The sequence below is a fragment of the Pseudophryne corroboree genome, chromosome 3 (genome assembly GCF_028390025.1).
Source record: "Pseudophryne corroboree isolate aPseCor3 chromosome 3, aPseCor3.hap2, whole genome shotgun sequence".
NCBI lineage: Eukaryota > Metazoa > Chordata > Amphibia > Anura > Myobatrachidae > Pseudophryne > Pseudophryne corroboree.
Genome location: NC_086446.1, coordinates 586,818,753 through 586,890,547, shown reverse-complemented (window position 1 = coordinate 586,890,547; position 71,795 = coordinate 586,818,753). Strand labels below are relative to the sequence as shown.

Genomic DNA, 71,795 nt, shown 5'->3' with positions numbered 1-71,795 from the left:
AGTGTAGGGTATAGAGGGGTGAGTTGTGTAGTGGCGGGTATAGAGGGGTCAGTAATTTAGTAGCAGGTATAGAGGGGTCAGTGATGTAGTGTAGGGTATAGAGGGGTTAGTGATTTAGTGTAGGGTATAGAGGGATCAGTGATTTAGTATAGGGTATAGAGGGGTCAGTGATTTAGTGTAGGGTATACAGGAGTCAGTGATTTAGTGTAGGGTATAGAGGGGTCAGTGATTTAGTGTAGAGTATAGAGGGGTTAGTGATTTAGTGTAGGGTATAGAGGGGTCAGTGATTTAGTGTAGTGTATAGAGGGATCAGTGATTTAGTGTAGGGTATAGAGGGGTCAGTGATTTAGTGTAGGGTATAGATGGATCAGTGATTTAGTGTAGGGTATAGAGGGGTTAGTGATTTAGTGTAGGGTATAGAGGTGTGAGTGATTTAGTGTAGGGTATAGAGGGATCAGTGATTTAGTGTAGGGTATAGAGGGGTCAGGGATGTAGTGTAGGGTATAGAGGGGTCAGTGATGTAGTGTAGGGTATAGAGGGGTCAGTGATTTAGTGTAGGGTATAGAGGGGTCAGTGATTTAGTGTAGGGTATACAGGAGTCAGTTATTTAGTGTAGGGTAAAGAGGGGTTAGTGATTTAGTGTAGGGTATAGAGGTGTCAGTGATTCAGTGTAGGGTATAGAGGGATCAGTGATTTAGTGTAGGGTATAGAGGGGTCAGTGATTTAGTGTAGGGTATAGAGGGGTCAGTGATTTAGTGTAGGGTATAGAGGGGTTAGTGATTTAGTGTAGGGTATAGAGCGATCAGTGATTTAGTGTAGGGTATAGAGGGGTTAGTGATTTAGTGTAGGGTATAGAGGTGTGAGTTATTTACTGTAGGGTATAGAGGGATCAGTGATTTAGTGTAGGGTATAGAGGGGTCAGTGATGTAGTGTAGGGTATAGAGGGGTCAGTGATTTAGTGTAGGGTATAGAGGGATCAGTGATTTAGTGTAGGGTATAGAGGGGTCATTGATTTAGTGTAGGGTATACAGGAGTCAGTGATTTAGTGTAGGGTATAGAGGAGTTAGTGATTTAGTGTAGGGTATAGAGGGGTTAGTGATTTAGTGTAGGGTATAGAGGTGTCAGTGATTTAGTGTAGGGTATAGAGGGGTCAGGGATGTAGTGTAGGGTATAGAGGTGTGAGTGATTTAGTGTAGGGTATAGAGGGGTCAGTGATTTAGTGTAGGGATAGAGGGGTCAGTGATTTAGTGTAGGGTATAGAGGTGTGAGTGATTTAGTGTAGGGTATAGAAGGATCAGTGATTTAGTGTAGGGTATAGAGGTGTCAGGGATGTAGTGTAGGGTATAGAGGGGTCAGGGATGTAGTGTAGGGTATAGAGGTGTGAGTGATTTAGTGTAGGGTATAGAGGTGTGAGTGATGTAGTGTAGGGTATAGAGGGGTCAGTGATTTAGTGTAGGGTAAAGAGGTGTGAGTGATTTAGTGTAGGGTATAGAGGGGTTAGTGATTTAGTGTAGGGTATAGAGGTGTCAGTGATTTAGTGTAGGGTATAGAGGGGTTAGTGATTTAGTGTAGGGTATAGAGGGGTTAGTGATTTAGTGTAGGGTATAGAGGTGTGAGTGATTTAGTGTAGGGTATAGAGGGGTCAGTGATTTAGTGTAGGGTATAGAGGTGTCAGTGATTTAGTGTAGGATATAGAGGGGTCAGGGATGTAATGTAGGATATAGAGGGGTCAGTGATTTAGTGTAGGGTATAGAGGTGTGAGTGATTTAGTGTAGGGTATAGAGGGGTTAGTGATTTAGTGTAGGGTATAGAGGTGTGAGTGATTTAGTGTAGGGTATAGAGGGATCAGTGATTTAGTGTAGGATATAGAGGGGTCAGGGATGTAGTGTAGGGTATAGAGGTGTGAGTGATTTAGTGTAGGGTATAGAGGGATCAGTGATTTAGTGTAGGGTATAGAGGGGTCAGTGATGTAGTGTAGGGTATAGAGGTGTCAGTGATTTAGTGTAGGGTATAGAGGGATCAGTGATTTAGTGTAGGGTATAGAGGGGTCAGTTATTTAGTGTAGGGTATAGAGGGGTCAGTGATTTAGTGTAGGGTATAGAGGGGTCAGTGATTTAGTGTAGGGTATAGAGGGGTTAGTGATTTAGTGTAGGGTATAGAGGTGTGAGAGATTTACTGTAGGGTATAGAGGGATCAGTGATTTAGTGTAGGGTATAGAGGGGTCAGTGATGTAGTGTAGGGTATAGAGGGGTCATTGATTTAGTGTAGGGTATACAGGAGTCAGTGATTTAGTGTAGGGTAAAGAGGTGTGAGTGATTTAGTGTAGGGTATAGAGGGGTTAGTGATTTAGTGTAGTGTATAGAGGGGTTAGTGATTTAGTGTAGGGTATAGAGGGGTTAGTGATTTAGTGTAGGGTATAGAGGGATCAGTGATTTAGTGTAGGGTATAGAGGGGTCAGTGATTTAGTGTAGGGTATAGAGGGGTCAGTGATTTAGTGTAGGGTATAGAGGGGTCAGTGATTTAGTGTAGGGTATAGAGGGGTTAGTGATTTAGTGTAGGGTATAGAGGGGTTAGTGATTTAGTGTAGGGTATAGAGGGATCAGTGATTTAGTGTAGGGTATAGAGGGGTCAGTGATTTAGTGTAGGGTATAGAGGGGTTAGTGATTTAGTGTAGGGTATAGAGGGATCAGTGATTTAGTGTAGGGTATAGAGGGGTCAGTGATTTAGTGTAGGGTATAGAGGGGTCAGTGATTTAGTGTAGGGTATAGAGGGGTCAGTGATTTAGTGTAGGGTATAGAGGGGTTAGTGATTTAGTGTAGGGTATAGAGGTGTGAGTGATTTACTGTAGGGTATAGAGGGATCAGTGACTTAGTGTAGGGTATAGAGGGGTCAGTGATGTAGTGTAGGGTATAGAGGGGTCATTGATTTAGTGTAGGGTATACAGGAGTCAGTGATTTAGTGTAGGGTAAAGAGGTGTGAGTGATTTAGTGTAGGGTATAGAGGGGTTAGTGATTTAGTGTAGGGTATAGAGGGGTTAGTGATTTAGTGTAGGGTATAGAGGGGTTAGTGATTTAGTGTAGGGTATAGAGGGGTTAGTGATTTAGTGTAGGGTATAGAGGTGTCAGTGATTTAGTGTAGGGTATAGAGGGGTCAGGGATGTAGTGTAGGGTATAGAGGTGTGAGTGATTTAGTGTAGGGTATAGAGGGATCAGTGATTTAGTGTAGGGTATAGAGGGGTCAGTGATGTAGTGTAGGGTGTAGAGGGGTCAGTGATTTAGTGTAGGGTATAGAGGGATCAGTGATTTAGTGTAGGGTATAGAGGGGTCAGTGATTTAGTGTAGGGTATAGAGGGGTCAGGGATGTAGTGTAGGGTATAGAGGTGTGAGTGATTTAGTGTACGGTATAGAGGTGTGAGTGATTTAGTGTAGGGTATAGAGGGATCAGTGATTTAGTGTAGGGTATAGAGGGGTCAGTGATGTAGTGTAGGGTATAGAGGGGTCAGTGATTTAGTGTAGGGTATAGAGGGATCAGTGATTTAGTGTAGGGTATAGAGGGGTCAGTGATTTAGTGTAGGGTATAGAGGGGTCAGGGATGTAGTGTAGGGTATAGAGGTGTGAGTGATTTAGTGTAGGGTATAGAGGGATCAGTGATTTAGTGTAGGGTATAGAGGGGTCAGTAATGTAGTGTAGGGTATAGAGGGATCAGTGATTTAGTGTAGGGTATAGAGGTGTGAGTGATTTAGTGTAGGGTATAGAGGGGTCAGTGATTTAGTGTAGGGTATAGAGGGGTCAGTGATTTAGTGTAGGGTATAGAGGTGTGAGTGATTTAGTGTAGGGTATAGAGGGATCAGTGATTTAGTGTAGGGTATAGAGGGGTCAGTGATTTAGTGTAGGGTATAGAGGGATCAGTGATTTAGTGTAGGGTAAAGAGGTGTGAGTGATTTAGTGTAGGGTATAGAGGTGTCAGTGATTTAGTGTAGGGTATAGAGGGGTTAGTGATTTAGTGTAGGGTATAGAGGGGTCAGTGATTTAGTGTAGGGTATAGAGGTGTGAGTGATTTAGTGTAGGGTATAGAGGGGTCAGTGATGTAGTGTAGGGTATAGAGGGGTCAGGGATGTAGTGTAGGGTATAGAGGTGTGAGTGATTTAGTGTAGGGTATAGAGGGATCAGTGATTTAGTGTAGGGTATAGAGGGGTCAGTAATGTAGTGTAGGGTATAGAGGGATCAGTGATTTAGTGTAGGGTATAGAGGGGTCAGTGATTTAGTGTAGGGTATACAGGAGTCAGTGATTTAGTGTAGGGTAAAGAGGTGTGAGTGATTTAGTGTAGGGTATAGAGGTGTCAGTGATTTAGTGTAGGGTATAGAGGGGTTAGTGATTTAGTGTAGGGTATAGAGGGGTTAGTGATTTAGTGTAGGGTATAGAGGTGTGAGTGATTTAGTGTAGGGTATAGAGGGGTCAGTGATTTAGTGTAGGGTATAGAGGGGTCAGTGATTTAGTGTAGGGTATAGAGGTGTGAGTGATTTAGTGTAGGGTATAGAGGGATCAGTGATTTAGTGTAGGGTATAGAGGGGTCAGTGATTTAGTGTAGGGTATAGAGGGATCAGTGATTTAGTGTAGGGTAAAGAGGTGTGAGTGATTTAGTGTAGGGTATAGAGGTGTCAGTGATTTAGTGTAGGGTATAGAGGGGTTAGTGATTTAGTGTAGGGTATAGAGGGGTCAGTGATTTAGTGTAGGGTATAGAGGTGTGAGTGATTTAGTGTAGGGTATAGAGGGGTCAGTGATTTAGTGTAGGGTATAGAGGGGTCAGTGATTTAGTGTAGGGTATAGAGGGATCAGTGATTTAGTGTAGGGTATAGAGGGGTTAGTGATTTAGTGTAGGGTATAGAGGGGTCAGTGATTTAGTGTAGGGTATAGAGGGATCAGTGATTTAGTGTAGGGTATAGAGGGATCAGTGATTTAGTGTAGGGTATAGAGGGGTCAGTGATGTAGTGTAGGGTATAGAGGGGTCAGTGATTTAGTGTAGGGTATAGAGGGGTCAGTGATTTAGTGTAGGGTATACAGGAGTCAGTGACTTAGTGTAGGGTAAAGAGGTGTGAGTGATTTAGTGTAAAGTATAGAGGGGTTAGTGATTTAGTGTAGGGTATAGAGGGGTTAGTGATTTAGTGTAGGGTATACAGGAGTCAGGGATTTAGTGTAGGGTATAGAGGGGTTAGTGATTTAGTGTAGGGTATAGAGGTGTCAGTGATTTAGTGTAGGGTATAGAGGGGTCAGGGATGTAGTGTAGGGTATAGAGGTGTCAGTGATTTAGTGTAGGGTATAGAGGGGTTAGTGATTTAGTGTAGGGTATAGAGGTGTGAGTGATTTAGTGTAGGGTATAGAGGGGTCAGTGATTTAGTGTAGGGTATAGAGGTGTCAGTGATTTAGTGTAGGGTATAGAGGGGTAAGGGATGTAGTGTAGGGTATAGAGGTGTGAGTGATTTAGTGTAGGGTATAGAGGGATCAGTGATTTAGTGTAGGGTATAGAGGGGTCAGGGATGTAGTGTAGGGTATAGAGGTGTGAGTGATTTAGTGTAGGGTATAGAGGGATCAGTGATTTAGTGTAGGGTATAGAGGGGTCAGTGATGTAGTGTAGGGTATAGAGGGATCAGTGATTTAGTATAGGGTATAGAGGGGTCAGTGATTTAGTGTAGGGTATAGAGGGATCAGTGATTTAGTATAGGGTATAGAGGGGTCAGTGATTTAGTGTAGGGTATAGAGGGGTCAGTGATTTAGTGTAGGGTATAGAGGGGTTAGTGATTTAGTGTAGGGTATAGAGGGGTAAGGGATGTAGTGTAGGGTATAGAGGTGTCAGTGATTTAGTGTAGGGTATAGAGGGGTAAGGGATGTAGTGTAGGGTATAGAGGTGTGAGTGATTTAGTGTAGGGTATAGAGGGATCAGTGATTTAGTGTAGGGTATAGAGGGGTCAGGGATGTAGTGTAGGGTATAGAGGTGTGAGTGATTTAGTGTAGGGTATAGAGGGATCAGTGATTTAGTGTAGGGTATAGAGGGGTCAGTGATGTAGTGTAGGGTATAGAGGGATCAGTGATTTAGTATAGGGTATAGAGGGGTCAGTGATTTAGTGTAGGGTATAGAGGGATCAGTGATTTAGTATAGGGTATAGAGGGGTCAGTGATTTAGTGTAGGGTATAGAGGGGTCAGTGATTTAGTGTAGGGTATAGAGGGGTTAGTGATTTAGTGTAGGGTATAGAGGGATCAGTGATTTAGTGTAGGGTATAGAGGGGTCAGTGATTTAGTGTAGGGTATAGAGGGGTTAGTGATTTAGTGTAGGGTATAGAGGTGTGAGTGATTTAGTGTAGGGTATAGAGGGATCAGTGATTTAGTGTAGGGTATAGAGGGGTCAGTGATGTAGTGTAGGGTATAGAGGGGTTAGTGATTTAGTGTAGGGTATAGAGGAGTGAGTGATTTAGTGTAGGGTATAGAGGGATCAGTGATTTAGTGTAGGGTATAGAGGGGTGAGTTGTGTAGTGGCGGGTATAGAGGGGTCAGTAATTTAGTAGCAGGTATAGAGGGGTCAGTGATGTAGTGTAGGGTATAGAGGGGTTAGTGATTTAGTGTAGGGTATAGAGGGATCAGTAATTTAGTATAGGGTATAGAGGGGTCAGTGATTTAGTGTAGGGTATACAGGAGTCAGTGATTTAGTGTAGGGTATAGAGGGGTCAGTGATTTAGTGTAGAGTATAGAGGGGTTAGTGATTTAGTGTAGGGTATAGAGGGGTTAGTGATTTAGTGTAGGGTATACAGGAGTCAGGGACTTAGTGTAGGGTATAGAGGGGTTAGTGATTTAGTGTAGGGTATAGAGGTGTCAGTGATTTAGTGTAGGGTATAGAGGGGTCAGGGATGTAGTGTAGGGTATAGAGGTGTCAGTGATTTAGTGTAGGGTATAGAGGGGTTAGTGATTTAGTGTAGGGTATAGAGGTGTGAGTGATTTAGTGTAGGGTATAGAGGGGTCAGTGATTTAGTGTAGGGTATAGAGGGGTCAGGGATGTAGTGTAGGGTATAGAGGTGTGAGTGATTTAGTGTAGGGTATAGAGGGATCAGTGATTTAGTGTAGGGTATAGAGGGGTCAGTGATGTAGTGTAGGGTATAGAGGGATCAGTGATTTAGTATAGGGTTTAGAGGGGTCAGTGATTTAGTGTAGGGTATAGAGGGATCAGTGATTTAGTATAGGGTATAGAGGGGTCAGTGATTTAGTGTAGGGTATACAGGAGTCAGTGATTTAGTGTAGGGTATAGAGGGGTCAGTGATTTAGTGTAGAGTATAGAGGGGTTAGTGATTTAGTGTAGGGTATAGAGGGGTCAGTGATTTAGTGTAGGGTATAGAGGGATCAGTGATTTAGTGTAGGGTATAGAGGGGTCAGTGATTTAGTGTAGGGTATAGAGGGGTCAGTGATTTAGTGTAGGGTATAGAGGGGTTAGTGATTTAGTGTAGGGTATAGAGGGATCAGTGATTTAGTGTAGGGTATAGAGGGGTCAGTGATTTAGTGTAGGGTATAGAGGGGTCAGTGATTTAGTGTAGGGTATAGAGGGGTTAGTGATTTAGTGTAGGGTATAGAGGTGTGAGTGATTTAGTGTAGGGTATAGAGGGATCAGTGATTTAGTGTAGGGTATAGAGGGGTCAGTGATGTAGTGTAGGGTATAGAGGGGTTAGTGATTTAGTGTAGGGTATAGAGGAGTGAGTGATTTAGTGTAGGGTATAGAGGGATCAGTGATTTAGTGTAGGGTATAGAGGGGTGAGTTGTGTAGTGGCGGGTATAGAGGGGTCAGTAATTTAGTAGCAGGTATAGAGGGGTCAGTGATGTAGTGTAGGGTATAGAGGGGTTAGTGATTTAGTGTAGGGTATAGAGGGATCAGTGATTTAGTATAGGGTATAGAGGGGTCAGTGATTTAGTGTAGGGTATACAGGAGTCAGTGATTTAGTGTAGGGTATAGAGGGGTCAGTGATTTAGTGTAGAGTATAGAGGGGTTAGTGATTTAGTGTAGGGTATAGAGGGGTCAGTGATTTAGTGTAGTGTATAGAGGGATCAGTGATTTAGTGTAGGGTATAGAGGGGTCAGTGATTTAGTGTAGGGTATAGAGGGATCAGTGATTTAGTGTAGGGTATAGAGGGGTTAGTGATTTAGTGTAGGGTATAGAGGTGTGAGTGATTTAGTGTAGGGTATAGAGGGATCAGTGATTTAGTGTAGGGTATAGAGGGGTCAGGGATGTAGTGTAGGGTATAGAGGGGTCAGTGATGTAGTGTAGGGTATAGAGGGGTCAGTGATTTAGTGTAGGGTATAGAGGGGTCAGTGATTTAGTGTAGGGTATACAGGAGTCAGTTATTTAGTGTAGGGTAAAGAGGGGTTAGTGATTTAGTGTAGGGTATAGAGGTGTCAGTGATTCAGTGTAGGGTATAGAGGGATCAGTGATTTAGTGTAGGGTATAGAGGGGTCAGTGATTTAGTGTAGGGTATAGAGGGGTCAGTGATTTAGTGTAGGGTATAGAGGGGTTAGTGATTTAGTGTAGGGTATAGAGCGATCAGTGATTTAGTGTAGGGTATAGAGGGGTTAGTGATTTAGTGTAGGGTATAGAGGTGTGAGTTATTTACTGTAGGGTATAGAGGGATCAGTGATTTAGTGTAGGGTATAGAGGGGTCAGTGATGTAGTGTAGGGTATAGAGGGGTCAGTGATTTAGTGTAGGGTATAGAGGGATCAGTGATTTAGTGTAGGGTATAGAGGGGTCATTGATTTAGTGTAGGGTATACAGGAGTCAGTGATTTAGTGTAGGGTATAGAGGAGTTAGTGATTTAGTGTAGGGTATAGAGGGGTTAGTGATTTAGTGTAGGGTATAGAGGGGTCAGTGATTTAGTGTAGGGTATAGAGGGGTCAGGGATGTAGTGTAGGGTATAGAGGTGTGAGTGATTTAGTGTAGGGTGTAGAGGGATCAGTGATTTAGTGTAGGGTATAGAGGGGTCAGTGATGTAGTGTAGAGTATAGAGGGGTCAAGGATGTAGTGTAGGGTATAGAGGTGTCAGTGATTTAGTGTAGGGTATAGAGGGGTCAGGGATGTAGTGTAGGGTATAGAGGTGTGAGTGATTTAGTGTAGGGTATAGAGGGGTCAGTGATTTAGTGTAGGGATAGAGGGGTCAGTGATTTAGTGTAGGGTATAGAGGTGTGAGTGATTTAGTGTAGGGTATAGAAGGATCAGTGATTTAGTGTAGGGTATAGAGGTGTCAGGGATGTAGTGTAGGGTATAGAGGGGTCAGGGATGTAGTGTAGGGTATAGAGGTGTGAGTGATTTAGTGTAGGGTATAGAGGTGTGAGTGATGTAGTGTAGGGTATAGAGGGGTCAGTGATTTAGTGTAGGGTAAAGAGGTGTGAGTGATTTAGTGTAGGGTATAGAGGGGTTAGTGATTTAGTGTAGGGTATAGAGGTGTCAGTGATTTAGTGTAGGGTATAGAGGGGTTAGTGATTTAGTGTAGGGTATAGAGGGGTTAGTGATTTAGTGTAGGGTATAGAGGTGTGAGTGATTTAGTGTAGGGTATAGAGGGGTCAGTGATTTAGTGTAGGGTATAGAGGTGTCAGTGATTTAGTGTAGGATATAGAGGGGTCAGGGATGTAATGTAGGATATAGAGGGGTCAGTGATTTAGTGTAGGGTATAGAGGTGTGAGTGATTTAGTGTAGGGTATAGAGGGGTTAGTGATTTAGTGTAGGGTATAGAGGTGTGAGTGATTTAGTGTAGGGTATAGAGGGATCAGTGATTTAGTGTAGGATATAGAGGGGTCAGGGATGTAGTGTAGGGTATAGAGGTGTGAGTGATTTAGTGTAGGGTATAGAGGGATCAGTGATTTAGTGTAGGGTATAGAGGGGTCAGTGATGTAGTGTAGGGTATAGAGGTGTCAGTGATTTAGTGTAGGGTATAGAGGGATCAGTGATTTAGTGTAGGGTATAGAGGGGTCAGTTATTTAGTGTAGGGTATAGAGGGGTCAGTGATTTAGTGTAGGGTATAGAGGGGTCAGTGATTTAGTGTAGGGTATAGAGGGGTTAGTGATTTAGTGTAGGGTATAGAGGTGTGAGAGATTTACTGTAGGGTATAGAGGGATCAGTGATTTAGTGTAGGGTATAGAGGGGTCAGTGATGTAGTGTAGGGTATAGAGGGGTCATTGATTTAGTGTAGGGTATACAGGAGTCAGTGATTTAGTGTAGGGTAAAGAGGTGTGAGTGATTTAGTGTAGGGTATAGAGGGGTTAGTGATTTAGTGTAGTGTATAGAGGGGTTAGTGATTTAGTGTAGGGTATAGAGGGGTTAGTGATTTAGTGTAGGGTATAGAGGGATCAGTGATTTAGTGTAGGGTATAGAGGGGTCAGTGATTTAGTGTAGGGTATAGAGGGGTCAGTGATTTAGTGTAGGGTATAGAGGGGTCAGTGATTTAGTGTAGGGTATAGAGGGGTTAGTGATTTAGTGTAGGGTATAGAGGGGTTAGTGATTTAGTGTAGGGTATAGAGGGATCAGTGATTTAGTGTAGGGTATAGAGGGGTCAGTGATTTAGTGTAGGGTATAGAGGGGTCAGTGATTTAGTGTAGGGTATAGAGGGGTCAGTGATTTAGTGTAGGGTATAGAGGGGTTAGTGATTTAGTGTAGGGTATAGAGGTGTGAGTGATTTAGTGTAGGGTATAGAGGGGTCAGTGATGTAGTGTAGGGTATAGAGGGGTCAGTGATTTAGTGTAGGGTATAGAGGGGTCAGGGATGTAGTGTAGGGTATAGAGGTGTGAGTGATTTAGTGTAGGGTATAGAGGGATCAGTGATTTAGTGTAGGGTATAGAGGGGTCAGTGATGTAGTGTAGGGTGTAGAGGGGTCAGTGATTTAGTGTAGGGTATAGAGGGATCAGTGATTTAGTGTAGGGTATAGAGGGGTCAGTGATTTAGTGTAGGGTATAGAGGGGTCAGGGATGTAGTGTAGGGTATAGAGGTGTGAGTGATTTAGTGTAGGGTATAGAGGTGTGAGTGATTTAGTGTAGGGTATAGAGGGATCAGTGATTTAGTGTAGGGTATAGAGGGGTCAGTGATTTAGTGTAGGGTATAGAGGGATCAGTGATTTAGTGTAGGGTATAGAGGGGTTAGTGATTTAGTGTAGGGTATAGAGGTGTGAGTGATTTAGTGTAGGGTATAGAGGGATCAGTGATTTAGTGTAGGGTATAGAGGGGTTAGTGATTTAGTGTAGGGTATAGAGGTGTGAGTGATTTAGTGTAGGGTATAGAGGGATCAGTGATTTAGTGTAGGGTATAGAGGGGTCAGTGATGTAGTGTAGGGTATAGAGGGGTTAGTGATTTAGTGTAGGGTATAGAGGAGTGAGTGATTTAGTGTAGGGTATAGAGGGATCAGTGATTTAGTGTAGGGTATAGAGGGGTGAGTTGTGTAGTGGCGGGTATAGAGGGGTCAGTAATTTAGTAGCAGGTATAGAGGGGTCAGTGATGTAGTGTAGGGTATAGAGGGGTTAGTGATTTAGTGTAGGGTATAGAGGGATCAGTGATTTAGTATAGGGTATAGAGGGGTCAGTGATTTAGTGTAGGGTATACAGGAGTCAGTGATTTAGTGTAGGGTATAGAGGGGTCAGTGATTTAGTGTAGAGTATAGAGGGGTTAGTGATTTAGTGTAGGGTATAGAGGGGTCAGTGATTTAGTGTAGTGTATAGAGGGATCAGTGATTTAGTGTAGGGTATAGAGGGGTCAGTGATTTAGTGTAGGGTATAGAGGGATCAGTTATTTAGTGTAGGGTATAGAGGGGTTAGTGATTTAGTGTAGGGTATAGAGGTGTGAGTGATTTAGTGTAGGGTATAGAGGGATCAGTGATTTAGTGTAGGGTATAGAGGGGTCAGGGATGTAGTGTAGGGTATAGAGGGGTCAGTGATGTAGTGTAGGGTATAGAGGGGTCAGTGATTAAGTGTAGGGTATAGAGGGGTCAGTGATTTAGTGTAGGGTATACAGGAGTCAGTTATTTAGTGTAGGGTAAAGAGGGGTTAGTGATTTAGTGTAGGGTATAGAGGTGTCAGTGATTCAGTGTAGGGTATAGAGGGATCAGTGATTTAGTGTAGGGTATAGAGGGGTCAGTGATTTAGTGTAGGGTATAGAGGGGTCAGTGATTTAGTGTAGGGTATAGAGGGGTTAGTGATTTAGTGTAGGGTATAGAGCGATCAGTGATTTAGTGTAGGGTATAGAGGGGTTAGTGATTTAGTGTAGGGTATAGAGGTGTGAGTTATTTACTGTAGGGTATAGAGGGATCAGTGATTTAGTGTAGGGTATAGAGGGGTCAGTGATGTAGTGTAGGGTATAGAGGGGTCAGTGATTTAGTGTAGGGTATAGAGGGATCAGTGATTTAGTGTAGGGTATAGAGGGGTCATTGATTTAGTGTAGGGTATACAGGAGTCAGTGATTTAGTGTAGGGTATAGAGGAGTTAGTGATTTAGTGTAGGGTATAGAGGGGTTAGTGATTTAGTGTAGGGTATAGAGGGGTCAGTGATTTAGTGTAGGGTATAGAGGGGTCAGGGATGTAGTGTAGGGTATAGAGGTGTGAGTGATTTAGTGTAGGGTGTAGAGGGATCAGTGATTTAGTGTAGGGTATAGAGGGGTCAGTGATGTAGTGTAGAGTATAGAGGGGTCAGGGATGTAGTGTAGGGTATAGAGGTGTCAGTGATTTAGTGTAGGGTATAGAGGGGTCAGGGATGTAGTGTAGGGTATAGAGGTGTGAGTGATTTAGTGTAGGGTATAGAGGGGTCAGTGATTTAGTGTAGGGATAGAGGGGTCAGTGATTTAGTGTAGGGTATAGAGGTGTGAGTGATTTAGTGTAGGGTATAGAAGGATCAGTGATTTAGTGTAGGGTATAGAGGTGTCAGGGATGTAGTGTAGGGTATAGAGGGATCAGGGATGTAGTGTAGGGTATAGAGGTGTGAGTGATTTAGTGTAGGGTATAGAGGTGTGAGTGATGTAGTGTAGGGTATAGAGGGGTCAGTGATTTAGTGTAGGGTAAAGAGGTGTGAGTGATTTAGTGTAGGGTATAGAGGGGTTAGTGATTTAGTGTAGGGTATAGAGGTGTCAGTGATTTAGTGTAGGGTATAGAGGGGTTAGTGATTTAGTGTAGGGTATAGAGGGGTTAGTGATTTAGTGTAGGGTATAGAGGTGTGAGTGATTTAGTGTAGGGTATAGAGGGGTCAGTGATTTAGTGTAGGGTATAGAGGTGTCAGTGATTTAGTGTAGGATATAGAGGGGTCAGGGATGTAATGTAGGATATAGAGGGGTCAGTGATTTAGTGTAGGGTATAGAGGTGTGAGTGATTTAGTGTAGGGTATAGAGGGGTTAGTGATTTAGTGTAGGGTATAGAGGTGTGAGTGATTTAGTGTAGGGTATAGAGGGATCAGTGATTTAGTGTAGGATATAGAGGGGTCAGGGATGTAGTGTAGGGTATAGAGGTGTGAGTGATTTAGTGTAGGGTATAGAGGGATCAGTGATTTAGTGTAGGGTATAGCGGGGTCAGTGATGTAGTGTAGGGTATAGAGGTGTCAGTGATTTAGTGTAGGGTATAGAGGGATCAGTGATTTAGTGTAGGGTATAGAGGGGTCAGTTATTTAGTGTAGGGTATAGAGGGGTCAGTGATTTAGTGTAGGGTATACAGGGGTCAGTGATTTAGTGTAGGGTATAGAGGGGTTAGTGATTTAGTGTAGGGTATAGAGGTGTGAGAGATTTACTGTAGGGTATAGAGGGATCAGTGATTTAGTGTAGGGTATAGAGGGGTCAGTGATGTAGTGTAGGGTATAGAGGGGTCATTGATTTAGTGTAGGGTATACAGGAGTCAGTGATTTAGTGTAGGGTAAAGAGGTGTGAGTGATTTAGTGTAGGGTATAGAGGGGTTAGTGATTTAGTGTAGTGTATAGAGGGGTTAGTGATTTAGTGTAGGGTATAGAGGGGTTAGTGATTTAGTGTAGGGTATAGAGGGATCAGTGATTTAGTGTAGGGTATAGAGGGGTCAGTGATTTAGTGTAGGGTATAGAGGGGTCAGTGATTTAGTGTAGGGTATAGAGGGGTCAGTGATTTAGTGTAGGGTATAGAGGGGTTAGTGATTTAGTGTAGGGTATAGAGGGGTTAGTGATTTAGTGTAGGGTATAGAGGGATCAGTGATTTAGTGTAGGGTATAGAGGGGTCAGTGATTTAGTGTAGGGTATAGAGGGGTCAGTGATTTAGTGTAGGGTATAGAGGGGTCAGTGATTTAGTGTAGGGTATAGAGGGGTTAGTGATTTAGTGTAGGGTATAGAGGTGTGAGTGATTTAGTGTAGGGTATAGAGGGGTCAGTGATGTAGTGTAGGGTATAGAGGGGTCAGTGATTTAGTGTAGGGTATAGAGGGGTCAGGGATGTAGTGTAGGGTATAGAGGTGTGAGTGATTTAGTGTAGGGTATAGAGGGATCAGTGATTTAGTGTAGGGTATAGAGGGGTCAGTGATGTAGTGTAGGGTGTAGAGGGGTCAGTGATTTAGTGTAGGGTATAGAGGGATCAGTGATTTAGTGTAGGGTATAGAGGGGTCAGTGATTTAGTGTAGGGTATAGAGGGGTCAGGGATGTAGTGTAGGGTATAGAGGTGTGAGTGATTTAGTGTAGGGTATAGAGGTGTGAGTGATTTAGTGTAGGGTATAGAGGGATCAGTGATTTAGTGTAGGGTATAGAGGGGTCAGTGATTTAGTGTAGGGTATAGAGCGATCAGTGATTTAGTGTAGGGTATAGAGGGGTTAGTGATTTAGTGTAGGGTATAGAGGTGTGAGTTATTTACTGTAGGGTATAGAGGGATCAGTGATTTAGTGTAGGGTATAGAGGGGTCAGTGATGTAGTGTAGGGTATAGAGGGGTCAGTGATTTAGTGTAGGGTATAGAGGGATCAGTGATTTAGTGTAGGGTATAGAGGGGTCATTGATTTAGTGTAGGGTATACAGGAGTCAGTGATTTAGTGTAGGGTATAGAGGAGTTAGTGATTTAGTGTAGGGTATAGAGGGGTTAGTGATTTAGTGTAGGGTATAGAGGGGTCAGTGATTTAGTGTAGGGTATAGAGGGGTCAGGGATGTAGTGTAGGGTATAGAGGTGTGAGTGATTTAGTGTAGGGTGTAGAGGGATCAGTGATTTAGTGTAGGGTATAGAGGGGTCAGTGATGTAGTGTAGAGTATAGAGGGGTCAGGGATGTAGTGTAGGGTATAGAGGTGTCAGTGATTTAGTGTAGGGTATAGAGGGGTCAGGGATGTAGTGTAGGGTATAGAGGTGTGAGTGATTTAGTGTAGGGTATAGAGGGGTCAGTGATTTAGTGTAGGGATAGAGGGGTCAGTGATTTAGTGTAGGGTATAGAGGTGTGAGTGATTTAGTGTAAGGTATAGAAGGATCAGTGATTTAGTGTAGGGTATAGAGGTGTCAGGGATGTAGTGTAGGGTATAGAGGGGTCAGGGATGTAGTGTAGGGTATAGAGTGTGAGTGATTTAGTGTAGGGTATAGAGGTGTGAGTGATGTAGTGTAGGGTATAGAGGGGTCAGTGATTTAGTGTAGGGTAAAGAGGTGTGAGTGACTTAGTGTAGGGTATAGAGGGGTTAGTGATTTAGTGTAGGGTATAGAGGTGTCAGTGATTTAGTGTAGGGTATAGAGGGGTTAGTGATTTAGTGTAGGGTATAGAGGGGTTAGTGATTTAGTGTAGGGTATAGAGGTGTGAGTGATTTAGTGTAGGGTATAGAGGGGTCAGTGATTTAGTGTAGGGTATAGAGGTGTCAGTGATTTAGTGTAGGATATAGAGGGGTCAGGGATGTAATGTAGGATATAGAGGGGTCAGTGATTTAGTGTAGGGTATAGAGGTGTGAGTGATTTAGTGTAGGGTATAGAGGGGTTAGTGATTTAGTGTAGGGTATAGAGGTGTGAGTGATTTAGTGTAGGGTATAGAGGGATCAGTGATTTAGTGTAGGGTATAGAGGGGTCAGTGATGTAGTGTAGGGTATAGAGGTGTCAGTGATTTAGTGTAGGGTATAGAGGGATCAGTGATTTAGTGTAGGGTATAGAGGGGTCAGTTATTTAGTGTAGGGTATAGAGGGGTCAGTGATTTAGTGTAGGGTATAGAGGGGTCAGTGATTTAGTGTAGGGTATAGAGGGGTTAGTGATTTAGTGTAGGGTATAGAGGTGTGAGTGATTTACTGTAGGGTATAGAGGGATCAGTGATTTAGTGTAGGGTATAGAGGGGTCAGTGATGTAGTGTAGGGTATAGAGGGGTCATTGATTTAGTGTAGGGTATACAGGAGTCAGTGATTTAGTGTAGGGTAAAGAGGTGTGAGTGATTTAGTGTAGGGTATAGAGGGGTTAGTGATTTAGTGTAGTGTATAGAGGGGTTAGTGATTTAGTGTAGGGTATAGAGGGGTTAGTGATTTAGTGTAGGGTATAGAGGGATCAGTGATTTAGTGTAGGGTATAGAGGGGTCAGTGATTTAGTGTAGGGTATAGAGGGGTCAGTGATTTAGTGTAGGGTATAGAGGGGTCAGTGATTTAGTGTAGGGTATAGAGGGGTTAGTGATTTAGTGTAGGGTATAGAGGGGTTAGTGATTTAGTGTAGGGTATAGAGGGATCAGTGATTTAGTGTAGGGTATAGAGGGGTCAGTGATTTAGTGTAGGGTATAGAGGGGTCAGTGATTTAGTGTAGGGTATAGAGGGGTCAGTGATTTAGTGTAGGGTATAGAGGGGTTAGTGATTTAGTGTAGGGTATAGAGGTGTGAGTGATTTAGTGTAGGGTATAGAGGGGTCAGTGATGTAGTGTAGGGTATAGAGGGGTCAGTGATTTAGTGTAGGGTATAGAGGGGTCAGGGATGTAGTGTAGGGTATAGAGGTGTGAGTGATTTAGTGTAGGGTATAGAGGGATCAGTGATTTAGTGTAGGGTATAGAGGGATCAGTGATTTAGTGTAGGGTATAGAGGGGTCAGTGATTTAGTGTAGGGTATAGAGGGGTCAGGGATGTAGTGTAGGGTATAGAGGTGTGAGTGATTTAGTGTAGGGTATAGAGGTGTGAGTGATTTAGTGTAGGGTATAGAGGGATCAGTGATTTAGTGTAGGGTATAGAGGGGTCAGTGATGTAGTGTAGGTATAGAGGGGTCAGTTATTTAGTGTAGGGTATAGAGGGATCAGTGATTTAGTGTAGGGTATAGAGGGGTCAGTGATTTAGTGTAGGGTATAGAGGGGTCAGGGATGTAGTGTAGGGTATAGAGGTGTGAGTGATTTAGTGTAGGGTATAGAGGGATCAGTGATTTAGTGTAGGGTATAGAGGGGTCAGTAATGTAGTGTAGGGTATAGAGGGATCAGTGATTTAGTGTAGGGTATATAGAGGGGTCAGTGATTTAGTGTAGGGTATACAGGAGTCAGTGATTTAGTGTAGGGTAAAGAGGTGTGAGTGATTTAGTGTAGGGTATAGAGGTGTCAGTGATTTAGTGTAGGGTATAGAGGGGTTAGTGATTTAGTGTAGGGTATAGAGGGGTTAGTGATTTAGTGTAGGGTATAGAGGTGTGAGTGATTTAGTGTAGGGTATAGAGGGGTCAGTGATTTAGTGTAGGGTATAGAGGGGTCAGTGATTTAGTGTAGGGTATAGAGGGATCAGTGATTTAGTGTAGGGTATAGAGGGGTCAGTGATTTAGTGTAGGGTATAGAGGGATCAGTGATTTAGTGTAGGGTAAAGGGGTGTGAGTGATTTAGTGTAGGGTATAGAGGTGTCAGTGATTTAGTGTAGGGTATAGAGGGGTTAGTGATTTAGTGTAGGGTATAGAGGGGTCAGTGATTTAGTGTAGGGTATAGAGGTGTGAGTGATTTAGTGTAGGGTATAGAGGGGTCAGTGATGTAGTGTAGGGTATAGAGGGGTCAGTGATTTAGTGTAGGGTATAGAGGGATCAGTGATTTAGTGTAGGGTATAGAGGGGTTAGTGATTTAGTGTAGGGTATAGAGGGGTCAGTGATTTAGTGTAGGGTATAGAGGGATCAGTGATTTAGTGTAGGGTATAGAGGGATCAGTGATTTAGTGTAGGGTATAGAGGGGTCAGTGATGTAGTGTAGGGTATAGAGGGGTCAGTGATTTAGTGTAGGGTATAGAGGGGTCAGTGATTTAGTGTAGGGTATACAGGAGTCAGTGACTTAGTGTAGGGTAAAGAGGTGTGAGTGATTTAGTGTAAAGTATAGAGGGGTTAGTGATTTAGTGTAGGGTATAGAGGGGTTAGTGATTTAGTGTAGGGTATACAGGAGTCAGGGATTTAGTGTAGGGTATAGAGGGGTTAGTGATTTAGTGTAGGGTATAGAGGTGTCAGTGATTTAGTGTAGGGTATAGAGGGGTCAGGGATGTAGTGTAGGGTATAGAGGTGTCAGTGATTTAGTGTAGGGTATAGAGGGGTTAGTGATTTAGTGTAGGGTATAGAGGTGTGAGTGATTTAGTGTAGGGTATAGAGGGGTCAGTGATTTAGTGTAGGGTATAGAGGTGTCAGTGATTTAGTGTAGGGTATAGAGGGGTAAGGGATGTAGTGTAGGGTATAGAGGTTTGAGTGATTTAGTGTAGGGTATAGAGGGATCAGTGATTTAGTGTAGGGTATAGAGGGGTCAGGGATGTAGTGTAGGGTATAGAGGTGTGAGTGATTTAGTGTAGGGTATAGAGGGATCAGTGATTTAGTGTAGGGTATAGAGGGGTCAGTGATGTAGTGTAGGGTATAGAGGGGTTAGTGATTTAGTGTAGGGTATAGAGGGATCAGTGATTTAGTATAGGGTATAGAGGGGTCAGTGATTTAGTGTAGGGTATACAGGAGTCAGTGATTTAGTGTAGGGTATAGAGGGGTCAGTGATTTAGTGTAGAGTATAGAGGGGTTAGTGATTTAGTGTAGGGTATAGAGGGGTCAGTGATTTAGTGTAGGGTATAGAGGGATCAGTGATTTAGTGTAGGGTATAGAGGGGTCAGTGATTTAGTGTAGGGTATAGAGGGGTCAGTGATTTAGTGTAGGGTATAGAGGGGTTAGTGATTTAGTGTAGGGTATAGAGGGATCAGTGATTTAGTGTAGGGTATAGAGGGGTCAGTGATTTAGTGTAGGGTATAGAGGGGTCAGTGATTTAGTGTAGGGTATAGAGGGGTTAGTGATTTAGTGTAGGGTATAGAGGTGTGAGTGATTTAGTGTAGGGTATAGAGGGATCAGTGATTTAGTGTAGGGTATAGAGGGGTCAGTGATGTAGTGTAGGGTATAGAGGGGTTAGTGATTTAGTGTAGGGTATAGAGGAGTGAGTGATTTAGTGTAGGGTATAGAGGGATCAGTGATTTAGTGTAGGGTATAGAGGGGTGAGTTGTGTAGTGGCGGGTATAGAGGGGTCAGTAATTTAGTAGCAGGTATAGAGGGGTCAGTGATGTAGTGTAGGGTATAGAGGGGTTAGTGATTTAGTGTAGGGTATAGAGGGATCAGTGATTTAGTATAGGGTATAGAGGGGTCAGTGATTTAGTGTAGGGTATACAGGAGTCAGTGATTTAGTGTAGGGTATAGAGGGGTCAGTGATTTAGTGTAGAGTATAGAGGGGTTAGTGATTTAGTGTAGGGTATAGAGGGGTCAGTGATTTAGTGTAGGGTATAGAGGGATCAGTGATTTAGTGTAGGGTATAGAGGGGTCAGTGATTTAGTGTAGGGTATAGAGGGATCAGTGATTTAGTGTAGGGTATAGAGGGGTTAGTGATTTAGTGTAGGGTATAGAGGTGTGAGTGATTTAGTGTAGGGTATAGAGGGATCAGTGATTTAGTGTAGGGTATAGAGGGGTCAGGGATGTAGTGTAGGGTATAGAGGGGTCAGAGATGTAGTGTAGGGTATAGAGGGGTCAGTGATTTACTGTAGGGTATAGAGGGGTCAGTGATTTAGTGTAGGGTATACAGGAGTCAGTTATTTAGTGTAGGGTAAAGAGGGGTTAGTGATTTAGTGTAGGGTATAGAGGTGTCAGTGATTCAGTGTAGGGTATAGAGGGATCAGTGATTTAGTGTAGGGTATAGAGGGGTCAGTGATTTAGTGTAGGGTATAGAGGGGTCAGTGATGTAGTGTAGGGTATAGAGGGGTTAGTGATTTAGTGTAGGGTATAGAGGGATCAGTGATTTAGTGTAGGGTATAGAGGGGTGAGTTGTGTAGTGGCGGGTATAGAGGGGTCAGTGATTTAGTGTAGGGTATAGAGGGGTGAGTTGTGTAGTGGCGGGTATAGAGGGGTCAGTAATTTAGTAGCAGGTATAGAGGGGTCAGTGATGTAGTGTAGGGTATAGAGGGGTTAGTGATTTAGTGTAGGGTATAGAGGGATCAGTGATTTAGTATAGGGTATAGAGGGGTCAGTGATTTAGTGTAGGGTATACAGGAGTCAGTGATTTAGTGTAGGGTATAGAGGGGTCAGTGATTTAGTGTAGAGTATAGAGGGGTTAGTGATTTAGGGTAGGGTATAGAGGGGTCAGTGATTTAGTGTAGGGTATAGAGGGATCAGTGATTTAGTGTAGGGTATAGAGGGGTCAGTGATTTAGTGTAGGGTATAGAGGGATCAGTGATTTAGTGTAGGGTATAGAGGGGTTAGTGATTTAGTGTAGGGTATAGAGGTGTGAGTGATTTAGTGTAGGGTATAGAGGGATCAGTGATTTAGTGTAGGGTATAGAGGGGTCAGGGATGTAGTGTAGGGTATAGAGGGGTCAGAGATGTAGTGTAGGGTATAGAGGGGTCAGTGATTTACTGTAGGGTATAGAGGGGTCAGTGATTTAGTGTAGGGTATACAGGAGTCAGTTATTTAGTGTAGGGTAAAGAGGGGTTAGTGATTTAGTGTAGGGTATAGAGGTGTCAGTGATTCAGTGTAGGGTATAGAGGGATCAGTGATTTAGTGTAGGGTATAGAGGGGTCAGTGATTTAGTGTAGGGTATAGAGGGGTCAGTGATGTAGTGTAGGGTATAGAGGGGTTAGTGATTTAGTGTAGGGTATAGAGGGATCAGTGATTTAGTGTAGGGTATAGAGGGGTGAGTTGTGTAGTGGCGGGTATAGAGGGGTCAGTGATTTAGTGTAGGGTATAGAGGGGTGAGTTGTGTAGTGGCGGGTATAGAGGGGTCAGTAATTTAGTAGCAGGTATAGAGGGGTCAGTGATGTAGTGTAGGGTATAGAGGGGTTAGTGATTTAGTGTAGGGTATAGAGGGATCAGTGATTTAGTATAGGGTATAGAGGGGTCAGTGATTTAGTGTAGGGTATACAGGAGTCAGTGATTTAGTGTAGGGTATAGAGGGGTCAGTGATTTAGTGTAGAGTATAGAGGGGTTAGTGATTTAGTGTAGGGTATAGAGGGGTCAGTGATTTAGTGTAGGGTATAGAGGGATCAGTGATTTAGTGTAGGGTATAGAGGGGTCAGTGATTTAGTGTAGGGTATAGAGGGATCAGTGATTTAGTGTAGGGTATAGAGGGGTTAGTGATTTAGTGTAGGGTATAGAGGTGTGAGTGATTTAGTGTAGGGTATAGAGGGATCAGTGATTTAGTGTAGGGTATAGAGGGGTCAGGGATGTAGTGTAGGGTATAGAGGGGTCAGTGATGTAGTGTAGGGTATAGAGGGGTCAGTGATTTAGTGTAGGGTATAGAGGGGTCAGTGATTTAGTGTAGGGTATACAGGAGTCAGTTATTTAGTGTAGGGTAAAGAGGGGTTAGTGATTTAGTGTAGGGTATAGAGGTGTCAGTGATTCAGTGTAGGGTATAGAGGGATCAGTGATTTAGTGTAGGGTATAGAGGGGTCAGTGATTTAGTGTAGGGTATAGAGGGGTCAGTGATTTAGTGTAGGGTATAGAGGGGTTAGTGATTTAGTGTAGGGTATAGAGCGATCAGTGATTTAGTGTAGGGTATAGAGGGGTTAGTGATTTAGTGTAGGGTATAGAGGTGTGAGTTATTTACTGTAGGGTATAGAGTTATCAGTGATTTAGTGTAGGGTATAGAGGGGTCAGTGATGTAGTGTAGGGTATAGAGGGGTCAGTGATTTAGTGTAGGGTATAGAGGGATCAGTGATTTAGTGTAGGGTATAGAGGGGTCATTGATTTAGTGTAGGGTATACAGGAGTCAGTGATTTAGTGTAGGGTATAGAGGAGTTAGTGATTTAGTGTAGGGTATAGAGGGGTTAGTGATTTAGTGTAGGGTATAGAGGGGTCAGTGATTTAGTGTAGGGTATAGAGGGGTCAGGGATGTAGTGTAGGGTATAGAGGTGTGAGTGATTTAGTGTAGGGTGTAGAGGGATCAGTGATTTAGTGTAGGGTATAGAGGGGTCAGTGATGTAGTGTAGAGTATAGAGGGGTCAGGGATGTAGTGTAGGGTATAGAGGTGTCAGTGATTTAGTGTAGGGTATAGAGGGGTCAGGGATGTAGTGTAGGGTATAGAGGTGTGAGTGATTTAGTGTAGGGTATAGAGGGGTCAGTGATTTAGTGTAGGGATAGAGGGGTCAGTGATTTAGTGTAGGGTATAGAGGTGTGAGTGATTTAGTGTAGGGTATAGAAGGATCAGTGATTTAGTGTAGGGTATAGAGGTGTCAGGGATGTAGTGTAGAGTATAGAGGGGTCAGGGATGTAGTGTAGGGTATAGAGGTGTGAGTGATTTAGTGTAGGGTATAGAGGTGTGAGTGATGTAGTGTAGGGTATAGAGGGGTCAGTGATTTAGTGTAGGGTAAAGAGGTGTGAGTGATTTAGTGTAGGGTATAGAGGGGTTAGTGATTTAGTGTAGGGTATAGAGGTGTCAGTGATTTAGTGTAGGGTATAGAGGGGTTAGTGATTTAGTGTAGGGTATAGAGGGGTTAGTGATTTAGTGTAGGGTATAGAGGTGTGAGTGATTTAGTGTAGGGTATAGAGGGGTCAGTGATTTAGTGTAGGGTATAGAGGTGTCAGTGATTTAGTGTAGGATATAGAGGGGTCAGGGATGTAATGTAGGATATAGAGGGGTCAGTGATTTAGTGTAGGGTATAGAGGTGTGAGTGATTTAGTGTAGGGTATAGAGGGGTTAGCGATTTAGTGTAGGGTATAGAGGTGTGAGTGATTTAGTGTAGGGTATAGAGGGATCAGTGATTTAGTGTAGGATATAGAGGGGTCAGGGATGTAGTGTAGGGTATAGAGGTGTGAGTGATTTAGTGTAGGGTATAGAGGGATCAGTGATTTAGTGTAGGGTATAGAGGGGTCAGTGATGTAGTGTAGGGTATAGAGGTGTCAGTGATTTAGTGTAGGGTATAGAGGGATCAGTGATTTAGTGTAGGGTATAGAGGGGTCAGTTATTTAGTGTAGGGTATAGAGAGGTCAGTGATTTAGTGTAGGGTATAGAGGGGTCAGTGATTTAGTGTAGGGTATAGAGGGGTTAGTGATTTAGTGTAGGGTATAGAGGGGTTAGTGATTTAGTGTAGGGTATAGAGGGATCAGTGATTTAGTGTAGGGTATAGAGGGGTCAGTGATTTAGTGTAGGGTATAGAGGGGGTCAGTGATTTAGTGTAGGGTATAGAGGGGTCAGTGATTTAGTGTAGGGTATAGAGGGGTTAGTGATTTAGTGTAGGGTATAGAGGTGTGAGTGATTTAGTGTAGGGTATAGAGGGGTCAGTGATGTAGTGTAGGGTATAGAGGGGTCAGTGATTTAGTGTAGGGTATAGAGGGGTCAGGGATGTAGTGTAGGGTATAGAGGTGTGAGTGATTTAGTGTAGGGTATAGAGGGATCAGTGATTTAGTGTAGGGTATAGAGGGGTCAGTGATGTAGTGTAGGGTGTAGAGGGGTCAGTGATTTAGTGTAGGGTATAGAGGGATCAGTGATTTAGTGTAGGGTATAGAGGGGTCAGTGATTTAGTGTAGGGTATAGAGGGGTCAGGGATGTAGTGTAGGGTATAGAGGTGTGAGTGATTTAGTGTAGGGTATAGAGGTGTGAGTGATTTAGTGTAGGGTATAGAGGGATCAGTGATTTAGTGTAGGGTATAGAGGGGTCAGTGATTTAGTGTAGGGTATAGAGGGATCAGTGATTTAGTGTAGGGTATAGAGGGGTTAGTGATTTAGTGTAGGGTATAGAGGTGTGAGTGATTTAGTGTAGGGTATAGAGGGATCAGTGATTTAGTGTAGGGTATAGAGGGGTCAGGGATGTAGTGTAGGGTATAGAGGGGTCAGTGATGTAGTGTAGGGTATAGAGGGGTCAGTGATTTAGTGTAGGGTATAGAGGGGTCAGTGATTTAGTGTAGGGTATACAGGAGTCAGTTATTTAGTGTAGGGTAAAGAGGGGTTAGTGATTTAGTGTAGGGTATAGAGGTGTCAGTGATTCAGTGTAGGGTATAGAGGGATCAGTGATTTAGTGTAGGGTATAGAGGGGTCAGTGATTTAGTGTAGGGTATAGAGGGGTCAGTGATTTAGTGTAGGGTATAGAGGGGTTAGTGATTTAGTGTAGGGTATAGAGCGATCAGTGATTTAGTGTAGGGTATAGAGGGGTTAGTGATTTAGTGTAGGGTATAGAGGTGTGAGTTATTTACTGTAGGGTATAGAGGGATCAGTGATTTAGTGTAGGGTATAGAGGGGTCAGTGATGTAGTGTAGGGTATAGAGGGGTCAGTGATTTAGTGTAGGGTATAGAGGGATCAGTGATTTAGTGTAGGGTATAGAGGGGTCATTGATTTAGTGTAGGGTATACAGGAGTCAGTGATTTAGTGTAGGGTATAGAGGAGTTAGTGATTTAGTGTAGGGTATAGAGGGGTCAGTGATTTAGTGTAGGGTATAGAGGGGTCAGGGATGTAGTGTAGGGTATAGAGGTGTGAGTGATTTAGTGTAGGGTGTAGAGGGATCAGTGATTTAGTGTAGGGTATAGAGGGGTCAGTGATGTAGTGTAGAGTATAGAGGGGTCAGGGATGTAGTGTAGGGTATAGAGGTGTCAGTGATTTAGTGTAGGGTATAGAGGGGTCAGGGATGTAGTGTAGGGTATAGAGGGGTTAGTGATTTAGTGTAGGGTATAGAGGGGTCAGTGATTTAGTGTAGGGTATAGAGGGGTCAGTGATTTAGTGTAGGGTATAGAGGGGTCAGTGATTTAGTGTAGGGTATAGAGGTGTGAGTGATTTAGTGTAGGGTATAGAAGGATCAGTGATTTAGTGTAGGGTATAGAGGTGTCAGGGATGTAGTGTAGGGTATAGAGGGGTCAGGGATGTAGTGTAGGGTATAGAGGTGTGAGTGATTTAGTGTAGGGTATAGAGGTGTGAGTGATGTAGTGTAGGGTATAGAGGGGTCAGTGATTTAGTGTAGGGTAAAGAGGTGTGAGTGATTTAGTGTAGGGTATAGAGGGGTTAGTGATTTAGTGTAGGGTATAGAGGTGTCAGTGATTTAGTGTAGGGTATAGAGGGGTTAGTGATTTAGTGTAGGGTATAGAGGGGTTAGTGATTTAGTGTAGGGTATAGAGGTGTGAGTGATTTAGTGTAGGGTATAGAGGGGTCAGTGATTTAGTGTAGGGTATAGAGGTGTCAGTGATTTAGTGTAGGATATAGAGGGGTCAGGGATGTAATGTAGGATATAGAGGGGTCAGTGATTTAGTGTAGGGTATAGAGGTGTGAGTGATTTAGTGTAGGGTATAGAGGGGTTAGTGATTTAGTGTAGGGTATAGAGGTGTGAGTGATTTAGTGAAGGGTATAGAGGGATCAGTGATTTAGTGTAGGATATAGAGGGGTCAGGGATGTAGTGTAGGGTATAGAGGTGTGAGTGATTTAGTGTAGGGTATAGAGGGATCAGTGATTTAGTGTAGGGTATAGAGGGGTCAGTGATGTAGTGTAGGGTATAGAGGTGTCAGTGATTTAGTGTAGGGTATAGAGGGATCAGTGATTTAGTGTAGGGTATAGAGGGGTCAGTTATTTAGTGTAGGGTATAGAGGGGTCAGTGATTTAGTGTAGGGTATAGAGGGGTCAGTGATTTAGTGTAGGGTATAGAGGGGTTAGTGATTTAGTGTAGGGTATAGAGGTGTGAGTGATTTACTGTAGGGTATAGAGGGATCAGTGATTTAGTGTAGGGTATAGAGGGGTCAGTGATGTAGTGTAGGGTATAGAGGGGTCATTGATTTAGTGTAGGGTATACAGGAGTCAGTGATTTAGTGTAGGGTAAAGAGGTGTGAGTGATTTAGTGTAGGGTATAGAGGGGTTAGTGATTTAGTGTAGTGTATAGAGGGGTTAGTGATTTAGTGTAGGGTATAGAGGGGTTAGTGATTTAGTGTAGGGTATAGAGGGATCAGTGATTTAGTGTAGGGTATAGAGGGGTCAGTGATTTAGTGTAGGGTATAGAGGGGTCAGTGATTTAGTGTAGGGTATAGAGGGGTCAGTGATTTAGTGTAGGGTATAGAGGGGTTAGTGATTTAGTGTAGGGTATAGAGGGGTTAGTGATTTAGTGTAGGGTATAGAGGGATCAGTGATTTAGTGTAGGGTATAGAGGGGTCAGTGATTTAGTGTAGGGTATAGAGGGGTCAGGGATTTAGTGTAGGGTATAGAGGGGTCAGTGATTTAGTGTAGGGTATAGAGGGGTTAGTGATTTAGTGTAGGGTATAGAGGTGTGAGTGATTTAGTGTAGGGTATAGAGGGGTCAGTGATGTAGTGTAGGGTATAGAGGGGTCAGTGATTTAGTGTAGGGTATAGAGGGGTCAGGGATGTAGTGTAGGGTATAGAGGTGTGAGTGATTTAGTGTAGGGTATAGAGGGATCAGTGATTTAGTGTAGGGTATAGAGGGGTCAGTGATGTAGTGTAGGGTGTAGAGGGGTCAGTGATTTAGTGTAGGGTATAGAGGGATCAGTGATTTAGTGTAGGGTATAGAGGGGTCAGTGATTTAGTGTAGGGTATAGAGGGGTCAGGGATGTAGTGTAGGGTATAGAGGTGTGAGTGATTTAGTGTAGGGTATAGAGGTGTGAGTGATTTAGTGTAGGGTATAGAGGGATCAGTGATTTAGTGTAGGGTATAGAGGGGTCAGTGATGTAGTGTAGGTATAGAGGGATCAGTGATTTAGTGTAGGGTATAGAGGGGTCAGTGATTTATTGTAGGGTATAGAGGGGTCAGGGATGTAGTGTAGGGTATAGAGGTGTGAGTGATTTAGTGTAGGGTATAGAGGGATCAGTGATTTAGTGTAGGGTATAGAGGGGTCAGTAATGTAGTGTAGGGTATAGAGGGATCAGTGATTTAGTGTAGGGTATAGAGGGGTCAGTGATTTAGTGTAGGGTATACAGGAGTCAGTGATTTAGTGTAGGGAAAAGAGGTGTGAGTGATTTAGTGTAGGGTATAGAGGTGTCAGTGATTTAGTGTAGGGTATAGAGGGGTTAGTGATTTAGTGTAGGGTATAGAGGGGTTAGTGATTTAGTGTAGGGTATAGAGGTGTGAGTGATTTAGTGTAGGGTATAGAGGGGTCAGTGATTTAGTGTAGGGTATAGAGGGGTCAGTGATTTAGTGTAGGGTATAGAGGGATCAGTGATTTAGTGTAGGGTATAGAGGGGTCAGTGATTTAGTGTAGGGTATAGAGGGATCAGTGATTTAGTGTAGGGTAAAGGGGTGTGAGTGATTTAGTGTAGGGTATAGAGGTGTCAGTGATTTAGTGTAGGGTATAGAGGGGTTAGTGATTTAGTGTAGGGTATAGAGGGGTCAGTGATTTAGTGTAGGGTATAGAGGTGTGAGTGATTTAGTGTAGGGTATAGAGGGGTCAGTGATGTAGTGTAGGGTATAGAGGGGTCAGTGATTTAGTGTAGGGTATAGAGGGATCAGTGATTTAGTGTAGGGTATAGAGGGGTTAGTGATTTAGTGTAGGGTATAGAGGGGTCAGTGATTTAGTGTAGGGTATAGAGGGATCAGTGATTTAGTGTAGGGTATAGAGGGATCAGTGATTTAGTGTAGGGTATAGAGGGGTCAGTGATGTAGTGTAGGGTATAGAGGGGTCAGTGATTTAGTGTAGGGTATAGAGGGGTCAGTGATTTAGTGTAGGGTATACAGGAGTCAGTGACTTAGTGTAGGGTAAAGAGGTGTGAGTGATTTAGTGTAAAGTATAGAGGGGTTAGTGATTTAGTGTAGGGTATAGAGGGGTTAGTGATTTAGTGTAGGGTATACAGGAGTCAGGGATTTAGTGTAGGGTATAGAGGGGTTAGTGATTTAGTGTAGGGTATAGAGGTGTCAGTGATTTAGTGTAGGGTATAGAGGGGTCAGGGATGTAGTGTAGGGTATAGAGGTGTCAGTGATTTAGTGTAGGGTATAGAGGGGTTAGTGATTTAGTGTAGGGTATAGAGGTGTGAGTGATTTAGTGTAGGGTATAGAGGGGTCAGTGATTTAGTGTAGGGTATAGAGGTGTCAGTGATTTAGTGTAGGGTATAGAGGGGTAAGGGATGTAGTGTAGGGTATAGAGGTGTGAGTGATTTAGTGTAGGGTATAGAGGGATCAGTGATTTAGTGTAGGGTATAGAGGGGTCAGGGATGTAGTGTAGGGTATAGAGGTGTGAGTGATTTAGTGTAGGGTATAGAGGGATCAGTGATTTAGTGTAGGGTATAGAGGGGTCAGTGATGTAGTGTAGGGTATAGAGGGGTTAGTGATTTAGTGTAGGGTATAGAGGGATCAGTGATTTAGTATAGGGTATAGAGGGGTCAGTGATTTAGTGTAGGGTATACAGGAGTCAGTGATTTAGTGTAGGGTATAGAGGGGTCAGTGATTTAGTGTAGAGTATAGAGGGGTTAGTGATTTAGTGTAGGGTATAGAGGGGTCAGTGATTTAGTGTAGGGTAAAGAGGTGTGAGTGATTTAGTGTAGGGTATAGAGGGGTTAGTGATTTAGTGTAGGGTATAGAGGTGTCAGTGATTTAGTGTAGGGTATAGAGGGGTTAGTGATTTAGTGTAGGGTATAGAGGGGTTAGTGATTTAGTGTAGGGTATAGAGGTGTGAGTGATTTAGTGTAGGGTATAGAGGGTCAGTGATTTAGTGTAGGGTATAGAGGTGTCAGTGATTTAGTGTAGGATATAGAGGGGTCAGGGATGTAATGTAGGATATAGAGGGGTCAGTGATTTAGTGTAGGGTATAGAGGTGTGAGTGATTTAGTGTAGGGTATAGAGGGATCAGTGATTTAGTGTAGGGTATAGAGGGGTCAGTGATGTAGTGTAGGGTATAGAGGTGTCAGTGATTTAGTGTAGGGTATAGAGGGATCAGTGATTTAGTGTAGGGTATAGAGGGGTCAGTTATTTAGTGTAGGGTATAGAGGGGTCAGTGATTTAGTGTAGGGTATAGAGGGGTCAGTGATTTAGTGTAGGGTATAGAGGGGTTAGTGATTTAGTGTAGGGTATAGAGGTGTGAGTGATTTACTGTAGGGTATAGAGGGATCAGTGATTTAGTGTAGGGTATAGAGGGGTCAGTGATGTAGTGTAGGGTATAGAGGGGTCATTGATTTAGTGTAGGGTATACAGGAGTCAGTGATTTAGTGTAGGGTAAAGAGGTGTGAGTGATTTAGTGTAGGGTATAGAGGGGTTAGTGATTTAGTGTAGTGAATAGAGGGGTCAGTGATTTAGTGTAGGGTATAGAGGGGTTAGTGATTTAGTGTAGGGTATAGAGGGATCAGTGATTTAGTGTAGGGTATAGAGGGGTCAGTGATTTAGTGTAGGGTATAGAGGGGTCAGTGATTTAGTGTAGGGTATAGAGGGGTCAGTGATTTAGTGTAGGGTATAGAGGGGTTAGTGATTTAGTGTAGGGTATAGAGGGGTTAGTGATTTAGTGTAGGGTATAGAGGGATCAGTGATTTAGTGTAGGGTATAGAGGGGTCAGTGATTTAGTGTAGGGTATAGAGGGGTCAGGGATTTAGTGTAGGGTATAGAGGGGTCAGTGATTTAGTGTAGGGTATAGAGGGGTTAGTGATTTAGTGTAGGGTATAGAGGTGTGAGTGATTTAGTGTAGGGTATAGAGGGGTCAGTGATGTAGTGTAGGGTATAGAGGGGTCAGTGATTTAGTGTAGGGTATAGAGGGGTCAGGGATGTAGTGTAGGGTATAGAGGTGTGAGTGATTTAGTGTAGGGTATAGAGGGATCAGTGATTTAGTGTAGGGTATAGAGGGGTCAGTGATGTAGTGTAGGGTGTAGAGGGGTCAGTGATTTAGTGTAGGGTATAGAGGGATCAGTGATTTAGTGTAGGGTATAGAGGGGTCAGTGATTTATTGTAGGGTATAGAGGGGTCAGGGATGTAGTGTAGGGTATAGAGGTGTGAGTGATTTAGTGTAGGGTATAGAGGGATCAGTGATTTAGTGTAGGGTATAGAGGGGTTAGTGATTTAGTGTAGGGTATAGAGGGATCAGTGATTTAGTATAGGGTATAGAGGGGTCAGTGATTTAGTGTAGGGTATACAGGAGTCAGTGATTTAGTGTAGGGTATAGAGGGGTCAGTGATTTAGTGTAGAGTATAGAGGGGTTAGTGATTTAGTGTAGGGTATAGAGGGGTCAGTGATTTAGTGTAGGGTAAAGAGGTGTGAGTGATTTAGTGTAGGGTATAGAGGGGTTAGTGATTTAGTGTAGGGTATAGAGGTGTCAGTGATTTAGTGTAGGGTATAGAGGGGTTAGTGATTTAGTGTAGGGTATAGAGGGGTTAGTGATTTAGTGTAGGGTATAGAGGTGTGAGTGATTTAGTGTAGGGTATAGAGGGGTCAGTGATTTAGTGTAGGGTATAGAGGGGTCAGGGATTTAGTGTAGGGTATAGAGGGGTCAGTGATTTAGTGTAGGGTATAGAGGGGTTAGTGATTTAGTGTAGGGTATAGAGGTGTGAGTGATTTAGTGTAGGGTATAGAGGGGTCAGTGATGTAGTGTAGGGTATAGAGGGGTCAGTGATTTAGTGTAGGGTATAGAGGGGTCAGGGATGTAGTGTAGGGTATAGAGGTGTGAGTGATTTAGTGTAGGGTATAGAGGGATCAGTGATTTAGTGTAGGGTATAGAGGGGTCAGTGATGTAGTGTAGGGTGTAGAGGGGTCAGTGATTTAGTGTAGGGTATAGAGGGATCAGTGATTTAGTGTAGGGTATAGAGGGGTCAGTGATTTAGTGTAGGGTATAGAGGGGTCAGGGATGTAGTGTAGGGTATAGAGGTGTGAGTGATTTAGTGTAGGGTATAGAGGTGTGAGTGATTTAGTGTAGGGTATAGAGGGATCAGTGATTTAGTGTAGGGTATAGAGGGGTCAGTGATGTAGTGTAGGTATAGAGGGGTCAGTGATTTAGTGTAGGGTATAGAGGGATCAGTGATTTAGTGTAGGGTATAGAGGGGTCAGTGATTTATTGTAGGGTATAGAGGGGTCAGGGATGTAGTGTAGGGTATAGAGGTGTGAGTGATTTAGTGTAGGGTATAGAGGGATCAGTGATTTAGTGTAGGGTATAGAGGGGTCAGTAATGTAGTGTAGGGTATAGAGGGATCAGTGATTTAGTGTAGGGTATAGAGGGGTCAGTGATTTAGTGTAGGGTATACAGGAGTCAGTGATTTAGTGTAGGGTAAAGAGGTGTGAGTGATTTAGAGTAGGGTATAGAGGTGTCAGTGATTTAGTGTAGGGTATAGAGGGGTTAGTGATTTAGTGTAGGGTATAGAGGGGTTAGTGATTTAGTGTAGGGTATAGAGGTGTGAGTGATTTAGTGTAGGGTATAGAGGGGTCAGTGATTTAGTGTAGGGTATAGAGGGGTCAGTGATTTAGTGTAGGGTATAGAGGGATCAGTGATTTAGTGTAGGGTATAGAGGGGTCAGTGATTTAGTGTAGGGTATAGAGGGATCAGTGATTTAGTGTAGGGTAAAGGGGTGTGAGTGATTTAGTGTAGGGTATAGAGGCGTCAGTGATTTAGTGTAGGGTATAGAGGGGTTAGTGATTTAGTGTAGGGTATAGAGGGGTCAGTGATTTAGTGTAGGGTATAGAGGTGTGAGTGATTTAGTGTAGGGTATAGAGGGGTCAGTGATGTAGTGTAGGGTATAGAGGGGTCAGTGATGTAGTGTAGGGTATAGAGGGGTCAGTGATTTAGTGTAGGGTATAGAGGGATCAGTGATTTAGTGTAGGGTATAGAGGGGTTAGTGATTTAGTGTAGGGTATAGAGGGGTCAGTGATTTAGTGTAGGGTATAGAGGGATCAGTGATTTAGTGTAGGGTATAGAGGGATCAGTGATTTAGTGTAGGGTATAGAGGGGTCAGTGATGTAGTGTAGGGTATAGAGGGGTCAGTGATTTAGTGTAGGGTATAGAGGGGTCAGTGATTTAGTGTAGGGTATACAGGAGTCAGTGACTTAGTGTAGGGTAAAGAGGTGTGAGTGATTTAGTGTAAAGTATAGAGGGGTTAGTGATTTAGTGTAGGGTATAGAGGGGTTAGTGATTTAGTGTAGGGTATACAGGAGTCAGGGATTTAGTGTAGGGTATAGAGGGGTTAGTGATTTAGTGTAGGGTATAGAGGTGTCAGTGATTTAGTGTAGGGTATAGAGGGGTCAGGGATGTAGTGTAGGGTATAGAGGTGTCAGTGATTTAGTGTAGGGTATAGAGGGGTTAGTGATTTAGTGTAGGGTATAGAGGGGTTAGTGATTTAGTGTAGGGTATAGAGGTGTGAGTGATTTAGTGTAGGGTATAGAGGGGTCAGTGATTTAGTGTAGGGTATAGAGGTGTCAGTGATTTAGTGTAGGGTATAGAGGGGTAAGGGATGTAGTGTAGGGTATAGAGGTGTGAGTGATTTAGTGTAGGGTATAGAGGGATCAGTGATTTAGTGTAGGGTATAGAGGGGTCAGGGATGTAGTGTAGGGTATAGAGGTGTGAGTGATTTAGTGTAGGGTATAGAGGGATCAGTGATTTAGTGTAGGGTATAGAGGGGTCAGTGATGTAGTGTAGGGTATAGAGGGGTTAGTGATTTAGTGTAGGGTATAGAGGGATCAGTGATTTAGTATAGGGTATAGAGGGGTCAGTGATTTAGTGTAGGGTATACAGGAGTCAGTGATTTAGTGTAGGGTATAGAGGGGTCAGTGATTTAGTGTAGAGTATAGAGGGGTTAGTGATTTAGTGTAGGGTATAGAGGGGTCAGTGATTTAGTGTAGGGTATAGAGGGATCAGTGATTTAGTGTAGGGTATAGAGGGGTCAGTGATTTAGTGTAGGGTATAGAGGGGTCAGTGATTTAGTGTAGGGTATAGAGGGGTCAGTGATTTAGTGTAGGGTATAGAGGGGTTAGTGATTTAGTGTAGGGTATAGAGGGGTCAGTGATTTAGTGTAGGGTATAGAGGGGTCAGTGATTTAGTGTAGGGTATAGAGGGGTTAGTGATTTAGTGTAGGGTATAGAGGTGTGAGTGATTTAGTGTAGGGTATAGAGGGATCAGTGATTTAGTGTAGGGTATAGAGGGGTCAGTGATGTAGTGTAGGGTATAGAGGTGTGAGTGATTTAGTGTAGGGTATAGAGGGATCAGTGATTTAGTGTAGGGTATAGAGGGGTGAGTTGTGTAGTGGCGGGTATAGAGGGGTCAGTAATTTAGTAGCAGGTATAGAGGGGTCAGTGATGTAGTGTAGGGTATAGAGGGGTTAGTGATTTAGTGTAGGGTATAGAGGGATCAGTGATTTAGTATAGGGTATAGAGGGGTCAGTGATTTAGTGTAGGGTATACAGGATTCAGTGATTTAGTGTAGGGTATAGAGGGGTCAGTGATTTAGTGTAGAGTATAGAGGGGTTAGTGATTTAGTGTAGGGTATAGAGGGGTCAGTGATTTAGTGTAGGGTATAGAGGGATCAGTGATTTAGTGTAGGGTATAGAGGGGTCAGTGATTTAGTGTAGGGTATAGAGGGGTCAGTGATTTAGTGTAGGGTATAGAGGGGTCAGTGATTTAGTGTAGGGTATAGAGGGGTTAGTGATTTAGTGTAGGGTATAGAGGGATCAGTGATTTAGTGTAGGGTATAGAGGGGTCAGTGATTTAGTGTAGGGTATAGAGGGGTCAGTGATTTAGTGTAGGGTATAGAGGGGTTAGTGATTTAGTGTAGGGTATACAGGAGTCAGTGATTTAGTGTAGGGTAAAGAGGGATCAGTGATTTAGTGTAGGGTATAGAGGTGTGAGTGATTTAGTGTAGGGTATAGAGGGATCAGTGATTTAGTGTAGGGTATAGAGGGGTCAGTGATGTAGTGTAGGGTATAGAGGGGTTAGTGATTTAGTGTAGGGTATAGAGGTGTGAGTGATTTAGTGTAGGGTATAGAGGGATCAGTGATTTAGTGTAGGGTATAGAGGGGTGAGTTGTGTAGTGGCGGGTATAGAGGGGTCAGTAATTTAGTAGCAGGTACAGAGGGGTCAGTTATGAAGTGGTGGGTATAGAGGAGTCAGTTAAAATACTAATAATTTTTTGTAAGAGGGGGCACAACTTTATTCTTGCCTCCGAGCAACTGGGATGAATTTACGCCACTGGCACACAGAGATGAGGTCATGAAAGTGGGTGGTGACTGATCACAGCATTGCATTAGCCATGTCCGACGAGTTACTGCTGAGTAGCCCGGAGTTCCTGGCTTATTGCTGTTTTTTGCTGTTTCACACAGCAAATGAGAGCCTGATGCAGCTGCTAGCACTGTGCTACCTGGCACAGTCTTATGCCAAGAGGAGAAGGGAGCAATTTCTGGCGGAGAGGGCTAATACGCGATGCCGGTATTTGGGCAGGAGGAGATCCCTGATTTTGGGCAGCATTACACGTCTACCCTGAGATTTACCAGCTCAACTAATCGATTGTTGTGGGCCAGAGACCGCAGGCATGGACAAGCTTTCTGGGCGACCGTGGAAGCTTATCAGCCAAAGCAGTGGATGGCACACTTTCGGATGTCGCGTGATACATTTTACTACCTGCTTGAACTTCTCACTCCAGCACTCACCAGGGGAAACACCATCTACTGCAAGACCATCGAGCCGTGCAGGAGACTGTTGATTGTGTTCTGGTGGTATGCAACCCCAGGGGAATACCGCACCGTCGCCTGCTTATTTGGTGTTGGCATATCGACTGCGTGTGTGCTAGTGCGGGAAGTGACCCAGGCATTGCTGGAAACCCTTTACCACCGCTTCATCTCCTTACCGCAAGGTGCCTGGCTGGATGATACCATAAAAGGTTTCCAGCGACGTAAATATCCCCAGTGTGCTGGAGCCATAGATGGGACCCACATACCCATTATTGCCCCCAGAGACAACCCAGCCGATTACTACAATCGAAAAGGCTGGCACTCCATCATCCCGCAGGCTGTAGTGGACCATAAGTATTGGTAAGTAGTATGGTGTGTTAATGTGAGTCATATGCTGGGCACATGATGTGTATTGTTAAACACAACTAATACGTATACTATTCAGTTTCACAGATGTCTTCATTGGCTGGCCGGGTCGTGCTCACGACTCCCGGGTACTTGTCAACTCTGAATTGTTCCAGATTGCAGAGGAGAACCAACATGGCTGGTTGTTCCCGAGAGAGGTAAATATATCTCTTTTGATGGGTTATATTTTTCACAGCAGAATCATAATACAATAGATTGCAATTATGGTATAGGGCCGGCCTCTTACGTTGTGTAGCAGGGGTGTCAAAATATAGCTGCTGTGGAACTAAACCTCCCAGCATGCCCCTGCAACAAATTTTCAATTTGGGGGTGCTGCAACTGTGGCAGGGCACGCTGCCATGTCTAGTTCCACAACAGCTGGAGGCTCACAAGTTTAGGCTAGGGTTTGGCTGCGGAAAGGGAGGGTTAGTCGGTAGGGGAGGGGTGGGAGGGTTTAGGATACTTATCTCACACATGTCAGGATTAGATTGTTGGTATTCCATAATTATTCCCTGTACTTTCCTGAACATTATGTATGCCACCTGTACTACTATATATTAATTTTTATTTCCCATTACAGAAATCAAAGTTTGTTGATGGGGTGGAGATCCTGGTGCACCTTATTGGAGATGCGGCATACCCTTTGAGGCGTTGGCTGATCAAGGGCTTCACACAGCATCTGCCACTCTCTCCGGAACAAGTGCATTTCACCTACACTCTCAGCTCGGCCAGGATGGTGGTGGAGAACGCTTTTGGGACACTGAAGGGGCGCTGGTGGTGTCTACTAAAGCGCAATGACATTGCCATCACCCTGGTGCCGGATGTGGTTGCTGCTTGCTGTATCCTGCACAACTTTTGCGAGATACAGAAGGAATACTTTTTGCCAGAGTGGAATGTTGTAGACACTGAACTGTGCGATACTCCGGTAGAAGCAGCAAAAGCAGCCTACGAGGGGGAGATAAGTAGTGGCAGTGCTGAGGAAATATGCAACACCCTCACTGCTAACTTAACTACTATGAAACAGTAGAGGACACAGATATATTGGTAAACATTTATTTTTATTGTTTTTTTTCAAAAAGTTTTGGTTTTATTGTTTAAAAAAAGTTATGTACATGTTACCTCACATGTATCTTATTAAATATAACATCTTTTCAGTTTAAAGTACTTCTTACATTTTGAACATAAATAGGCCATAATGTGTGTAGACATTAGACACATAAATAGAAGGCATAATTTGTGTAGGAAATGGCCAGGTATGGGACGGACAATTATAGTATAGAAGTTGAAAAATAGATCAAAGCGCTCCAATAACACCCAAGGTTATAAATGTACACCAAAAGGTGAAAAAATATACCAATAGCAGTACCGTGATATATAATGTCGATACACAATTATCAGACTTTGTAATTGATTTGTAGTTCCTTCACCTTAAGCGTATGTGTCTCCCTGCTGCTGTTATTGCCTATGAGGATATCTATACGCCAGTGACTGATTTTCGTTAGGTACAAATGAGATGGATCAAATAAATTCTTTATTGTAATAAAAGATAATTTGCACTATTGCACTTTCTCTTTTCTATTCCCTTTTTGAGCCGTAAAAAGCTCTTGTAGGTGAAGGAACTACAAATCAATTACAAAGTCTGATAATTGTGTATCGACATTATATATCACGGTACTGCTATTGGTATATTTTTTCACCTTTTGGTGTACATTTATAACCTTGGGTGTTATTGGAGCGCTTTGATCTATTTTTCAACTTCTATACTATATCTGTTATAATTTTTGGTGCAAAGGGATATGCACTGTGAACTATAGATTTTAGCTGCACCGTTAACGTTTGCGCAGATTCTCATTATCTTTCTATTTCATGGGACGGACAATTGACATGCCTGTAAAGTGCTGAATACACATGAACATTTGCAAAAACATCAAAGAAGAAGAAGAAGAAAAAAAGAGTATTTGCAACTGTAGGCACATAAATAGAGGGCATAATGCTTGTACATGTAGCGTAACTTACAACCCTATCTGGAGAAGTGGCTGAGGTAATGGCCAGGTATGGGCCGGACAATTGACAGGCCTGTAAAGTGCTGAATACACATGAACATTTGCAAAAACATCAAAGATGAAGAAGAAAAAAGTATTTGCAACTGTAGGCACATTAAGAGAGGGCATAATGCTTGTACATGTAGCGTAACTTACACCCCTATCCAGATAAGTGGCTGAGGTAATGGCCAGGTATGGGCCGGACAATTGACAGGCCTGTAAAGTGCTGAATACACATGAACATTTGCAAAAACATCAAAGAAGAAGAAGAAAAAAGTATTTGCAACTGTAGGCACATTAAGAGAGGGCATAATGCTTGTACATGTAGCGTAACTTACACCCCTATCCAGATAAGTGGCTGAGGTAATGGCCAGGTATGGGCCGGACAATTGACAGGCCTGTAAAGTGCTGAATACACATGAACATTTGCGAAAACATCAAAGAAGAAGAAAAAAGTATTTACAACTGTCTGTAAGAAGTGCTGCCCAGTGGACGGTTGTGAGTAGTGCCATCTGGATAAGTATGCTCAGTACCATGTGGAGTATTATTCCCTGTGCCATCTGGATAAGTATACACAGTGCCATGTGTAGTATTATTACCCATGCCGTCTGGACTAACATGCACAGTGGCATGTGGACTGCTATGCACTGTAACATCAGGACAGGTCTGCTTATTGGCATGTGGACTGCTACGTGCAGGGTTCAGGGGCGTGTGAAAAATTATTTGCTGTGCCATCTAGATAATCTAGATAACTAGGCACTGCGCCATAGTGAGAAGTATTCCCTGTGCCATCTAGACTATTATGTGGAGTAGCAGTAGGTGGATTTGAGGGGTTTGTTTCCATAAACTGCATGCCTCTGCTATGATGCTGGTAGTTGGAAAAATGGCGCTCAGAATAGTGAGGAGTATACACTGGATAAGGGTGTGGAGGGTGCGGATTGTATAATCTAGACACCAGACCGTTAAGAAAGGACATTTGTGCATCTCTGTTTTCCCTAGAAATGCGTTCATACATACCCACAAGTTGCGTGAGAAATTAATTCTGTAACTCTTTCTCGTTGTTAAAAAAGCGTTGTAATCGCGCATCCTCCTGTGCCTGCATTTCAGCATCAGAATCTCGCAGCTGATTGACTAGGATTCTTGTCATTATGCGCGTAGCTTGCTCCATCTTTGAAGTTTTTTTCTTCCGTTCTGATATAGATAAGTGAATACACAAAATGGAAGCTGGATGTCAGTTTGTCTATTGCTTAAAAGAAACTGTTGCTTTAAATGAGATTCTTATATGTTTGCAGAAACTTTGATTTTAGTAGCAATTAAGGAAGTTAGTCTAGCTTTACAGTATTTCATAGACTGTGGTTAGCTAGTATCCTATAGAAAAGGGAAGTCTAAAGTATGTTGAAGGTAAAAGTATATTTTTAATGTAACAGTCATAATCACAAGATGCTGAGCTAATTAATTGGAAATCCCCCATAAGGGGAGTTTATAAATTATAATATATTCTGATATTTGAAATGTAATTGGTCTATGTATATGATTGGCTTGTTAATTTGAGTAGATCATGTAATGCTATGATGAAAGTATATAAGATGAAATCAACGTGTCAATGTGCAGTTCATGATATTCTTTTATCGTGAGCCCTGTGAACTTCACAATGCAATAAATCTACCAAAGAGACTTCATTGTTCTTCAATTATTTTACATGACCATATCATTTTGGAGGTCTGTGCCACCGAGATCAACCCAACATTGACACACGAAGAAGGAAGGTGGGCTGGAGCCGGGACACCTGAATCAACAGTGGCCACAGGTAAGAGCTGTTATCTTACTTCTGCTCCATGTGTCCCTGCCTCGGTCTGCTGACTTTGTGTGTTATTGTTGGCTTGTAACTCCTTGAAGTCTTTTTGGAGATTGTGAGTATGGAACCAAAATGATTTTAACTGCATTTTATTACCAGATGCAGTGATTAGTATAGAGTGTTAAGATTGTAATTTCTGTCATTATCATATTTAATGATTTTATGGGATCTTTTGCCTGCCATATCTTGCTAAATTAAGCGTGAAGTCTGTGAGTGATTATGAGTGTGATTGGCCGAGGCTTTACGCCGGCAGATTCTGGACAGGGCCCAGGTAGGAGAGAGGCTCCGGTTAAACTCTCCTATGCTGGATAGTATCAGGGATACTCACCCACTGTGAAAAGCACCTTGTACACTATAAGGCCAAGCTTAGCAGAGTGTGGAACACGTGTGCCTGTTCAGAGCCGTGGCACCTGACGAGGTGGTGAGGTTTCCTAAGTGGAGTAATATCTCTCTAAACAAGGGGAGCGTCCCTGTTTACCATTGTATTGGACATTGAGGCTGGACTGTAAAATAAAGATTAGCCATTACAATGGGTCAAGAGATGTCCACACCGAAGGGCTCTTCTATGTTAGAGATCCCGCACGGCAGTCCAGCGAGTGTGATGTATCAGAGACATGGGAGTGTGGCTGTGAAATTTCTCAGGAGATGGCATGCAAAATACCTTGATAGATCATTCATAGGAACCTTTAGCATAGACAAGTGGATAGAATTAACTAAATTAAGGGAAAAAGGCTGAAGAATGGAAGGTATATACATTATGGCTAGAAACATCTCGTTATATTCCCCCTTCTGCCTATTTAGCACAGATATCATTGTTTAGAGAGAAATGAAGACAATGAATGTGTTCCACTTAAAAAGGGAAAGGAAAAAAAAAAAAGGGTGCAAATTATGCCAACATACACCCAGATAACATGACTGCAACTGGAATTACATGAAGTAAGGTAGCACAGCAACAAACACTTTTACGTGCTCCACTAAGAGTAGTAACTACTGATGAGGGAAAGTTATGGTCAATCCATGTGCCCTGGACCCTAGAAAAATTTAACCATTATAGGAGAAAGCCAAAGTAAGTTAATCAAGCTAGTACGGCTGTATAAGACACATTCATTTACACATAGTAATATGGTACAATTGTTTACTGGTTTATTAACAACTGAAGAATAAAAGGCACTCACTAAAGAAGAAGGGTGAGAAAACATCCATTTCAAACACACAGGATACAAATAGAGTAAGAAAAGATGTTTCTCAGAGACCTACAGAGAAAACATACCAGAGATTATTGGGTAAGGTTCAAACCAGAAGTACAAAATTATGGACAAATAAAAGAGATATTTGATCACAAGAAACCTTTTACAATGTTGACCATTGCTTTTGTTGAGGGTCTTAGATTGCATATCAAAAATTGGTTGACCATTAATGATCTACTGTGGCGCACACAAGTCCCAGAGGATTTGACAACCTTAGCAGTACACCATGAAGATAACTTGGTGTTCAATAAAGTTAGAAACAAGTTAAAGTTGCTGAAGTCACTGGTAATATGGCTGGGTGGGCAACAGAAAGGTACCACCCCTAGACATAGACCGTTTCAGCGTGAAACAGGCAGGTGTCCAGTCTGATCAACTGGATACTTGCGCTGTCGAGCTGAAATTGTTTGTTAATTCTGTAGAAACCAACTGCAGATAATACGTTGTTAATTTGACCTGCAGACCGTGCTGGGCAGGACAGTTCCAGAGAAGAATAAAATATATTAGTTTTTAATTAAGGCATATAATGTAATTTCACCTCATATTGTATAGCAAACCATGCTAACAGAAATCCCTGCAAAGCAAAATAATAATAATAGCAGCTCTACTAACTTGTCAGAAAACTCGGCATGACACTGTGGCACGCCTACCAGAATGGGAACTGGTACTCATTATTTCTACCACCATTACCCTGGTCAAATGTAATATTTTGAAGTCTGCTACTTTACAAATGGTTAATGAAACTGATGGGTTTCAGAGAGAGGAATGGAGGGAGGAAAGTGTAACCCCTCGTGCTTGCTTAACATACCCTGACTAAGCTGATAATAACTGCCAAGGTAGCAGCACGAAAATAAATTGTAATAAAAATGTTTACATGTTTACTAAAGATATATGTATACTAAATGAACAAACATTAATCAAAATGCAAAAAGCTTGTTATTTACAGGAAAGGACTAAAGAGGGAAAATGCAATGAAGGCTTGTGGCACAGCTCTGAAGGTAAAACTGTTGCCCCAAAATCACTCTTGCCAGCATTGGCACAGATGTCCCATGGACTGACCCATGCAGGTAAGATGGCCATAATTAGTCTGATTCAGACTTACTGGGATGCACCTTGTTTTGCATCAGTTGCAACCAAATACTGTGCTTCTTGCATCATCTTGCAGAGGAATGCTGGAAGAACAGTTAAGACTATACCTTCACATCTTCCCCAGACAACTGGTCCTTTCCAAGTTATACAAATTGATGTCATTCAGCTTCCAAAGGTTAGGATGTTTTAGCATATATTGGTTTGTGTAGACAGGTTCAGTGGCTAGGTAGAGCATCAAGTCCAGCACAGAAATTGGTACAGGAATTTATAGGTATACCATATGTGATATGGTATAGCATATGTGATATAATCTAACCAAGGCATACATTTTATGGGACTAGTGTTTAAAAAGATGTGCCAACCAGCAGCAAAATTGAACATTGCAACGGGACTATTAAAAATAAGCTGGCCAAAATATGTAAAGAAACCAGCTTGCAGTGGCCAGAAACTTTGCCATTAGTGTTGCACTCGATCAGAACAACACCAAGGGGGGAGTTGAACATTTCTCCGTATGAAATACTGTTTGGAAAATTGCCCAATGTTGCTATTGCACCCGCATATGAACTCAGTAAAACAAATGATTTAACTGTGAACTATCTTATTTCATTAAGCAACCAGCTAAAGAAGATCCAAGCTACTGTGACCAGCACACAACCAATCCCTGTGGAAGGTGCTTGTCATAATCTACATCCTGGTGATGAGGTGATGGTCAGAAATTTCCTGAGATCGGGCTCGCTGACAGACCGGTGGGAAGGACCTTATCAAGTCTTGTTGACAACCCCAACTGCTGTTAAGATAAAGGAGAAGACTTCGTGGATCCACTCCACCCACTGCAGAAAAGTCACGCCTCCTGAGACAGCACATGTGGAAAATATTCTCCAAGACTCCTCTGCACTTCACCAGTAAAACCAGCAAGTGAGTGGTTCGGGCATAATAATCCCTTGAGCCACTTGCCAACGCAGTATCTCTGTGGAGGGTACATAACTCCTAGAAGAGTACTGTGAAGATCAAAGGACAACAAAGACAATGCTAAACAGGATGATGCTGATAGGCCAAAGGCCAGACCGTGGACTATGGGGGTGCATTCTCTCATGGGCATGTCTGATTACAATCATACTCATTGTGCTTGAGTGTTGTATATACATTCCAGGGTCTGTTAACAATGTGACCAGTCAAACAGGTAATGTAACATCTTACAATGAAGCGTTATTCAAGACACGTGTGTGTAGGGCCTTACAAAAGAATAATTATGGAGGAGAATTTACAGGTAATTCCATGATAGCAATGCACAGTAAAATTGCAAAGGCTCTCAACACAAGCAAATGTTGGATTTGTACCCACCTACCCATCAGTGTAGATGCAGGTATACCCCTCCTGGCTCATTACATAAGCACAGCTGACATGATAGACAGAGATTGGTCCTGCCATAAGCGAAAGAATGGTAGTCGAAGTTGTGCCAATAAGACACCTAAAGTACAGAATATAGTAGACTTCCCATATTTGGATGTCTTAGACGCAGGCTTGCTGTATGCGCCCGCTCTGCAGGTATCTGCAGCCAAAGGGAAACCTGAATTCTGCTTAAGTGTTAATGAAAAGTCCCACCCATATGTGTACAAGGAAAAAATATTACAGGTAAAAAGCCCAAACCTAGGGTACACTAACTATACTGGAGCCACATTTGTAGTTCAAAGTTCAAAAAAGTGTACACTAAAAACCCTCAAAACCTGTTGGCATTCCATAGATGCAAATGGGGCATTAACACCTAACGATACTTTATACCAACTACAGAAAAAGGTGTACACTTGATAACAGCACATGTGGAGATGCCAATGGTAATAACACAGGGTACTTTATGATATATATAGGACTCATTTACACTAAAGTACTTGGAATGCCTCTGCCTAAGGGTATGTATTGGGTTTGTGGAAAATGGGCATACTCATGGATTCCCTTAGGTGCTAAAGGACAATGTGTACTCTCCTCAGTATTCCTATAGAGCATGACTTGGTGCCAAGTGACCTGACATATTTAAGACATCTCAGTAAAAGAGAAGTAAAAAAAGGATATGTATCTTTCAGATTTTCTGATGCTGAACGTACGGCTGGAACTTTGTTTCCTCTGTCCACTATCTATTTGGTGGAAAAAGTTGTGTCCCAAACCTTAACGGTACTAGATCAGATGGTAGGGGAATTGGTAGTTTCAATCAATCAGACAGTGGAAGAGCTGGCTCAAGTAAGAAAAGTGGCTTTACAAAATAGGATGGCACTGGATCAGCTGTTGGCAGCAGAAGGGGGCACGTGTGCAGTGGTAGGACAAGAATGTTGTACTTATATTGAAGATCACAGAGCTGAAATAAGTGCTCATCTGAGCAAGGTGGGAGAGTTGCAGCAGGAAATGATAAGGTTAGGTGCTAGTGAAGGTTGGGATCCACTTGGATGGCTAGGAGGAAATATTGCAAAGCTTTTTTCTGGAGTATTGCAGTACATTGTGTTTGCTGCACTGATTGTAGGAATCATATATCTTACCATCAAGTGTGGACCAGTAGTCTGTGTACAATGTGGTAAAGGATTTAAAAGGTTGAAAGTGCACCATGAAATGACCATTGTGGTGGTAGATGATGAGGTTCCACTAGAACAGGTGACTCAGGGAACAAGTCAGGGGCAGCAGGAAAGACAGGTGGTATATGCTGACATGAGCAAATCTTATGAAAGTTTACAACTCCAGGAAGCTGAGCCCATATACCAGGCTTTAGAGGAGGATCAGGCAGGTAGGGAAAGTACACAGCTTGTTAATTTTACTTATGGACTGGATAACAGGGTAGAAATGAATCAGGATGAGTATGTTAGACATGAAATACAAGCGAGTTTCACCTAACTGTGTCAACACCCTCTTAGCCAACACCAGAAGGTTCCTATAAAAAGAACAGGGATTCCCGTCCAGTGCGGTGAGCATTGGCGCCAGGCCCATCCCCGTGAACCTACCTTTTTCCTATGTTGTGCGTCTACCTAACCCTCATTAAAAATTGTGAAATTGAACCTTCTGATTTGTGTATTAGAGTGCCAAGTATATTGGCAGAGAGAGGAATGATATAGATAAGTGAATACACAAAATGGAAGCTGGATGTCAGTTTGTCTATTGCTTAAAAGAAACTGTTGCTTTAAATGAGATTCTTATATGTTTGCAGAAACTTTGATTTTAGTAGCAATTAAGGAAGTTAGTCTAGCTTTACAGTATTTCATAGACTGTGGTTAGCTAGTATCCTATAGAAAAGGGAAGTCTAAAGTATGTTGAAGGTAAAAGTATATTTTTAATGTAACAGTCATAATCACAAGATGCTGAGCTAATTAATTGGAAATCCCCCATAAGGGGAGTTTATAAATTATAATATATTCTGATATTTGAAATGTAATTGGTCTATGTATATGATTGGCTTGTTAATTTGAGTAGATCATGTAATGCTATGATGAAAGTATATAAGATGAAATCAACGTGTCAATGTGCAGTTCATGATATTCTTTTATCGTGAGCCCTGTGAACTTCACAATGCAATAAATCTACCAAAGAGACTTCATTGTTCTTCAATTATTTTACATGACCATATCATTTCAGGTACGTCAAAGACTAGAAATGGAGGGTAAACAACAATTTTAGAAAATTAAATAGCAGTGATGTCAGCATATATGTGCTTGAGGCCTTCATCCTGCGCACTAGCTTCACACTGCAACATATACATTTTGAGTATTGGTCAGGACAAAGATATCGTGTGAGTTATGGAAGTGCGCAATTGTACAAACACTGCATGCTATGCAAGATGTATCCTTTCTTCGTGCGATTAGCATGTAGGTGTGGCCTATGATGTTGTTAGCAGTCGTTATTACTGATAAATGGTGCAACAGCTAATGTGGCCTTCTGATATTGTTGAAATACAGAAACAGACAGGAACTGAATGTGTAACGCAGCATTCAAAAATAACAAGTGCAAACAACATCATTGTGGAATACGGCCCATATTACATACTAGATTTTAAATCTAATCAAAATCTTAAGTGTGTTTAAAAAAACAAAAACAACTTACTGTTCCTACGCAACTTTGGCGCCTCAGTCTGCGCAGAAGTCGGTGTCCCAGCCGGAGTCCCTGTGCTGCTTCCGCTGGCATCAACCTCGATAGTATTGGTGACTGGGTCCCCCACAGAAGCCATCGGATCGGTGTCATTGATCTCAGTGATGTCATCATACAGCATCGGTGGCGTCAGTGGGATGGATTGGCTGTTCTCTGGGGTAGCGCTTTGTGAGGACGCACAACTGGACGATGAAATGGCAATGGGATTAACCAGTGCAGAATTGCCAAATACTTCATTGCACTGATCGTAGTAAAGCCACTCCATTCTAGCAGCATCACTTTTCCTCCTGTTGTGGTCGTGAACTTTGTTGTAATATTTGCGCAGAGCTTTCAATTTATTCACTACTTGCTGCTGTGTCCGCACAATGCCCTTTGAGGTAAGTATCTTGGCAATGTTGGTGTATACTGTGGCGTCCTTCACTGTCCCAGTGATCTACTTCCGGATCTCCTCCTCCCCTCTAACAGAAAGCAGCTCCCTGATCTCTTACTCCTTCCAACTCGCCATGCTGTCTCCCTCCGTCTTCCCTGCAGCACAGTTATGACCTCAGGCGCCAATCGCCAGTGCCCCGCCAGATTAGCCAATAAGCTCTGTTAACCGCGACCCATTTCTAAAATACCAGGTCGGACCCTTTCAGACAGCCGGCAACCCGTGTAAGAGCCGGGAAAAACCCAGTTAAAAACCTGGGTCGAATTCTCGGGAACTCAGTCCCGTGTTGACCCTTTCAGACAGGAAAAAAAAATCCCGGGTCGTCCCTTCAAGAGCCGGGAAATTACCAGGTTCTTTTCTCTGTCTGACAGGGGTATTATTGTGGGTTTAGGTCTGCCTAGCGCATTGGCTTAAAAAGACAGAACCCCAGCCAAGCATACCAATTAATGATCACATGGGGAATTATCTGACAAGAACTGGCTTACATATGGAAAAATGGGGTGCAAGAGAAGGTGTGACCACAACATTTTCTATAAACAATAGGCTTTAATCCATGGCAGTGCTTTAGGTATGTGATCACACCATTTAAATAAAAAATCATACATGCTCTGCACTTACCTAAAAATATAAATATTAGTGCATATTAAATCCACCAATAATGTATAAAATTGTAGATTCAATCAATAATGTAAAAAAAATGGATAAAAAATACATATAAAAACTGGTCGATGTGTAAATAAAATAGAATGTTATATACTATACACTGACGCATCTATAATGGGTGTAAAGTGTGTGTGGTGCACACGGGCCCTTGTGCCAGGGAGGCCCCCACACGGCACAACCTTCAATCATTTAATTATACTTACTGCTCCGTAGGCCCGATGCTGGCAGCAGAGCTGAAGAAACCACTGGGAAAATGGCCATCGTGGCCATTTACCAGTGATTCACGCATGCGCAATAGAGATGTCCCAGGGAATGCAGCGCAGGCGCCATGTTCCTGGAGACCTATGTATGAGCATTAGACTCTGGTACAATGCCAGAGTCTACTACACAGCCGTAGAAGAGGGGGCCCGATTGGAGCCTACACACGGGCCCTCTCTTCTCTTAAAGTGCCTATAATACTGTATAAGTAACTATTATAAAAACAATTTGATCTTAAAATCACTATTAAAACTGTGGGGCACCAGATTTTTATTGAATCAATTATTATGAATTAACTTAATTTCTGCCTGTGTGTTATGCACACCAGTGCCTGCAGGAAAGTACTAGTGTCAGAACTGTTATGCACTCCAGTGTCTGCAGGAATGTACTGGTGTTTGAACTGTTATGCAAAACAAATGGACTCACAGACAAACTGGGGAATATGACATAACGTACACAGAAGGTGATAGGGTAACAAAATACACACACAGTGAACAGAGAAGCCCAGAGGCTAAGGAACTGGGTATCTCCCTTGTATTAGAACTGCTCAGATGTAAAAAGCAAGATGTTGTGTTTTAATACGTAGAGAACCCGAAATGCTGTTGCTAAGGGCAACAGCAAAACCCTAAAGGGTTACCAACGGGTGTGGCAGTAAACTCCTTGGTCAGAGATGGAATGATAGACACAAGGAGAGCCTCCACAATCCTGATTCTCACTTGCAGTGCACAGGTTTAAGCTTACTGCCACTAAACTGACCCCTGACACCTAGCACAGTGAGACAGGATTAGACAGGCAAGTGTTAGAATACAGCCGCAAACTTGCTAAGTTCACAGAGTAATAACAGAACCCCAGCAAGCTAAACGACTGACTCCAGTCTTACTGCTAGGTCTGGATTGGCAGAGTGTAATACCAAATCCCCAGGCCTATTTGCAGTAAGCAACAAACAAATACAAAGCTACACAGTACTGGCTAACTTTCATGAACTGACTAACCAACAGAGATTCAGCAGCATCTGCTTACCCTGAAAAGAGGCCTTATAAAGCAGGTGCTGTCCACGCCCCACTCAGACCTCACAGACTGTGAGCACAAAAACCAGCACCGGATCCCCTGCCGTGCACAGAGCCTATAACCACTGCACAGCAAAAGACCCGAACCGGAGTATCAGCTGCGCTCAGGTTACTCCACTAGCACTTGTCTCCCGGTTGCCATGACGACGTGGCAGCACAGGGCAGGAGACCCTAACACTGTGCTAAAGTGCTCTCAATTCCCTCCAAAAACTTTCAACTTTTTTGATCCCTATTACTTTAGTGAGATATCTGATTGAACTCTGATAGTATTGCATAAAATGGTAGGAAAGGGAATATTTCTCAAAACCATTTTTAGATTTTTTAGATGTTCAGTTCACTTTTTCTAAAGTTCTTGAACTACAGTATAGACTACATGTGTTATTTCCCTTTCTTGTGAACTTTCTGTGCCCTCCTTACAATATTATGCATTTTATTAGTACTTGTAGTAACTAATATTTCAGTCGCCCTTTTGTTTAAAGTGGAAGTAACTGCAAAATGTATATGAATGTGTTTGAATTAACATGAAAACATTTTTAGTATCCTGGATAGGTTCCATTACCAGAAAGCCACAGTCGTACTGTATTTGTCATGCTTCCTTTATGTATATATTTAGAGGACTGAACACCGCACTAGTCACTCTTTTGTTTAGATTTTTTTCTTTCTTTTGGCTCCAGACATATTCCAGCAGTGCATCAATTTCTTACACATGTGTGCTCACGGATTATGGCCCTCATTCCGAGTCGTTCGCTCGTTCTTTTTTTTCGCATCGCAGTGAAAATCAGCTTAGAGCGCATGCGCAATGTTCGCACTGCGACTGCGCTAAGTAATTCTGCTATGAAGAAAGGATTTTTACTCACGGCTTTTTGTTCGCACCGGCGAACGTAGTGTGATTGACAGGAAATGGGTGTTACTGGGCGGAAACACGGCGTTTTATGGGCGTGTGGCTGAAAACGCTACCGTTTCCGGAAAAAACGCAGGAGTGGCCGGAGAAACGGGGGAGTGTCTGGGCGAACGCTGGGAGTGTTTGTGACGTCAAACCAGGAACGACAAGCACTGAACTGATCGCACAGGCAGAGTAAGTCTGGAGCTACTCTAAAACTGCTAAGTTTTTTTTGTTCGCAATATTGCGTAAACTTCGTTCGCACTTTTAAGATGCTAAGATACACTTCCAGTAGGCGTAGACTAAGCGTGTGTAACTCTGCTAAATTCGCCTTGCGACCGATCAACTCGGAATGAGGGCCTATATTACGGGAGTGTGTATTTCTCATTATGAAGTAAAGAAAAGCAAAAAGAAACTTTGCTGCAAGACTGAGGCATCTCACCATATTTTGTACTTTTTAGCATTATTATAATCAGACAGGTCCATAGTATTGAACGCTGATACCTTTTGGATTATTTGATGCCCTTTTATATAGAAAATAAATCCTTTTTGGATTCATTTTGGGAAAAAGTTCCTCTTGATTTATAGATAAGGCTAGAATTTCAGGAGAATGTATGTGAAATACAGAGGTAAACAAAGTAAATTAAATACAATATGGCTGTAATGGAAGTATTAACCCTTTACTTGCAGGGCCGGTGCAAGGTTTCTCGGCACCCTAGGCAAATTGTCAGCTGCGCCCCCCCCCCCATATATGTGTGTGCATGTAGTCTCATATTATATATATATATATATATACATACACACACATGGTCGAAGTGGAAATTTGGAAGTGGGGGTATGCAAAAGTCAAGGATGTAAATATGCACGTGCCTTCGGCGCGCACGCTCCAGAAAAGGGGGTGTGGTCACCCAAAAGGGGGCGTGTCCCGTGTAGTAAAACCCCTTATACTATCTAGTACTGGTGCCCCTTTCACATTATAGCACACGGTACGAGCTGAAATTCACATTGTAGCACACTGAATAAGCCGAAATTCCCCTTGTAGCACACTGAATGAGCCGAAATTCACATTATAGCACACTGAATGAGCCGAAATTCACCTTGTAGCACACTGAATGAGCCGACCGACATTCACATTGTAGCACACTGAATGAGAAGAAATTCACATTGTAGCACACTGAATGAGCCGACATTCACATTGTAGCACACTGAATGAGATGAAATTCACATTGTAGCACACTGAATGAGCCGAAATTCACATTATAGCACACTGAATGAGCCGACATTCACATTGTAGCACACTGAATGAGCCGACATTCACATTGTAGCACACTGAATGAGCCGACATTCACATTGTAACACACTGAATGAGCCGACATTCACATTGTAGCACACTGAATGAGCCGACATTCACATTGTAGCACACTGAATGAGATGAAATTCACATTGTAGCACACTGAATGAGACGAAATTCACATTGTAGCACACTGAATGAGCCGACATTCACATTGTAGCACACTGAATGAGCTGAAACTCACATTGTAGCACACTGAATGAGACAAAATTCACATTGTAGCACACTGAATGAGCCGACATTCACATTGTAGCACACTGAATGAGACGAAATTCACATTGTAGCACACTGAATGAGACAAAATTCACATTGTAGCACACTGAATGAGCCAAAATTCACATTGTAGCACACTGAATGAGCCGAAATTCACATTGTAGCACACTGAATGAGACAAAATTCACATTGTAGCACACTGAATGAGCCGAAATTCACCTTGTAGCACACTGAATGAGCCGAAATTCACATTGTAGCACACTGAATGAGCCGAAATTCACATTGTAGGACACTGAATGAGACAAAATTCACATTGTAGCACACTGAATGAGCCGACATTCACATTGTAGCACACTGAATGAGACTAAATTCACATTGTAGCACACTGAATGAGCCAAAATTCACATTGTAGCACACTGAATGAGCCAAAATTCACATTGTAGCACACTGAATGAGCCGACATTCACATTGTAGCACACTGAATGAGCCGACATTCACATTGTAGCACACTGAATGAGCCGACATTCACATTGTAGCACACTGAATGAGCCGAAATTCACATTGTAGCACACTGAATGAGCCGAAATTCACATTGTAGCACACTGAATGCGCCGAAACTCACATTGTAGCACACTGAATGAGACAAAATTCACATTGTAGCACACTGAATGAGCCAAAATTCACATTGTAGGACACTGAATGAGCCGACATTCACATTGTAACACACTGAATGAGCCGACATTCACATTGTAGCACACTGAATGAGCCGACATTCACATTGTAACACACTGAATGAGCCGACATTCACATTGTAGCACACTGAATGAGCCGAAATTCACATTGTAGCACACTGAGTGAGCCGACATTCACATTGAAGCACACTGAATGAGCCGACATTCACATTGTAGCACACTGAATGAGCCGAAACTCACATTGTAGCACACTGAATGAGCCGACATTCACATTGTAGCACACTGAATGAGCCGACATTCACATTGTAGCACACTAAATGAGCCGAAACTCACATTGTAGCACACTGAATGAGCCGAAACTCACATTGTAGCACACTGAATGAGCCGAAACTCACATTGTAGCACACTGAACGAGCCGACATTCACATTGTAGCACACTGAATGAGCCGACATTCACATTGTAGCACACTGAATGAGCCGAAATTCACATTGTAGCACACTGAATGAGCCGACATTCACATTGTAGCACACTGAATGAGCTGAAATTCACATTGTAGCACACTGAATGAGACAAAATTCACATTGTAGCACACTGAATGAGCCGACATTCACATTGTAGCACACTGAATGAGCCGACATTCACATTGTAGCACACTGAATGAGCCGAAATTCACATTGTAGCACACTGAATGAGCCGAAACTCACATTGTAGCACACTGAATGAGACAAAATTCACATTGTAGCACACTGAATGAGCCAAAATTCACATTGTAGGACACTGAATGAGCCGACATTCAAATTGTAACACACTGAATGAGCCGAAATTCACATTGTAGCACACTGAATGAGCCGACATTCACATTGTAACACACTGAATGAGCCGACATTCACATTGTAGCACACTGAATGAGCCGAAATTCACATTGTAGCACACTGAGTGAGCCGACATTCACATTGAAGCACACTGAATGAGCCGACATTCACATTGTAGCACACTGAATGAGCCAAAACTCACATTGTAGCACACTGAATGAGCCGACATTCACATTGTAGCACACTGAATGAGCCGACATTCACATTGTAGCACACTAAATGAGCCGAAACTCACATTGTAGCACACTGAATGAGCCGAAACTCACATTGTAGCACACTGAATGAGCCGAAACTCACATTGTAGCACACTGAACGAGCCGACATTCACATTGTAGCACACTGAATGAGCCGACATTCACATTGTAGCACACTGAATGAGCCGAAATTCACATTGTAGCACACTGAATGCTACAATGCAACATGTGGGAGCCCAATTGTGGGGGAGGGGGGGAGAGGAGAGATGAACCTAGGTACAAGATGCAGGGGGGGGGGGGGAGAAGTGGGAGCCTAATAGCTGTGGGGGAGCTGGTAATAAGAAGAGGCAGCAGCGGGGGGGGAGGAGATGACCCTAGGTACAAAATGCAGGAGGGGGGAGGGGGGGAGCAGCGGGAGCCTAATAGCTGTGGGGGAGCTGGTAATGAGAGGCAGCAGCAGAGGGGGGGGGGAGCAGAGGGGGGGGGGGTTGAAGAAATTAACCTAGGTACAGGATTACTAGATGCAGGAGGGGGGGGGGGGGGGAGTTGAAGCAGGAGCCCAATAGCTGTGGAGGCAGCAGAAGGTTCTGATGAGATGCGGCCGGGAGCCAGTCGCGGGATTGCGGGATTGCGGAGGGGGGGGGGGGGCGCAGAAAAAAATTTGCTCGATTCTAGGGAGAGGCGGCGCCCGATGTGGCAGCAGAGCGGACCAGCGACCAGGCCAGCAGACCCCTTCATGATGATGTGCCCTGTAGTCCGTGGAAGACCATCGCGTGGGGGAGCGGCGGATCGTCTGCTCACATAACGTGGGACTCAGGAGCGCAGGCGGCAGCAGCAGCAGGCTGTGCATTATAACTCATTCCTCAGGAATGAGTATAATGCGCAGCCTGCTGCTGCTGCCGCCTGCGCTCCTGAGTCCCACGTTATGATTCCTCTGTGGGCGGCTCAGCTGTGGGCTATGATCGCAGAGGTGGGGGCCCGGGGGGGGGGGGCGGCTGCACGGCACTGACGGCAGGCCGGGTTGAAGAAGAACTTAAGTAGGGCACTGGCAGGCACACACAGACACAGTCAACTCACGTTTGAAGGCACGGCACTGGCAGACAGTCAGACGTGGTGGGCCAGGCGCCAACGAGCTGCTCCTCTTAAAGAATAGGAGGAGTGTGTGTGTGTGTGTGTTCTCTTTCACTTTCGTTCCGCCCTCCAGTGGTCGCCGCCCCTAGGCAGCTGCCTAAAGCTGCCTAGTGGTAGCGCCGGCCCTGTTTACTTGTATTTTTACCTGAAATTGTAAATGTTTTGAAGGCATTCTACAGCTTTTATATAAGCTATTTAGGGGGCTCTCACTGTTACAAAATCCTAAATAGCCAGCCTAAAACCATGTCCGCATGGTTTAGACACATTTTAAAATAAGGGCAATTTCAGAAAAGCCTAATGCAGGAAATATCAGAGGGGCACTTAGAATACTGCAGTCCTCATTATTCTCAATGAGAACTGCTCGTTTACAGCAATAAATCCCCAATAGCTTACACCAGTGGTTCCCAAACGTTTTTGAATCACGCGTTCTTGAGTATCAGAATTTTTTTTGCAGCACCCCTAGGCCAAAAGTTTCTTATTGAAAATTTTAAGATATATGGTGAGGAACAAGATTCACTTCTGTTTATCCACATAGTTTATGATTGGAAGCCACCAGCACTGGTTTTACATATTACATTGACTATAAATAATTTGAATTGGTCCTGGACCGCAAGTCCAAGGCACCCTTGCAAATGCCCTGAAGCACCCCAGGGTGCCACAGCACACAGTTTGAGAACCACTGACTTACACTATCACTTAATTCTGGGTAAGGAATCGGTGCGGCTTATAAGCATGCACGGCAACCAGCCCGTGATTGCTGGAGTACTGCCTCACAGGGATGGATCCTTTGCCCTCTCCAGAAAAAATAGTGAATTGTCGCACATAGCTTTCAATTAGCTAATAAAATGTAAAAATGCCATTAGTTACTGGGCCAAACTCAAAGAGGTAAGCCTGTTGGAGCTCAGCTATGAGGATAGCTATTGTGACATTAATCCTTTTGCTCATTAGTTGATCTGTGAACATATATAAGATGTCCTTATAATTTATATTCTTTGTTAATTTTTTATAGTACTACTTTCTGGTTTTAGTATTTTATTTGTATGTGATATTTACTTGATAGTAAATAATGTATTGGTTACTCCAAGATTGATCCAGTCACCATGTTGACAATGAAAATGTTGATAATCATAATGTTGACACCACAACATCGACAGCTATGATGTCAACATATACCTCCATTTTCTGGATGTGGTGTAGAAGATCTTAGGTCAATACCATAAGGTCGACATGCATTAGGTCGACAGGGTCAAAAGGTTGACATGACAATGTTAGACACAAAAAGGTTGACATAAGGTTTTTTTGGGGTATCATTTCGTATGTTTAACCATATTTAAGCACAATTAGTGTAAATGTGTACTCTCGCGGGCTCATTTTGGGCAAGGTGGCTCGCTGCGCTCGCCACAGATTACTATTCCCAGTCTTAGTTAGTCCACATGGATAGTAAATCAAACAAAAGTTGGAACAATATGAAAAAAACAACCTTGTATCGACCATTCATATGCCGACCATTGTCATGTTGCATGTGTTTAGCAGCATTTGGCATCCCGGTGGTCAGGACCTACACCACTCAGGATACCGGCACCGGAACACCGACAGCCGACATCACATAGGTGAGTATCGGGATACTGGTTAGGGCCATTAGGGGGGAGTTAGGGTTGGGAACTAGGGGGAGTTAGGGTTAGGCACTAATGGAGTGGTTAGCCATAGCCACCACCCCCAGAGGGTTAGGGGACGAGGGAGGGGTAGAATATTTACCCCATGCCGCTGTTGGTCATGTGACCGCCATCATACCGACCGCCGAGATACCATACCGTACCCGTAGAAAGTGGATTTTCTGTCCTCCTTTCATCACTGTAATGTAAGCAAGGATACTATGCTTAGCAAAAAGGGAGCCTCAAATGCTTAACCCAATCCTCTAGTCTCCCCCCTCCTAGTACAATTCTTTACTATATTCTCATTGACATTATAGATGATCATGCAAATATTAATATTAGAATATAGCAATGGCCAATCCATTTTCCACCATTGTTCAGTGACTCACACAGATTGTTACATTCATTGTCTAGTGACTCGCACAGAATGTTACCGTCACGTGAGTATCAGGAAAGGTTTTTAAAATATATTTTAGAAATTTTATTTTTCTCTACATAAACATTTACTACTCAAGCACTTATATCTAATTCCAGCAACTGTCTTAAGGGTAAGTTAGGTCAGAGGGTAAGCCACATGTAGGTGCTGTGGGGCATCAACGGTGCCATCCCAAGGCCCTGCTCTACTTGCACACCCCTAGTTACGGTGCTGGTGGGTAGATCAGAGATTTGAAAAGCTTGCCTGAAGAGGGGAGTTTTTAGGGAACACTTGAAGGTTTTTAATCTTGATGTTCGAGGGAGAACATTCCATTCCACAGAATGGGTGTAGCCTTAAAATAGTCCTGTAATGGTGGCAAAAGACTGAGATCTTGCGCAGAGCAGAGGGACTGAGTTTAAAGATATTTTGAGATGTATGTTGGTGTATTAATCCTTTGGGTGAAAGGATTACCAAGGGCAGTAGAAGACTTCCGTGTATTATTACGTTTCATTTCGTAAATGTAATATAATGCAATGCTTTCATTAAAATATTGAATAAAGAAAACGGAGCCACTTTAGCAGTGGAGTTAGTCACAGTCAAGATAATTTGCAATACCTATCTATAATCTGTAGTACACAAATGTGTGGTGGTCAGACCCCACAGAGCCCATGTTCTTACAGTGCATTCTCCCACTGCTCACAGGGGCAAACGCAGGAATTTTAAAGGGGGGTTTCCATAGTCTTGATGACGTTTTGTCTCCCAGACACTGTGTCACCTCATCCTCCCTGTGTTCTGTTCCAGTCACTGTCACCCCCCTCTGTATTCTGTCACTGTGTCACACTTCTCCTGTGTCCTGTCCCAATCACTGTGTCATCCCCCCCATGTTCTGTCACTGTCACCATTCCCCTCTGTGTTCTGTCATTTTCACACTTCTCCCCTGTGTCCTGTCCCAATCACTGCGTCACCCCCCCCCCCCGTGTTCTGTCCAACTCAGTGTCGCACTCCCCCCCTCCCGTGTTCTGTCCCAGTTACTCACTGTGTCACCCCCCTCAGGGTTCTGTCCCAGTTGGTGTCACACACTCCCCCACCCTCACCTTGTGTCCTGCCCCAGTCACTGTGTCACCTCCCCCACCTGCCTTTTTTCCAAGTTACTGTATCAAACCTCCCCCATATTCTCTCCCAGCCACTGTGCTCCCCTGGATTACCTGCAGCCAGTTTAATGCACTTTCACCACTGACCTGCAGCGCGGCAGCAGCAGCTCCATCTGCTTGTGTGGGGTGTTATGGTCTCCTACCACCGGGCTCCTGCTGGTGTGCGGGGACTGGTGTCTCACCCCTCACCTGCCATGCGGCTCTGATCAGCACAGTCTGCCTCCGGTACAATGCGGTACCCTCGGCCCAGCAAACTGCTCCCTTCCTGTCCAAACCCCATTACGCTGCTGGCTTCTGCCAGGACTTCCCGCTCCGCCCACACACTCACATGCAGAGCTCCGGTTTCAAAGGGGGAGCGACGGACGGACAGTGGTGCGGCTGCGTTGATAGGCCGGGACGGACAGTGATGCGGCTGCCGCTATGGATAGGAGCGGGGGGGCTGGGGGCGATCAGTGGTGCGGCTGCGGCAATAGATCGGTAGGCAGGGGGGGTTCTGTGTACTCAGAAACCCCCCCCTGTGTGCGCTACTAGCTCAGTGGAAAAAGGTGAGTTTACTGCACATGCTTCCCCATCTTCACTACAATAGTTAGAGATTGATAAGGGCTTTGTTATTTATCATAAAAGTTATAACAGCACATTTGTAAACATGGGATGGCTTCCTAACCCTAGCTATCATCCGGCTGCTAGTCAGCGTTGGAAGCCCTGCCCACTGGATCCCACAATACTTCATACACTCCACAGCAATCACACCCAGGTAATGCAGCTGTGTGCAAAACCTTTCCTGTAGGGAACAGTAGGATCATTAACCCTGTCTGCCCCTTGTTCTAGGGAGCAAGTCCTGTTCTGGACATCAGAATCTGGCAAAGTACCCTCTTTGCTACAGTGAAAAGGTTGCTTATGCCCTGCTTCAAACTACTGATAATAGCCTAAACCCCTTTTCCTCATTGTATACTGTATCGGCAGTAATAAGACTATCAGGGTTCATTCACATCTTGCTGTTATTAATGTACTTTACAGCTAAAAGATAAAAATTGTAATGTTGTGATTAAAATGTTAGATAGAACACACACGCACAACCAATATCAGGACACAGACAATCTCTTGGCTGCCCTGAACCCCACTGTTGTTAAAGGAGTTGGGACTATTAACAGTATGCCAACATGGCTGCCAAGAGAAATCCTGGGCCCTATACAGTAACCTTCCAGGGGGGCCCCTGCAGTGGGTGTGGCCACACCCTGTTAGTTGCATGGCTACACCACTCCCTTGGAGATGTCCACACTCACATACCTCCCAACATGACCGTCTCCAGGAGGGACAAAATGCTCTGCTTGTGGATCTGTCTCTTAATTTATGATTGCCAGCACCCGTGTTGAACAGGTAATGGATAAGAAAGGTGTTTCACTACAGGTGATGGTAATCATACAGTAAGAAGGAAGTCCAGAAGCAGAGCATTATGTCCCTCCTGGAGAGGGTCATGTTGGGAGGTACTGTATGCACTCACATGAGCATGACATACCTACCAGCAGTTGGGACAAAAATGTTCACTATTAGTATGGTGGGACAGTCACATAAAAGCTGCTTTGGTTGCAGAGCACATTCCCTGGAACACCATCAGTTTGTGAAAATGGATCCTCCATTGTAATTTTGGTATAAAAGATGCCCTATAGCAGAGGTTCACAAACGTGGTCCCCAGGGCACCCAACGGTCCAGGTTTTAAATGTATCCATGCTTGTCCACAGGTGACTTAATTAGGACCTGTCAAAGTCAGAAAAATATCATGCAGCACGTTGCCATATATTCACCTCATGCGCTCGCCCGCTGCACATGCACTTTCTCTGGCGTGCGTGCACATATTCGCAGTTGCGTGATGGCGCCCCTACGGGCGTGCGCTTGAACGCATGGTATGTGCATTTACGGTAGAGTTTGTGTGCGTCTAGCGAGCGACACAATCGCTACTTAATAAATCCATATAGCAGGTTTAATAGATAATGTTCCCCTTAATAGTAACAGTAAGTTTGGTTAGTGTAGTTGGTCCCTGGACAAAGGAATTCCTCTTTTTGTTGTACGAAGGGCCAGACAGGGTTTGAGCAGATGTGTTTGGTACCTAACCGAAGAGTATTTTAATAGCAACAATCCGGTGTTGGTTAGGTAAAGATTAATCGCTCCTGCATATAGTTATGGCCATTAGTAGTTTCTGGACATTTCTTATATTGCAGTTCATTATCCATGCGGCGGGAATCCGGCGATTCCCTCCCACCTGAGCTGTTTGTAATAGTCACAGCCCACCTGTTCAAACTAACCTATGACCTTTTGTTATGATGCGAGGAGACATTCCTGTGTCCAATGAACAATGAGATTATAAGTCCCTTTGTAGTATACTGTATGCAGTGTATATAAGATCAGCCAGCCTGGACAGCTCACTCTCTCACTCCACAAACGGTTTTCATATTGACTAACTTGGAGCTGGTACCAGGAATAGCGCAGCGATCGTTCCCAGTGTGTGTGTAAGTAATTCTCTGTAAATCAACTTGTTCTCTGTTTGTATTGGCCATTCTCTCTCTCTCTGTTATAGTATAAGATTGTGACGCTATTGTATATTCCTGTCTAGATATTCTGTTAGAATTATATGTTAGCTTGTAGTGTATGACTTGTAAACTGTTTACCCCTTTTCGATATAACTAAAAGCTTGTTAGTAAAGGTGTTGGAACCTTAGCACGGTATCGTGTGTTCATTACATTGCAGAGGGTAATAGGAGCGTCTCGATCGCTCAAACAGCTTTAGGATTAACAAGGTTAAGCAGCATTATATCGCTGCAGTATTTCAGTACAAGGTTTACAGCATAAGAGTATCCTTTCTGTATGTTACATTCAAGGTTTACTGATTGTCATCCTGTGAGCGTCTGCGCCGTTCGTGATCTCCTCGTGGTCTCGAGCGTCCGCTACGCTGGCAGCGTAGCATTACGGTAGTCGCCCGCCTATAGCGTGCTCGACACCACGCATTAAGCTGTGAGCGAGCGTGCCGCATGTGCGTCTCGATCACGGCCGAGCGTATGCTACGCTAAGCGCGTACCCTTACGGTACCCCATACGCCAATTGCGTACTGAGTCTCTTACCCATATAGTGAAGGTTATAAGATAATCAAAATCAGCATTATCAATTGGCGGCTCGTCCGTCCTCCACATATCCGCACTAGCGAACACAGACTTTATCTGTCAGCAAGGGCGGGAAGGCAGTATCCCTTCGTATCGGGATTCAGTAGTGCTGGCTAGATAAGCGTCTGTTTCGCTACGTTGAAGGAGTGCTGGTGGAATCCGGAACCGGAGGTAAGAACAATACGCTATTGTCTTTTTAAAACTGTTTTATTTCTGTTTTGCGTACGCACGCACGCACGCATACATCTGCATTTCTTTTCATTTGTGTATTTTCACATCACTCTCCTGGTTGCCATTTCATAATTGATAACGTGTTGAGAAAGATTTGTTGCTATTGGTAGTTAAAAGTAATATTAATACGTTAAGGAGTAATTTGTAAAACACGCGCACGGCTTGCCTAAGATACAAGGAAGTTCGGTGTGGTGTTCGGTAGATGATTACAGTTAAAGATCATCTACATTGATATAAACGTGTTAATTGTATTCCTGTGGACATATCTGGCTGGCGTACACGTGTCTCTAACAAAAGGGTGAGACTAGCGTACGCGACGCAAGGGCCGATGCACGGAGCGTATATTACGCAACGGAGCGTCTGGGTACGCCCACATAATACAAATCACACGATAGTATTATTTTAAATAGGCGAAAAGGAGGCAACGCGATAATAGCGCAAATCGATCTCAGTGTCCAAAATTTTAAGCTAATAGATCCTTTTCTAATTTGCAACTCATCTGGACTAGACTGTGTTACTGAATGAAAGGGATTTCTGCGCAGAAACAAAAGTAAAGTGTACATGAGGTGAAAGTGTGTGTATACATATATAAGTATTCTCTTTTTGATTGGAACGTAGAAGTCGAGTTCTCCTGAAGACATTCACGTAAGTGACGGCGTGGTGGCTTGGGAGGCATCCCTTGTTAAACATATACAAGAGCATTAGAGTATAGCAGAGTAAAAGTCTACTGTAGACACAGACCAGGAGGTCACGGACCAGGAGGTCCAGAGAGACAGACCAGGAGGTCTAGGTACAGCAGACTAGGAAGTCCGCTATAGATAGAGAAAAGAGGCACAACCCAGGGGGTTGGTGCAATACCCATATAGGCCATTAAGCTCCGGCTGAAGGAATTCGCAGCAGCAATTTTCGATTCCACTGGTCGTTCCGCACATAAGATAAGTTGCTTATGTGCAGTACGATTGTACTGCACGTAATTGTGTGCATTAGTTAGTAACTTGACCCAGTACCGTTTGCGTACGCTAGAGGGGTCATAAACGCTATTTGTACATTCTAACGTGATTTCTGAAAAAATTTTTATTTTAAGGGAGGTTCGCTGGTCACTCGGGAATTCTCTAACAACCGATACTTGCTGGGGACGGGTAACCTACTCCCACACGCCCCAGAAATAAAGGTTTATAGGGGCCCTAGGTTGGGTACAGCAGCTCTGAGTCAGTGATTGCAGTATTGGCCAACGTGGGCGAGAGTTTGTGAAGGTACTCGGTAAAGTTTCACCGTCGGCCTACCGGACATCTTGGTTTTTGTAAGGGTTCGCTGAAGACCCTGATTTGAAGGTCAGAGGTAGTGAAAGCAACACCTGCAAGGATGGGGGCCAGTTGTTCAGGTAGGGGGCAATCAACCATGGTTCCGGTTGATGTCGTAAACCGGCCAATAGGGTCGGCAAGGTATATCATGTGTGAAAAATACGGTTCACACACAGAGGTTTTGTGCGATGAATGGGAAAGAATGACTGTGCATGACGGGGAAAAGTTCCCACGGGTAGGCAGTTTTAGCCCAGATGTGTTACAAAATCTAAGGAGAAGGATATGTCTCATTAAATCTGCAAAGAGACGGATCAAGCATTATGACTATTTACAGTTATGGCAACAGGAGGGTGAAATACAGAGAGGATTGGCTCAAGCGGGTGGATCTAACCCTATCAGAAAACTGATAGCCACCGCGCCACCACCACCATACATAACGGGAGAGCAGGTGGTTACAGAGAATGGCACACTGGTGAATGATAAACATGCACTTAGCATCTGTATTATAGACGATAAGAATAATTGTAATAAATGTAACAATGATAATTGTAATACTGTTAAATGTACAACTATTAACCCATGCAAGTTGCACCCCATGTTAAACTTCCCTCAGGATCACCAGCAAGAAAGTGAGCCCAGCACGATGTCGGCACCTTTTCCAGCAGCCATCACACAAGACATCCAGGTGGACGCGAATAATTCGGTAAAGGCAGTAATCAAACCCCCTAACGGAGGGTCAGGTGAGGTCGTGTCCACAGGTACGCACGGTGTTATATATCACGCACAAACAAATGTACCTCATATTGTAGAACCAACGCAAGATGATGTAATTGAATTTAGTCCTGTCAGGGTGATCACAGTCCCCAATGGGAAGACTGACGCTCAGGGAATCATTCCCGCCAGGGACAGTGCAATGCGCCGTCCCTGGTCCCGGATGGAATTGAGAACAATTATGTCTGAATTCCCTGATCCTAGGAAAGATCTAGTTGCATGTCAAAGGTTCATTAAAGAACTAGGAAACTCCACAGAACCCACCAACAAAGATTGGCGGACAGTGCTGAGGGCATGTTTGCCCTCCAGTGTTGACCCTGCGAAATTTATTACTGATTGTAAATTAGACACAGAAGTACCTCAAACGGAGGAACACAATCGGGAATGTATTAAGCATCAGTGACTGCATTAAGAAAGTCCACTGTTGGGCATGAGCAAAACATCAGCAAGCACAGGGAAGCACAGGGAGGTAAGAAGCCTCAGATCCCTGTGGGTAAGTCAAAGGTGATAAGGTGTTATAATTGCCAGAAGGAAGGTCATTTTGCACAAAGTTGTAGGTTTAAAGATCTACAGAAGATATATCAACCCCCTAGACAAGAACACGAGCAGAGTTATAACACACGAAATTTTAACCAGGAATCACCTAGGAAGAAGTTTGGGCCGCACCTGTAATATGCAATCAGGAAAGGTGATCATTAGGACTGATAGTAAACCTGAGGTTACAGTTAATGAAACTGGGAGGTCAGTTCCTTGTAGACACAGGAACGGCCGGGTAAACGTTGTAAAATTTATTTGTAAATGTTTCTTTTTCCCCATCTCTGACGTTCATCGGCAGAACTCAAACATCACATAGCTACTTGGTCTTTGCAGAAGTCTACCTAACCCCAGTGTGACCTACCGACATCGGTGTGTCCTGGCCAGGCACAAAAGGGTGGAGTGTGGGAATACTGGTGGGGAGAGGACTGCGCAAGGATATCGGTGGATGTGTTGGTGTGACAGCCTGATGGTGAACGGAAGATCTGACAATGGTTTTTTTGTTTGTTGTTTAATGTAAAATGTGATGAATTGTTCTCTCTCTCTTGTTTTTTTTTTTTTTTTTCTCTCTTCTCTCTCATGTTCTTATGTTTTAAAGATGGTATGTCACACATCAGTTAGACAAATGGTAATGCAAGATTTTTGCTCCTTACAGAAAGATCGCAGATTTGGAAGGAATATTGTATCACCGGAATGTTCGTTTGGAAGACTGAGGACAGCACCTTTGAGATGACAGCAGAGCAAGAAGAACAACAAGACTAGAGGACATAAGACATCGTAACATTTTTGTTTCCCCTCAAAGTATTTTTTGTATCCCCATTACAAATTTCTCTTTCTCCTCCTGTAAGATGGACTCGCCCCAAGAGACTGAAGTCCGTGTTTTCCTGTTGACCATGATGTTGACCAGAGCAGTCTGTTTCGGTGAGAGTACCATGGAGGTCGAGGAAGGATCTGGAATGGGTTCTGATGACCAGGATGGAGGCGTAGATTTCCAAGAACAACATAATCACCGAGTAAAGGCGAGTATCAGAAAACGATCTGGTAGCATTGACAATAGAAGGAATTGTGAAGGATTGTTAGCTGAAGAGAACTGCATCTGTAGGCATTGTGACAATATAGTTGAGGATGGGTGTATCAAGAAATGTCAATCCAGTTTTAATATCAATATGGACCGGCATCCATTGAGTGACTATCACTCCTTAGTGGGTAAAGTGTTAAATCAGACAGACTGTTGGGTATGCTCTCAAGTACCTCAAGGCCATAGCAAATCAGGACTAGTACCATTCCCTTTAACGGTAGGAGAGGTACTTGAGCTAAGTGGTGGGAGGCCGGTGGACAGTAGGTTTAATATCTCTAGTCCTCCTAGTTTGAAGCTCCACCAATATCATGTGGATAGGTCCTTAGTGTGCTTTAACATTTCCAATCCCCGAAAGCCGGGAAATTGGGAAGTGTCATGGAGTAATCAAACCATGACATTTTCACATAGAGCCGACAGAATGCCCATAGACACAGAACTTATACGCCAGATAGCCGACCATAGGAAATTCTTTCGGTATAGGTACACCTTAGGAAGTAGGATCATGCGAGTTGGAGAAGTATCACCAGGATACTGTGCACAGATCGTACAAACTGATACGTGTACTAAACAGATGGGAGAATTAGGGTTAGGAGATTTCACATGGAAAATTTGTAACATGATAATGTCATACTCCATCCCATATGTTCTCCCCGATGATGCATATTTCATATGCGGGAGGAAGGCGTATAAGTGGCTTGCCCCAAACTCAGAAGGGTTATGTTATATTGGAAAAAGTACTGCCTGAAGTAATGACTGTATCCCATAACAAAATGAAAGATATTCACCGCGGTGCACAAGCTCCTTATACTCACACTCATTACGAACACATCGTTAAACGGCACCTGACAGAGAGAACAGAGCATCCGGCCTCTGACCTTATCCATGAATCCACCGGGATTCAATTCCTAATCGCGTTAGATATCACTCGTACCGCCAGAGGAGTGTTAAACTATAGATATATATCTGCGCTTGCAAATTTATTAGACAATATCACCGAAATGTATGACGACACATTCAGGTATACTGGAAGAGAGTTACAAGCCTACAAAACAGAACTGGTTCAGCATAGGATGGTTCTCAATTACCTCACGGCAGTAAGAGGCGGGTATTGTGTTACCCTAGCGACTCAGTATGGAATAAAGTGCTGCACGTACATTACAAACAGCACTGAGGACCCGGTCGAGGTCATAGACCAAAAGATGGATGACATTTTGCAATTAAAGTGGGAGTTCCGAAGGAGACATAATCTCACTCTCGCCGCTGTGGGCAATGAGCTGACCGGTTGGGTGTCATGGTTGAACCCACGAAATTGGTTTTTGGGCTTAGGAGAATGGGCTCAAGGTATTATCATGGATGTAGGGAAGTTTCTCTTGTGTATATTGGGAGTCGTCATATTTGTTGGCCTGATATTTAGATGCGTTCGGATTTTAACGAAGTGTAAACGTAGTACCCGAGTGATGAGTCTAAGGAGTGAAGACACTGTAATTACAACGACTAATTTGATTTATGACCCAACGATAGAGACAATGTTGTGATGAAAATGTGATTCCACGGTCCGTTTCTTTCACCCGTTTCTCCTTTGTTTTCCTCCAAGGTACGAAGACATCCGCTTGGAAGAAGAATTTGACAACCTTTTACACAGACCACTGATGGACAATGCCATAGACCCCCAATATCCCTAGTGACTTTAACTTTTACGATAGCCCAATACTTTAAAGATTGTAAGTCTATGGACATTGAGAAAGCTTTTTGCACACCATTTATAGCAAAAGCATCGGGAGACTACAGTCAACATGTACATCGAGACAAGACACAAGACAAGACCTCAATCGGCAAATGTATATTAAACTCACATAGTTTATGACTGCATTTACCATAATTGCTTCTTATCTTCATTTCTACAACCTTCAGGTAATAACACACACATAATCAATAGGGAACATAGGCACAGATATCAGCACTCACATACCCCCCCATTCATGTATCATCAACTAAAATGTGCTCCCCCATTTTGTTACAACCAAAAGCCGAAAAGAGCTCGGTAAAGTTTGACAGCCCATCCACAGACCCTTGATACGGGATAAGAAGGAATTCAAATGTATACTTCGCAATACCTCGAAGCTTGATTTAAAACACGTACGGCACGATGATACATGACCCCTCAAACATGGACTCATACACACATGCTTCTACTATTTCACTAGGTCATACTTTTTTTCCCACCTTCTTCTCTTCACCCTTACCCAATCATAGAAATGTATTACATATGACATATATTTTTCTCTTTTTGAACTGTTTTAGGAAGTGGCAGTTATTGATGACTGCCAAAGGGTGGACTGTCAAAGTCAGAAAAATATCATGCTGCACGTTGCCATATATTCACCTCATGCGCTCGCCCGCTGCACATGCACTTTCTCTGGCGTGCGTGCACATATTCGCAGTTGCGTGATGGCGCCCCTACGGGCGTGCGCTTGAACGCATGGTATGTGCATTTACGGTAGAGTTTGTGTGCGTCTAGCGAGCGACACAATCGCTACTTAATAAATCCATATAGCAGGTTTAATAGATAATGTTCCCCTTAATAGTAACAGTAAGTTTGGTTAGTGTAGTTGGTCCCTGGACAAAGGAATTCCTCTTTTTGTTGTACGAAGGGCCAGACAGGGTTTGAGCAGATGTGTTTGGTACCTAACCGAAGAGTATTTTTAATAGCAACAATCCGGTGTTGGTTAGGTAAAGATTAATCGCTCCTGCATATAGTTATGGCCATTAGTAGTTTCTGGACATTTCTTATATTGCAGTTCATTATCCATGCGGCGGGAATCCGGCGATTCCCTCCCACCTGAGCTGTTTGTAATAGTCACAGCCCACCTGTTCAAACTAACCTATAACCTTTTGTTATGATGCGAGGAGACATTCCTGTGTCCAATGAACAATGAGATTATAGGTCCCTTTGTAGTATACTGTATGCAGTGTATATAAGATCAGCCAGCCTGGACAGCTCACTCTCTCACTCCACAAACGGTTTTCATATTGACTAACTTGGAGCTGGTACCAGGAATAGCGCAGCGATCGTTCCCAGTGTGTGTGTAAGTAATTCTCTGTAAATCAACTTGTTCTCTGTTTGTATTGGCCATTCTCTCTCTCTCTGTTATAGTATAAGATTGTGACGCTATTGTATATTCCTGTCTAGATATTCTGTTAGAATTATATGTTAGCTTGTAGTGTATGACTTGTAAACTGTTTACCCCTTTTCGATATAACTAAAAGCTTGTTAGTAAAGGTGTTGGAACCTTAGCACGGTATCGTGTGTTCATTACATTGCAGAGGGTAATAGGAGCGTCTCGATCGCTCAAACAGCTTTAGGATTAACAAGGTTAAGCAGCGTTATATCGCTGCAGTATTTCAGTACAAGGTTTACAGCATAAGAGTATCCTTTCTGTATGTTACATTCAAGGTTTACTGATTGTCATCCTGTGAGCGTCTGCGCCGTTCGTGATCTCCTCGTGGTCTCGAGCGTCCGCTACGCTGGTAGCGTAGCATTACGGTAGTCGCCCGCCTATAGCGTGCTCGACACCACGCATTAAGCTGTGAGCGAGCGTGCCGCATGTGCGTCTCGATCACGGCCGAGCGTATGCTACGCTAAGCGCGTACCCTTACGGTACCCCATACGCCAATTGCGTACCGAGTCTCTTACCCATATAGTGAAGGTTATAAGATAATCAAAATCAGCATTATCAGACCTTAGTCAATTTGATGTAACCATCTGTGCTGAGCCATGGATATACCTAAAACCTGGACTGTTGGGGTGCCTTGAGGACCACGTTTGGGAACCTCTGCCCTATAGCGTGTAAGTGCAATCATTGTATACACACACACATATATAAACAAACAAACAAACAAACAAACATATACAAACATATAGTATATGCAGAAATGCCACACAACTTTTAGGACTCCCTATGATTAAAGTTGAATAAACTGAAATGTTGACTTGCACATAAGTGGTCATCACCAGAATATATTGTAACATTGATAAGTTCCGAGAGTGCCACAATATTTTTGCTTATACTACCTGTCATCCCACTAAGGGCACCAGGAAATTGTGCAGTATTTTGGACAGAGTGCCAGCCATGATATATATATATATATATATATATATAGAGAGAGAGAGAGAGAGATAGACAGACAGACACACACGTATATACTGTATATAGATAGTATGTCAGGGCCCAGGTACTTTTCAGGGGCCGTGGCCTATTCACAGGAGGCGTAGTCATGCACCTTTTGGGGGAAAAAAAACCCATTCATTTTAAGCACCACCATGGCCACACTCCAGTCCTGCAGTCAGCAGCGTGTGCTGAGCTTAGGAGAATAGCTATAGCTGCTGCTGCCAGTTATGGGGGAGGAAGCCCGGGGCCCTCACTGGGCCCCTCCATCAAACCTGGGCCCGGGTAATTTGCACCCTCTCCCCACTGCACAATTTCCTGGGTGCCCTTAGTGGGATGACAGGTAGTATAAGCAAAATTACTGTGGCACTCTCGGAACTTGAAAGGGGAATGAATTGGTTTGCAGTTAGGGGAAAGAATGTGACCAGCGCTAGGTAAACACAGAGCTGTAAGTGCATGTGTATTTCACACAGCTTCTTCCATCTATAATATTTATTTATCCTCTCACTAACACCATAGCTCCACCACCCAAACACGCTCAACCGGAACATGTCTTATTGCAGTAAACATTACTACCTAATGTCTTTCTATTTGGGTAACGGTGTTTAAAAAACTGCAATAACTGGCGACATGCTCAGATTGTTATCTCTGTGAGCATTAACACTGCATCAGACAACCTTGTCCAGAAAAGGTTGATAAATAAACATCCTTCCTTTTGATGGTTGCCTTCTGCTTTGTCTAACAGATGAGGTAAAATCATTTTAATTGTACGAGAGGAATAAAGAAGTGAAATTTAAACACATAGGTATATAGTATAGAGTTTAACATATGCCCATTTGTGGAGTATATTTTGTGTGAATTCACACTGCAACTTCTTATATCCCTAAGAGGATGCTTGTATATATGAAGCTACACTCATTTTCGGGTAGTCCCCTGCACCTCCGGAAGAGTAGGCAGCTTGTGAAGTGGCAGAATGAAGCGATAATAATGAAAATTGCTGCACCATATGGAGGGGGCAGGGCTAAATGGCACAAGCTATGTAGTGTACTCTCGAATCACTGCATTTTGCTATGGTTGGGGGAGGCCTAATGACATGATACCCTGGCCCCATCCCTCAAAGTGGACAGCAGCGTCTCCTCTATGGGCTTCTCCTGGAGGGAAGACATAAAAAGTTGGTAAATATGGATTGGAGCAAACATAGGACTGGATTCAATTAGCCGCGCTTAGTTACCAATGGATAATTGATTCACTAGGGCTATTCAATTAGAGCCCATGATTAGACTGCAGCCTGAGAAGGAACAAACAGAAATGTATGTTAAATGCCCTGATCGTGGGTGCCTGTTAACACATATATTCGGGAACTTATCCCGGGCTCTATGGGTTAGCATGCAGTATGTAGTAATGTTACTTTAATGCTATTCAGTTGCAAAATAGCACCTTTTCCGGTTCAGCACTGTCTGTTGGATTCGAATCATTGTTGAATACCCGTTTTGTTTTTTTAATCTGTCTCTTTTTCAGGTGTTGATCCTTTGCTTTATCAGAGCAGCACATATGTTCTACAGTGCATCCGGCAAGTATTCACAGCACTTCACTATTTCCACATTTTATGTTACAGCCTTATTCCAGTATGGAATAAATACATTTGTCCCCTCAAAAGTCGACATACAATACCCTATAATGACAACGTGAAGAAAGTTTTTTTAGATTTTTGCAAATGTATTAAAAATAAAAAACTAAGAAATCACGTGTACATAAGTATTCACAGCCTTTGTTCAATACTTTGTTGATGCACCTTTGCAGGAATTACAGCCTGAAGTCTTTTTGAATATGATGTCACAAGCTTGGCACACCTATCTTTGGGCAGTTTCGCCCATTCCTTTTTGCAGCACCTCTCAAGCTCCATCAGGTTGGATGGGAAGCGTCAGTGCACAGCCATTTTCAGATCTCTCCAGAGATGTTTAATCGGATTCAAGTCTGGGCTCTGGCTGGGCCACTCAAGGACATTCAGAGAGTTGCTCTGAAGCCACTCCTTTGATATCTTGGCTGTGTGCTTAGGGTCGTTGTCCTGCTGAAAAATGAACCGTCGCCCCAGTGTGAGGTAGAGTGCTCTGGAGCAGGTTTTCATCTAGGATGTCTCTGTACATTGCTGCATTTATCTTTCCCTCTATCCTGACTAGTTTCCCAGTTCCTGCCACTGAAAAACATCCACACAGCATGATGCTGCCACCACCATACATCACTGTAGGGATGGTATTGGCCTGGTGATGAGCGGTGCATAGTTTCCGCCAAACATGGTGCCTTGTTTCCGCCAAAGAGTTCAATCTTTGTCTCATCAGAGAATTTTGTTTCTCATGGACTGAGAGTCCTTCAGGTGCATTTTGGCAAACTCCAGGCCATGTGCTTTTTACTAAGGAGTGGCTTTCGTCTGGCTACTCTACCATAAAGGCCTGATTGGTGGATTGCTGCAGAGATGGTTGTCCTTCTGGAAGGTTCTCCTCTCTCCACAGAGGAATGCTGTAGCTCTGACAGAGTGACCATCGGGTTCTTGGTCACCTTCCTGACTAGGGCCCCTCTCCACCGATCACTCAGTTTAGATGGCCGGCCAGCTCTAGGAAGAGTCCTGGTGGTTCTGAACTTCTTCCATTTATGGATGATGGAGGCCAGGGGTGTAGCCAGAATTTAATGGACTCCATAGCAACATTTTGAAAGGCTCCTGTCCCAGTGCTTCAAGAGAGATACCTCTCCAAAGCAGTTGTTAATTTTATGCCCCATAATAGAGACATAGTTCATTTTCTGAACCATAGTGGTGTTAGTTGATGTTATGCCCTATAGTAGTGTCCTAGTTTATTATGAACCACAGTAGTGCTCTAATTCACATTATGTCACATTGTAGGGCTGCCAGTACACATTATGCAACACAGTATCCCCAATTCACATTATTATGCAGTTCATATTATGCCACACTATAGTGCCTCCACTTTATATTGTGCCACATTACAGTGCTTTAGTTTATATTATGTAACAGTATAATGCCCTCCAGTTCATTTTGTCACAACTGAGGGCCTGAGCTGACGGAAGGCAGCCTCAGTTGTAGGGGCTGAGATGTACCGGAACCTGGGAGGTTGTATCAGACCCCTGGACATGTAAGTAACATGAAGAGAAACCACCCGAAGGCGTGACCACGACAACTTGAGTAAAAGTCAATGATATTTATTTATGACAAACTCCATGCATCACAGTAGCAGTAAAAAGTAACATAAAGATCAGCAGAGAAATAATAATACAGTTCCTGGGTACTACAGGGTGGCAGGGGCCACAGAGCTCTGGTGGTATGAGACAGTTCTTATTATCTGCAAGTTGGAAAGTCCTTACCAGGCTCAACTGTAGCAATGAGGAAAGCCCAGGGTCGTACCAGCTGGTGTTCCAGGGAAAGCTGGACTGCTGTAGATAAAATGCTGCTGTGGGTACTGGTTAGAACCAGACAGGTGTTGGCACGGAGTGGATATTGGCTGGAACCAGTTAAATAATAAATAAAGCTTGAGAGCGATGCAATGTAGATGAAATGTAGAATTTGAGAGCGGAGAAATAATAATACCGGTGGAGAGTGGTAAACTGCAGAAAGGACACCGGCCCTTTAAGAGAAGCTGTACACTGCTGGAAGCTGAGCTGGAAGCAGGTGATGTTGTAGCTGGAAACAGGTGAGTCCAGAATGGATCGGAGAGTCAGGCTACACCGCAGATGGAATGCTGGTGCGGGTCTCTATAGCAGAAGTCTGGAGACAGGAGCTGGAACCTGGAAGACATTCACAGAAGAGAGACAAACTGGAACTAGGTTTGACAACCAAAGCACTGACGCCTTCCTTGCTCAGGCACAACCTATTTATACCTGCAGCAAGGAAGGCATTGGCTAGGCAATTATGCAAATTAATAATAC

At 43.4% G+C, this 71,795-nt stretch overlaps 1 protein-coding gene across 2 annotated transcripts; it reads left to right on the top strand.

Annotated features, from left to right (window-relative positions):
- The first annotated feature begins 38,562 nt into the window (after positions 1-38,562).
- LOC135056370 (uncharacterized) lies at positions 38,563-45,101 on the top strand. Of its 2 annotated transcripts, none has more exons than XM_063961444.1 (2): positions 38,563-41,522; positions 41,621-45,101. In XM_063961444.1, exon 2 carries the CDS (start codon positions 43,513-43,515, stop codon positions 44,416-44,418), a length of 906 nt encoding a protein of 301 aa, XP_063817514.1. In that variant the 5' UTR covers positions 38,563-41,522; positions 41,621-43,512; the 3' UTR covers positions 44,419-45,101. The 2 variants fall into 2 exon arrangements, with proteins under 2 accessions (XP_063817514.1, XP_063817515.1); XM_063961445.1 differs by having other exon boundaries at positions 38,563-41,719; positions 42,156-45,101.
- Positions 45,102-71,795: the final 26,694 nt, after the last annotated feature.

What these genes read in the sequence shown, in the direction of transcription:
- LOC135056370 (XM_063961444.1), top strand. Translation starts at nt 43,513, where the DNA reads ATGTGTACTCTCCTCAGTATTCCTATAGAGCATGACTTGGTGCCAAGT.